Source organism: Candoia aspera, chromosome 3 (assembly GCF_035149785.1).
Source record: "Candoia aspera isolate rCanAsp1 chromosome 3, rCanAsp1.hap2, whole genome shotgun sequence".
Taxonomy (NCBI): domain Eukaryota; kingdom Metazoa; phylum Chordata; class Lepidosauria; order Squamata; family Boidae; genus Candoia; species Candoia aspera.
In genome coordinates, this window is record NC_086155.1 from 197,252,486 (window position 1) to 197,313,433 (window position 60,948).

General features: G+C 40.6%; 2 protein-coding genes across 4 annotated transcripts; both read right to left on the reverse strand.

Moving 5' to 3' along the window:
* Positions 1-1,492: 1,492 nt before the first annotated feature.
* Positions 1,493-11,865, reverse strand: KLHL38 (kelch like family member 38). The gene is made up of 4 exons (XM_063300275.1): positions 11,649-11,865; positions 9,382-10,739; positions 7,179-7,284; positions 1,493-1,969 (listed from the first exon to the last, which is right to left on the reverse strand). The coding sequence occupies exons 2-4, from the start codon at positions 10,729-10,731 to the stop codon at positions 1,656-1,658; spliced, it is 1,770 nt and encodes a 589-aa protein (XP_063156345.1). The 5' UTR covers positions 10,732-10,739; positions 11,649-11,865; the 3' UTR covers positions 1,493-1,655.
* A 16,194-nt stretch (positions 11,866-28,059) lies between these two features.
* FAM91A1 (family with sequence similarity 91 member A1) lies at positions 28,060-60,710 on the reverse strand. 3 transcript variants are annotated; one of them, XM_063299647.1, is made up of 24 exons: positions 60,488-60,710; positions 57,559-57,643; positions 56,158-56,309; positions 55,702-55,759; positions 54,609-54,676; positions 52,732-52,845; positions 51,875-51,965; positions 50,495-50,557; positions 49,410-49,516; positions 47,804-47,842; positions 47,555-47,667; positions 45,387-45,505; positions 44,337-44,449; positions 44,011-44,097; positions 42,566-42,698; positions 39,049-39,197; positions 38,379-38,513; positions 36,997-37,110; positions 35,757-35,829; positions 35,126-35,275; positions 34,783-34,890; positions 33,040-33,163; positions 32,865-32,934; positions 28,060-32,458 (listed from the first exon to the last, which is right to left on the reverse strand). In XM_063299647.1, the coding sequence occupies exons 1-24, from the start codon at positions 60,557-60,559 to the stop codon at positions 32,243-32,245; spliced, it is 2,553 nt and encodes an 850-aa protein (XP_063155717.1). In that variant the 5' UTR covers positions 60,560-60,710; the 3' UTR covers positions 28,060-32,242. The 3 variants fall into 3 exon arrangements, with proteins under 3 accessions (XP_063155717.1, XP_063155718.1, XP_063155719.1); XM_063299648.1 differs by lacking the exons at positions 55,702-55,759; positions 57,559-57,643; positions 60,488-60,710 and having other exon boundaries at positions 56,158-56,266; XM_063299649.1 differs by lacking the exons at positions 51,875-51,965; positions 52,732-52,845; positions 54,609-54,676; ... (2 more) ...; positions 57,559-57,643; positions 60,488-60,710 and having other exon boundaries at positions 49,410-49,529; positions 50,495-50,556.
* Positions 60,711-60,948: the final 238 nt, after the last annotated feature.

A 60,948-nucleotide genomic window follows, 5' to 3' on the forward strand; every position in this document is an offset into this window, starting at 1 on the left:
CTGAGAGGGATGGAAATAAATCTAACCGTAGCCCATAAGATTTGATCCCTCTTTGGGAGCACCATTCAGTAGGATGTCAATGAAGTCTAGGCTATAGGCTATGATGTTCAAATAGTGGCCAAGTTCTGAACGTGCCCTTCCTTGCAACATATGCTATGCATCCAGCCTTCCTTATTCTAAAGGGCTAACTGGATCTCTTTGAGGATCAAATCCAACCATATTTTCACAATCTGGATGTTGATTTCTATCACCACATCCTATTTTCTATCACCACATTTCTATCACCACTCAGCAAGCTCCTCAACCTCCTAGGCCAGAGGTCACATCAAAGAATTTGAAAGAAAATGATGACCCTGGAAGACTTGCCCAGAAATTGCTTGTCATACCATGCACGGCCAGCAAAAATGCCCACTTATCAGAGGCAATGGGAAAGGGTGCTTCCTGCCACTCCACCACAATACTCACACCTTAGATTTATCTTATCTTCTGGCAGATGGCACAATTACTAATAAAGGACCAAGTTGCAATCTCCCAACATTCTTATTTTCTGAGAATACCTATAGGCCTTTGTGGAATGCAAGAGGAATCTTGAAAATAGATAATTCAGGAGGCTGGTACCTTGCTCTGCAGTAGGCCAGTTTTCTTTTTAATTCTTTGAAACACACACGTGCAGCAGGGGGCCTGGTGAGCATCAGAGGCAATGTTTGCAGACACATTAGTGTGCAGACATCACATTTGTGAATGATTAGACAGCGTGACAAAAAGACAAAATCCAGGAAATGGCATTGTGAAAATTACTCTTGGTTTGTCTGTACATGTAGCAATTGCTTGGGTAGATCTTCCTCCCTTCAGAGATGAGCGTGGGGAACATTGTACCCCTGTATTTTTCACTCTAAGTGCTAGCTGAACAGTAGTTTTAAATTGGATCATCCTTCAGAAAATGTCAAGTGAAAGAATCGTTTCCATCAAACTTGCTGTGAAATGAAAAAAGGCAAGTGAGGGAAGAAAAAGAGAGGGAGAAACACACCTCTTCATCTTTGGCACCCATTTATTTCAGAATAAATAAATAAATAATTGCGCTGGATCTGTCTAATCCAAAGGAAATGAAAAAGGCGTTCAGATCATATGCATATACCGTACAAGGCTAGTCCTTCTGTGTAAAAACATACTCGCTCCTGAAGTTGGGGGTCCTAATGAAGACTAAAGTGAAAACCTTGAGCAACATGCAGGCTATATTTGTATGACACTGTACTGCAAACTAGCAAGAGCTTAGTCCATGATTCAGGAAGTTGTGTGAACGCAGAACATTGGTTTAATGGAGACAAATCAGAGTTAATCTCTCTGGACAAGTGTGCCATGCAAGCACATCCCAAACCTTTCTTTAATCCAGTGTTTCTCAACTTCAACAACTTTAAGATGGGTGGATTTCAACTCCCAGAATTCCCCAGCCAACAAGCCAGGCTGGGGAATTCTGGGAGTTGAAGTCCACCCATCTTAAAGTTGTTGAGGTTGAGAAACTCTGCTTTAATCAAACCCTGTATCTGCCACTTGAGGCAAAGAGCTAATTTTACCTCATGTTATGGTGGACCTTCTCAAGCCTATTCCTGAGTCCCTTTTGTTGGCTTGGGAAGGGTTGTTTAGCATCCTCCATGCAATTAAGAAGTTTTTCTTCCATTTCCTTCTCCCAAAAGGTTGGCATAAGGCACACACTGGAGTGCGAGACACCCATGGTCAAACAGTCTGTGTGGTAGTTTCCCCTTTGAGCACCAGCTGTCTGTCTGAGGGTCATAGCACTCGAGTGAATCAGAGTCCACAATGGCATTATCTGTTGTCAGACAGCGGCCTCCAGCTAAATACAGCTTCTCATTGATGGCTGCTGCCCCGTGATGCATCCGCCTTTCCTTCATGTCTGCACACTTCACAAATTTATTGGCCTTAGTATCATAAGCAATTACTCTCCGGGTGTACCCTGGGGAAAAACAAAAACAAAACAATTGTGAAATTCATAAGCAGCAGGATCAGAAGGAGGAATGCCTCTGGAATGGAAGGGAGGTGCAATGCCCACATACAGATGGCCGTCGCTTAACGACCGCAATTGGGACCAGAATTTCAGTTGCTAAGCGAAGTGGTCATTAAGCAAATCCAACCTGATTTTATGACCGTTTTTGCTGCTGCTGTTAAGCAAATCACCGTGGGTGTTAATTGAACCATGTGGTCATTAAGCAAATCATGTGGTTCCCCATTGATTCTGCTTGCCAGAAGACAACTAGGAAGATCAAAAGTGGTGATTGCGTGACCACGGGACACTGCAATGGTCATAAATGTGAACTGGTTGCCAAGCACCTAAATCATGATTGCATGACTGCAGGGACACTGCTATAGTTGTAAGTGTGAAGACAGATTGTAAGTCAGTTTTTCAGCACTGTCGTAAGTCCAAATCATCACTAAATGAATGGTTGTTAAGCAAGGGCTACCTGTATTAGGAATTGGGGCCTGGGTCACTTGTGCAGTTAGTAGCGTAATGACCACTTGACCAAGCAGGTTCCTCCATTGGAAACCCATGATGCTTTTTCATCTGCATTCTTGCACTGGGCAGAGGACCACATTCAATGCAGTGGCATCCACAGAGTGTGTGTGTCAAAATCAGCAAGATGGCGGGAGGAGTGTTGCAATGCAAGCTCCACCCCAGTGAGACTTGCATCATGATGCACCATCTGCCATATTGCTTTGGCACTCCCCCACCGCACCCATGCACATTGCTGACTCAGCGGCCTAAACGATCTCTTACAAATAATATTATTTTCTACTCTTGTGATTTATTCTATCCATTATGACCATATTATTATGTTCTTCTTTTGTGTGGCTTGCAGTCAGGCTTGTCCGACTTGTACACCATATGTAACAATAATACATATTATACATATCCTAATAATAATACGTATAATAATTATATGTATTATAATAATACATATTAATAATACATATCCTTACAATAATATATTTCAGTTTGGCATGTTGTATGAACATAGTCAGCTATGGTTGAGTCAATAAATCATTGTTCAACAAATCATTGCTTTGTGCAGAGGTGCAAAACTGGCTGAAGGACCACACCAGACTTTGTGCACTATGTTGTCGGCTGCACTGAAAACGTAGGCAGGGCCAGGCCAATTTTGCGGGGACAGGGGGTGGATTCAGAAGTGCAAGGGGCAAAATAGGAACCTTAAGCAGAATCCCCTCTCTTCAAGTCCCACTATGCTGACTTATCACATTGGCAGGTATGTGTGGCTGTTCCTGGAAGGAATGAGTGAAGAATGTCGGGAGTGCATGCCAAGAGTATATATGCCCAGCAGGGTCACCCAAAGCATGAAGGCCATCCCAGCTGCCCAGCTAAAGCAAGCAGGCACCTATATTGGGAAGTAGCGATACAGGAAGATGCTGGAGGTGGATGATCACAAATGGCCTTGAATTGGACACTTTCAGTCAGAAGATCACACTATTTACTTCTCAGTTCACAAAAAACAAAGAAGGAATGGCACTGCTTTCATTCTCAGAAAGGATATAGCAAAGACAGTGCTTGGGTACAGTGAATTTCTGAGAAACCCTTTAATATGATGGTGATCCAAGTTTATGCTCTAACCACTAATGCAGAAGACCAATTTTATAGTCAAGTCCAAGCTGAAATTGACTGAACTTGCAAACAAGGTGTGGTTGGAGACTGGAATGAAAAAGTTGGAAATAGTAAGGAGGAAAATGTAGTTGGATTGTACCACCTAGGAAACAGAAATGAAGCAGGAGAATGACATCAGTTCCTTCCAATCCAATGATTTCTTCATTGCCAACACAGTCCTCAAAGAACCAAAAAAACATGAATATCACACACATAAATCAAATTGACTATATTATTGGTACAAGGAGGTGGAAGAGCTCAGTTATAACAGCAAAGACATGGCCAAGTGTGATTGTGGAGCAGATAATGTGCAAATTCCACATCAAGCCAAAGTGGAAGAACAAAGCCAACAGTCTCCATGATATGATCTTGAGCATATAGCCACTATTTTCAAGGAACACATCAGGAATCACTTTGAAGTCCTGAACCACACTGATAGGGAACCAGAAGAACTTTGGAATGAACTCAAATAAATTGTTAAGGATTAGTATGAAAAGCGACTACCAAAGATCAAGAAATAGATTAAAGCAAACTGGATGTCAGAACAGACTATAGAAGTTGCCAAGAAGAGAAGAGAAGCCAAAGCCAAGAAAGACAAAAATCTCAGGAAGGAATGCAACAAAGAATTTTAGAAGAGGCAAGTAACAGTATTACAGTGATATCTGTAAAAACATCATAGATGGAAACAGACACAGAAAATCAAGGTCAGTCTTCCAAAAGGTCTCCAAACTCAGAAGGTGGGTCCAACCTCAAGCTGGTATGCTAAAGGATGCCAGTGGACAGATAGTAATTGATTCAAAGAAGATGAAACAAATATGGAAGGAATATACTGAAATTCTGTACAGTAGAGATGTCAACATCCAAGTACCCTACAAGATATTCCCTATTTACAAGAATCTGTAGTCCTAGAAGATAATGTTATCCTGGAGAAGATGCTGATGCTAGGAAGAGTGGAAGGCAAAGGGAAGAGGGGCCGACCAAGGGCAAGATGGATGGATGATATTCTGGAGGTGATGGACTCGTCCCTGGGGGAGCTGGGGGTGTTGGCGACCGACAGGAAGCTCTGGCGTGGGCTGGTCCATGAAGTCACGAAGAGTCGGAAGCGACTGAATGAATAAACAACAACAGAAGATAATATTAGATGAGCACTTCAGTTCTTACCAAGTCAGAAAGCTATAGGAATTGATGAAATATCTACAGAAATATGGCAGTCAACAGAAGAAGGTTCATTGAAGAATGATATGGTGGCCCCTTCGTGTCCTCCAAAAAAGTCCCATTGAATTTAAACTTAAGCTGGTAAACCAGATTTGCAAATCTCTCTCTCTGTGCTACTAACTATAATGCTTTACTATGTATTGGATCAGCTCAAAACCAATACAGATTCAGACATAACTGCAGTAGATAGTAAGAACTCCATTTAATTCAAGCCAAGTTTCACATTGCTAGGGTTAATAAACTCCATCTTGTTTTGATCTGATTTGTTCAAGGGAGACTTGACAATATTAGATGCTTTTTGAAAAACACCAAAAATCTGTTTGTTATTATTGAGATTTTTTTTCCCAGTTCCAATTGCTTGATAAGCCAGGAACAACTGGATGATGTTATGACATACTTGGTAAATGAAAATTTATTGGTAGTAAATCTCTTTGCTTTAAAGGAGAATGAATTATGTTTGAACTTAGATGAAATGTTTGTGCTTTTTGTTAAATAAACCAAAACACTTATGGCTTAAGCTTGTCAGCTGAATCACTGGCACAAAGAGTCAGAATAAATACATGGCAAGGTATTTTTGTACATTTCTGCTGTTCACATTTTGGTCTCCCTGTTTTTTCTCATGTAGAACTATTTCATAAATTCTGATTTTCCAAGGTAGACATTTCTGAAAATGAAACTATTGGCACCAAAGATTGGTACTAATGTATATCTCTGAGGGAAAACAAAAAAGAATGATAATTCAGCTACAGAAGATGGTTAAGGTTCTACATGCAATTGTAACTGAGCCATCAACAGCCTTGCACAGTTGATGTCCCTGATCCCAGAAAATGCCATAAACATATTAAAAAAAACCCCACGGTACAGTTAGGCTACCCACCTTCCCAGATAACACAAAGGAGATGTGAAGACAGAGTATGTCCCCCTGTCTCCACCACCAATTCTTCAAAGGCTGAATTGGTTTGAGTTCCCAGGCAGGGAATGAAGCTGGCAGCCTCATCTTCAAAGAGGCAGGATAAGGATCAACAATACAGACCAGGGTTTTTCAACCAGGGTTCCGTGAGAGGTCACTAGGGGTTCCCTGGGAGATCACAATTTATTTAAAAAAAGTTATTTCAAATTTGAGCAACTTCACATTCAAGAGGTAAGTCTCATTCTTTATTTTTAGTTTAAGAACACTGTGAATGCATATAGACAGGCCTACACATGAAACAGATGTAATAATTTTGTAACTTCTGGCCTATATTTGAGCCTGAATGTGCAGGCGTTCCCTGAGGCCTGAAAAATATTTCGTGAGTTCCTCCAGGGTCAAAAGGTTGACAAAGGCTGCTGCAGACAGTGAATTTCTGCAGACTCAAGGATGGGAGAAGAAAACTCAGGATTAAGGAAAGGCAGTGGCTCTTTCCTGGTATAAGTGGACTTCTGGAGGAAACGGTTTGATGGCTCTTCTGTTTACTACCTCAATGAAGTTAAGATGCTATGCAAACTGTTACAGGCTAAGCAGGCTATCAGAGCTCCAAATGTTCACAGTCATAAGACCTGCCCACTTATTTCATGAAGTGCATAGACAGATGGACCTTAATGAGGGATAATTTGTTGGAGGAAGAAATGGACAAAGGTATGATGGATTTTCATCTCCTCCCACACCAACTCCCTTGTCTTGGTCTTTGCCTTTGACCTGAACCTCTGGATCAGAATATTCCTTTGAGTGCCTACTCCAGTTCACAGCATCTCCAGGCTGGAAATTGTAATAAAAAGTGTTGTGTTGGCAGTATTAGGCCCTCCATGTATGAGGTCAAAGTTTCAGAAATAACACCTGGAGCAAAAATTTCCAGCATATTGCCTCTAGTAAGTTTCAACCATATGTTTCCAAGGTTTCATCCAAATATTATCTCCAACTATTCCACTTGGTGCAAGCAAGTTTTGTGTATCTTTTATTCAGAATGCAAGCAGAGAGAGGAAGCAAAACATACAGAGGAAGGTTTTGCTTCCTCTCTCAGCTTTCATTCTGAATAAAAGATACGCAAAACTTGCTTGCACCAAGGATCATGCATAACCGCTGAATGGTGTATTGAGAGATGCACCATAAAATAGTGGGGAGAGAACAAAACATAAACTGGATTTAATATAAGTTAATTAAATACTACTAATGTAATACACTCCACAAGATATAGGCAGACATGCCAGCTGTAGAAAGAAACTACGCTGCAACATCAAGCCGAAAGAAATTATTATATTTCGGGACATCTGCACGATGGTGGTGGTGATGACAGTGACGATGGTTTTCAATGTGTGTTACCTCCAACGATAAAAATCCGGTCTCCAATCAAAACTGCTGGTGCACAGACATTTTTCACCATCCTGGTCTCCATTCGGAACCACATGTTCCTAGACACATGATATACCTGAGAAATAGATAGGATGTGAGATGGATAGAAGTCTAGATCTGAGGTGAAAGGGCATCTCCAGGGCTAAATCCAGCTTTTTAAAACCTTTTTTATTTATATCCCTATTCCGGCTGCAACCGTTTGCCTATATGGCAAATGTGCGCAGAATTTTGGATCCAGTTAAAGGAATCCAGGTAAATTGGCAGGTTCAACCATATGCGTCATTTGAGTGACTGCCCCAAAGCCACCCAGTGAGTTTCCATCCCCAAGCGTGGACTAGAACATGGATCTCCCCACTCCTCGTCCAGTTACCTAACCCCTTCAATGCACTGCCTTTGGCTTGCAGGATGGAAGCTGCAACAGGTGTGTACAGTCATTTAAATGCATAAGAAACTGAATGGAATCTGAATATCCAGCTTCATCCACATCTGTGTTCTTGCCCAGCTATTTGTGTATCAACTAGATTGAAACATGCACGCACACATATATGATTTAACACCATTCAGTAGCTGAGAAATGAAAAGAATGCCAGAGATCCTTTTTAAGTCTTCTTAGTGCATCACTACCCGTTGCATATACATGATGGGAAGGTCATCAATTAATGTACCTTGTGAGCTAGTATTTAACAGAATCCTGCATCACGAGAGCCACCAAATGCTGATAAAACCTTTGCAATGTACATCTGGAATTGTCTAACTTTCTGGGTGTTTTTTTTAATGACCACCCATGAATAAAAGAACATCTGGTATCAAAACAGTTTGTAAATTGCCTTTTTATGAGACCAAATCTTTGAACATATTACTGTATATTGAAGGGGCAGCCTTCTTTAAAATGATGTCCTCAGTTCCTCTAATCACCAGCCAGCATGGCCACTGAATGATACGAGTTAAAGTAAAATGTATAAAGGAACAAAGCTGAGAAAAGATGGCTTAAGAGAATTCTAGGTTTAAAAGTGGAAAATACTGGTGAAATTCACACAAAATAACCCTAAAACTATGCTGGCAAAACAATTTCCGTGTACCAATAACAAGTTATATCTGAGAAAATGATATGGGGCATCTTTGTTATGCTTGGAAGCCTAGAATCTTGGAAATAAGGAATCAAACCAAGTTTAGCTAACCCAGCTCTTTTTCTGCCAATCTGGTTGAAATGATCCCCACAGAGTTGATCCCCTGTGCTGGATTCTTGGCCTGTGGGAAGGTATTGCTCTCCTGCAAACATGAGCCCTTGTGGCTGAAGCAGGCAGCAAGATATTGATTTGCTCATACTTTATTAACATCTCCTAGCAGTTTGCAGCGATGGAGGTCCGTAAATATAAAATAGAACATACTTTAACGACTGATATTACGTGATGGCTGAAGTGCTGTCTTCAAGAGCCAGGCTAGATGACCCACTAAGTCTAATGCAGCCAGGGACGTCGGGGTGGGCGGGGTCTAAGCAGCCAAGATGGTAGCCACAACCATGTTTTTGAAGCCCCACCCCTCTTTTACTGCTGGCTGAAGGACCAGCCTCCCTCTGGCTATTGTAGCCAATGAAGAGTGGTGGGGTGGGATTCCTATATCAAAGTTGCAGCCACCATCTTGGCTTTTATTTGTCCCTGCTACAGATGCCCTTGAATGTAGCCTCTCTAACCAATCCTTCTCTTCGTTAAACTGACAGTAGGAATGCAGAGACACACCCACCATTTGCAGATGTTTCAAAAATTAGCCTTTGACCTGCAACTGGACTAGCCTGCATTGGAGTCGCAGAATCTGTTGCTCATCCTGCAATATTTACACACTCTGGATTGCGTGCATAGTGCTGGGGCCTCTTAGGAAAATGATGTTGTGGCTGTTGCTTAAGCTCTTAACAGCAAAAGGATTGCATGTATAAATAAAAAAGGATTTTTGAGATGGAAATTTCAGCTTAGCCGATGGGTTTGGTTATTCATTGCATGGAATCCAAATGGATCCTCAAAATAATGGATAGATTCTTCTATTTCCTGCTGAGCCTGGGCACAAGACATTTGCTTAGCTAAACATAAGAGTAGCCAAGATAGTTTGAACCAAAGACCAGACGTGTCTGGAAGCATGCAGTTGAGATAGCCCAGGTGAGATTATCAAGAGTGGGAATTACCTGTATCAGCCGGACTGGGTTTTGCATCATGTCTTCCCCCCCAAACAGATAGATTCTTTGGTCTTTGGCAGATACAGCAGGATGCAGAACTGCAGTGGGAATATTTGCCATGTCTTCCCAAATGTTGTAGGTGCTATCATACCTTTCCATGGAATTTAAGATCTCCTGGTTCACGCCAATGCCTCCAATGGCAAAGATATAGTTTTTATAGGCAACACTTCTATGGGAATAGCGTGCAATTAACATGGGATCGATCAACCTCCATTGATTAAGTTTGAGTGAGAAGATGTAAACATTGTTGCTGACTTGGCTCTTCCCATTACCTACAGGGATGCCCCCAAGAAGGTAGACATTACTGTGCAGACTCACTGCAGAGGCCTTGTAGAGGCGGGTTGGATACTTGGCAAGGCTCAACCATTGGTTTGTTTTCTCATCATACAGCAAGACATCCCTTGTAGTCTGCTGATTGTCTTTGCGACCACCAATTAAGAGGAGAAATTCCCGACATGAATAGCGCCGGGGAACATGCCACATGGGTTTGACATCAGGAGCACCGACACTATACAATGAAAACATCTGCTTATTTGCGAGTTCTAGGATATTTTGACAGGCGGGTGATGATTGAATGAGAGAGTCATTGGCAATGAAGCGGAAGAAAAATGTTGGATGGACATACTGAAGCCTCACCTTTTTAAACAAGTCTTGAATATAGCCCTGCCGGGCTTGAAGGTCATGCCTTACCCAGACCATGATAGCCTCAAACACCTGTTCCTCTTCTCCACAAAGCTCATCATTCCCAAGATAGTCTATCAACTCTAATGCACAAAGTTCTTTCAAGTCTTCAGAAGTGGCTACTTCAGGGAAACGTTTGAGAGCCATAGCTTTCGCTTTCTGATTAAGATCCTGACAGTGGAGGATTTCAGAAAGTCTGCTCAGACTAAGGCAATTATCTGGAGAAAGCTGGTCCTGGAGGTAAGCTGAACAGGCTTCAAAGAGTTTAATGAACTGAAGCATGGAAGCCGTCTCCATTAGACTCAGAATGTTCTCAGCAGTCATGAGGACCTCTCCCGTGTAGATGTAATGAATAATAGAGTGAAGAATGCCGGAGTCGATGCCTTGGAGCTTGACTTTTTCCTGGATGCTCTCTTTAAAGTTATTACAAAACATGGCCTTGAAATAGGGGCTGCTTGAGACAAGAACATTCTTATGGCAAGGAATTTCAATGTCATTTGTGCACAGAAGAACATCAGTTAGGATTCTGTTTTGTCTCAAGATGTTCAGCTGCTTTAGCAGATCAGATGAAAAATCTTGGTCTCTGAAGAGTAGGCCTTGGGGGGATTCCTCTTCCATAATGTAAACTGCATCCACAGAAGAATTCTTAGGCTTATTGCATCAACATTCTTCAGGGTGAAGTGCAAATGTCCCCTTTAAATTTTGTCCATCTAGTACAGAATGGGGAAAACAACTAATTACACCAACAGAGTAACAAAGAAGCTAAAGAAAACATCACATTCCTTTTACAAAATAAACGTGGTATTAAATTCCAGTTCTAGGCTTGTTTACTTCTGATAGCCCAATTAATTGAAATAGATTAATTTTTTTTAAAAAAACCAATGTTGCAAAATGCTTGCAGTAATCAGTGATTCAAGACCAAAGCAAATAATTTGTTCATAAGGAATAAACTCTCTAAGAATTCAAGGCTATGTAGCGTTTTCTCTCGCTGCCCCCCGTCCCCCCCCACACAACTTAGTCATTCCCAAAGAATGTAACTTTGGCAGAGCAACACAATAAACTAAACTTCCTGGGTCTAGGAATCTGTAGGGAAAATGATATATTTATTTACTGTGAATTGCCTTTGCTTTCAGATCAACCCCAAACAAGAATCATGGATTTATTTTCTCTGCCCAGTTTCAAAGTCTGCTAGAAGATTTCCCCCCACCCTATAGTCATCCTTGGCCATACATCCTCGATAAAATGCATCCCATGCTTTATCTTTTCTTTTTAATGCATCCGTTTCAGTTCTCACTGCAGCCCAAAAGAAAACAGATCATTTAAAACCCCTCTACTTGTCAAAGAGGACAGCTGCTGGCCGGCTGCACCCCACCTCCACCCCATCACCATTTTCCTCTATCAAAGGTACCGATATAAGCTGCATATATTGTATGGAGAGGCTTAAAAACCAACAACACGGCAACTACACCCCCAGGCAAGCTTCTCCGAGATCTAATGGCTCTTGTTTGTAGTGAAAATCGGGCAGATCTGTTTACCTTAATCCTTTCCCAACCTTCAGTGGCACTGGCTTGCTTATTCTCTGCTGAAACTTTCCATGACTATAATATGCCTCGGAAGATTAATGTTTAGAAGCAGAAGGAGATGAAGCCATGAAACCTCCCTATGTTATTCTTTCCCCGCTGAAGGATTCATTGGGGAAGAGTTCTAGGTTTGTTTAGCATCACAGAACTGTCCTCGCCTTTCCAAGGTTGGTTAGCGAGGTACCACAACACGGCACTGTATACATTCCTGAGCTAAGAATAGCGATCCCTGTCTTTTTCCCAGTGTTGCTCCGTGTGGCTTTCCAACTGCCTGCTCCAGCAATGCAGGGGACGAAACGCTGCCCTGCCAAGGAGTGTTTTCTTTGCCAGGGGTTTGCAAACGAAAATAGAAGTGAAGATTAGGGATGGGGCATTTGCAAAAGGCCTTGCTAAGAAGAGGAAGAGTGTCCAGAGGCTAGTAATGCTAGAAGGGCATAAACAATATGAAGCTTCTAGAAGGCATTTCGCTGTGTTTGTTTGCCCCATTTTAACCCATCTTTAGCCTAATCTTTGGTTTGTTAGGGAAGATGTTACTAACTTAGCCGATCAGGGGAATGTCATTGACCTAGGGTACCTGGACCTCAGCAAAGTCATAAAATTTTCCGTGATAAAAGGGTAAGATATGGACTAGACCAGTGTTTCTCAACTGTGGCAACTTGAAGATGTGTGGACTTCAACTCCCAGAATTCCCCAGACAGCCTTGGCTGGGGAATTCTGGGAGTTGAAATCCACACATCTTCAAGTTGTCATGGTTGAGAAATGCTGCTCTACATAGTGTAGCATGATTGCAAAGAAATATCAACTGGGTGTTGTTTTAACTACATTGGAGGCATCCTAATTCAGAGTAAGTAGAGTTACAGATTGTTTTATTAGGCTTTAAGAACAGGTAAACTAAACAGTTAATCAAACGGAAAGAACTGTAAACTCTATGTAATACTAAACTGAAGTATCTCTTTTCTACCTGTGGCAAGTGGGTATCTCCCCCAAGACAAACCAGCAGGGATGTTTTTGAGTGCTGGATGAGAAAAAGTTGTTTATTTTTCAGACTGTAATGTGCTATAAATGATATGCATGGGTAAGCAAGCTGGCCAAAAACATTGTGGGGTAAAATTTTTGTGCCTTTTTTTTTTATGGCAAGGCTATATTAAGCAAATGAATGTAGGAAAAGCATCACATGAAGAATGTAAGTAAAGCAACTGTGTGTAGTTATTCCACCAGATTCATTAGCGAGATGACATTCATATTGATACTATGTTTACGATCAGCAACATTATACCATATTGTGTACTTTCACATCAATTTGCTCTGCAGGGACATCACGTCAGCCTTCTTGATTCAGATTCTGTTCTGGTAAACCCCAACTGACCTCTGAGCCTTGTAGGGAAATGGTCCACGCAAGTCCCCCTGATACCAGTGCCTGCCAACCTCCCACAGAAGGCCTAATTATGGATGTGTCTCCCATGGGCTGAAGAAGCTGCTGGCTTGAGGGACACCAACTTGTTTTCAGCTGCTAGTGTTCGATGGGCCACATTTCTAGTAAAGATTGTTGGTCCATGGCTAGTGGTGTGAATATACAAAGAAAAAAAAAGTAAAGTATAAACTAGAATAAATGTGTATTTTTCAGTACCTATCAGTTTCTAAATTTTCCATTCATAAATTCAGTTCACTTCATCCCATTCAGGGTTCCCATTTGCGATTTGTGATGTCTTGTACATTTTTCTTCCACTCTACGGGTGTTTTGTTTTGCCCAATATGAACATTTTACAGTTTTCTTAAATATAGTGTGTGTGTGTGTGTGTGTGTGTGTGTGTATACACTCTACTTCTACAGGTTTGAAAAATCTGGAGATATGGCTTTAGCTCATATATGAATTTTTGTTGGCCTATTGGTTGGAAAGTGCAAAACTGAAGGTATGCATCCAAAAACAACCTCACTGAACAAACGCTATTTTTATTCATTCCTGGGTCTCTAAATGGCCGAGTCCCTTTTCCTGTAGTCTTTTACCTATTTATTTATCAATCATATTTCCATGCCACCACAATCACAGATCTTTGGCAGCTCACAAGACAAAGAAATATGATAAAATAAAACAACATGAAAATAACCCAAATAAAGCCCAAACACAATCAATGGCATCAGGCCCAAAAGCTCTCCAGAAATGCTCAGACCTCAAGCTTTTCCCAGAAGGTGGACAGTGTTGCCTGCAGACAAATCTCCAGCCAGAGGTTGTTCCAGCATTTCAGCTGCCATTCCTGGGCTAATGCTGCTGGCCTCTGCAAGGACTAAGACATGAGGGGGAGAAGAGCTTAATGAGGGGCCACTCCAAAAGGACGTTGAAGAATTGGATCTTTTTGGAATCAGAAAAACCAGACCAAAAATACCTGATTCCCCCCCTTCTCTAACCTCCCTACATCTCTTGTCATAGGTAGCAGGAGAAGCACTGGGGAGAAGTGGTGGAGGATGGCTCCTTTGGTGTCAGTGTGAAGACTTACGTTCCTCCGTCTCTCACCTGCTTCCCTTGCCATGAGTGGCAGGAGAAGCAAGAGGGGAGAGATACAGTGGAGAATGGATCCTTGGTGCAGTCCTCCAATCCCATGGAAGGATCACTCTGTAGAATCAGAGAACCAACAGCAGAAGACTTGTGGGTCCTCTGCTGCCACAGCTGGTACCAAAGGAGGCATTCCTTACCTCTCGTCTTCCTGCTGCTTATGAGGACAGAACCATACCCTACTTCATTGCCAGAGAAGAACTGGGATCAGAAATGTGCTCTGTATATTTGTGGACGTACTGTCTGCTGGGTTCTGCACTGGAGAACCTGAAGAGGAAGGGACTGAAGAATGAGGAAGAGACCTTAATTGTACTTGCACATTACATACCTATTTTCTGTCTTCCATTTCATTCATTAAGGCATGCTCTTTACTATGTACTCCTCTTACATTCAAAATGGCAATCTTCCATATGCTATGGTCCTCAGCTGATGGGCCCTAAATATTGTCCTCCATCAATCTTCATGGCTTTGGACAACCAAGGCTTTTACATAATGCTTTTTAGTAAGGCTGAGTACAGTAAGTTACCAGTAGTTCGTAGAGGGGAGAAGGAATGGCCTTGAGGGAAAGGAGGAAGAGCTGCTACCAAGGTAACATTCAGATAAAAGGGGCCTGAATCCAGGGTAGAACAGTTATCTGAGAAAACATCTCAGGCCCCTCCCTAGTTCACACAAAGATAAAGGGAGGGAGCGGGGAAGTGCATTCAGACTTGCAAGATTCTGTTACTAGAGCTTTACAGTAAAAGTAGCACTGACCTGTTGTACATGGCATTGGTTTCCTAGTCTGGTCTACCTCGAAGGGCTGTCATAGTTGTACTTATGCAACATTCCACACTAAAGATAAGGACACAATGCTGGTCAGCTTTGGCACATTTTAGCCTTCTATCACGAGAGCAAGCAAACTCCAGTTTTACTCCAAGCATGGAAATGCTGTTCTAGGCAAACTACGATCTCTGCCCTAAAGACTACCTTATAAACCAAATACTGTTGCCAGCATCCCACCAGGTACTGTACTCTATTGATACACTCAGGTTATCCACATTTAAACATGAACTAAATTAATTTCTCCTATATCCCTATAGCAAACAGAAAATATGAAATCGTTTGGAGAAAATAAACAGCATCTGCCCCTTAAACTATTTCCTTTATGAGATCACAGGAATCTTCAAACGGAGTTCTGGTCTTACTGTGCCCCTTCCCTTGGAGTGGGCAGGATGCAGAACATATATAATATAGTTTTTAGCCTATTCTATCTGGGTAGAGAGGAACACGTGGGCTTTTGCTAATCCAAATAATGGATAAATAATGGAACAAGGAAAAACTCTTGTCTCTCGCCACCATTATCTTGAAAATATTTCATAATACCCTGCCATGTTAACAAGAAGCTGGTTACTGGAAAAATAAACACGTACAACCTATTTATATTACAGTAACCTTGACAAAAGGCAATCCAGCCTGCTTTCATGCTCTGCTGTTTTGCTTTGGGGAGGGTGGGGTTGGCCATAATTTGTGTTCCATTTTTGACTGCATAATCTACAGCTTCTGTATTCTCATTCTTGCAGGTCTAGGCTATGAAGCTAATGACACAGGGCAGCCTAGAGGGACATATACTGTACATGTGCAAAGTCATTTAGGGACTAGTCTAATTAAAAAAAAAAAACCTAGCCAGCACAACTGCAGAGGGAAACCAGTCAGAATCCAGTGTAAGAAAAATTAGATTCCAGTGATTCCTCCCAAATGGTGGGCTCAGTTGTATTAGAGCAGAAGCTCAATTTTTTCACCTCTACTCTGAGAAGTTGGTAGCAACATAGATCTTGGCTACTGACCTTACAAAGCTGTTTTAGCAAAAAATGTTTTGCTCAGGGCCCTTATTTTCCATGGGAAATGAGGATATAAATACAGAAATACTGTATAAAGGAAATACAAAAATGTATTTTCGAAGCACACAATGCACAAACAAAATCTCTGGATTTTTCAAGCAAAAAAAAAAAAACCAAGCAAAGGAGGAAAATCACGAGCAGTAAATTTTCAGAGCAATAATAGTTATTGATTGCTCTGTTTGTATATAAATAACCTAGAATCCTATAGAATTCTAGCATGTTGTTCAAAAAGAGATGTCCTTGACTTCTACCGCCATCAGGAAGAAACCCAGCAGTGAAATACAAAATGTTTATATTACATCTGAAGTGGAATTCCTGGCTTGTTACTCTCAAACAAGCTAGGAATCAAAATTCTGCCCAAAATCCTAACTTTAGGTTCCAGCTTCTTAGAAGTGTTGGAAGTTCTGGCAAATCCAGCATGCCTCATTTGCATGTGAATTAGCATGCAAATTGAGTTGTCCCACAATGCAACTCTGAGGAAGCTGTTTGTTGCCACTCCCACTCCCACTCGCTCTTTCTCTCTTCCTTTTTCTGCACCAGAAGCAAGCACATGGATGTGTGCTGCTCTCCTCCATTCTGGGCACCATGTGGTGGGCCTGGAATTCCCCTTTCTTCCACACAGCTCTTGGCAGCTGTACGGCTGACAGTTTAGGGCAAATTTAAGTATTTAGAAAGGAAAGAAGAACAAAGGAATGTCATCTTTTCCACCAAGATGGATGTAGCAGAAGCAACATTAAAGTCAGTAAGAAACTCCTTTTACTTCTTAACCTACTCTGTCTAAGTGTGTGATTCTTTATGCTTGGGAAGGCTGAGTGTGTAAGATCAATAACCTGTGTTTCTCTGGCATGCTCACTGAAGCTATCTAATTTTCTTTTTCTGTGCCAGCTTCTCAGCTGTGTTAAAACCTCTGCTCCATTTTAGTGGTTCTAGCAGGACACTAAACTGGCTTCAAGAAGAATGACCAACCAAGACTCCTGGTTTTGATGTACTTTTTACTTATTGAGTGAAGAAAGTATGCAGGAACAGTGGGGAATGTTGCCTGTGAACCAACGTCCAGATTCTTAAGAATTCTGACTTATTCTATACAGTATAGTACATACCTACAGACACCCTGGAGAAGATGTTGATGCTTGGGAGAGTGGAGGGCAAAAGGAAGAGGGACTGACCAAGGGCAAGGTGGATGGATGACATTCTAGAGGTGACGGACTCGTCCCTGGGGGAGCTGGGGGTGTTGACGACCGACAGGAAGCTCTGGCGTGGGCTGGTCCATGAAGTCACAAAGAGTCGGAAGCGACTAAACAAATAAACAAGAAACAACAACATACCTACAGGGATCTTAGTCATTTTTGTTTCCTCTTACAGCACTAATGTACTCCATAAATATAACTTTTGTTAGCTAGAATTTTCATGGTATTTTGGATGCAATCCATAGCCACAAAACTCCCTGGGTGGCCAAAGAGTTGAGGCATCTTCAGCAGAAGGCTGATAGAAATAAAACTGTACTGAAGCTCTTGAAATCAGCCAGGAAAGGAAATCTATTTCAATGCCTAAAATAAACACACCTAGATAGATTAATTTCCCAGATGTATCTTTACAAGTTAGGGGTTTTCCAGATGATTGAAAGCACCTGTGCATGACTGAGCAGACACTTAAAACTTTTGAAGTCCCAATGATTTCAGTGATAACACAGGGTCAGCATCTCCATGTGAGGCTGTGGGAAATAACGGAGTTCTCAGGCAGCCAGGCTTAAAAATCAAACTAAGAAACAGCATCTAGAATAAAGTTGTGGAATTTTTGCTTGTCATCATGTCCTTCCTACTTTGCTGGGTGCAGCCCCTGGTATGTTGTTCAAAGGCCCAAAGCAGGCCTTGGCTCAGTTAAGATTCCACAGCTTTGTTCTAGATACTTAGCTTGATTTTTGAGCTATTCTTCTTATATTTTATCTTTTCCTTTGGCCACACTACTAATTACAATTTGGCAGCAACTACTGGAAGGCCTCTATGAGCCAATGGTCAAATATCTGGAGGCCTTAATTTGCAAACTCTTAATTGGAAGCACGCCAGAAGTTAGCCTGAAGTAGAATTCAGGAAATGTGCATTGCTTAATAGGCTGACCATATTTCCTTGAGACAAAAACGGGAGATTGGGATGGCAAAACGGGATGGGGTTAAACTTATGTAATATTCCATATTCACAAAAAAGACGATAAAAAAAGTTATCAACAGTAAGCTGGGAAGGTGCAGGAGGATTGGGTCCAGAGAGGCTGGTGCAGGGGTGGCATTGGGCGGAGAGGTTGCAGGAGGGCTGAGGGCGGTGGCGAGCTGGGATGGGAGGGCAGGAATGAGGCGGCGGGAGGCTGGAGAATGCAGGAGAGTTGAAGGTGGCGGCGAGCTGGGACGGGAGGACAAGAACAGAGGAGTCTAGTGAATGGTTGTCCCCAACAACCTGTTCCTCTCTGGCGTGCCCTTTTATTTTATTTTCTTCCCACCATTTTGGCCTGGTAGCCAATCAGCTTCTTTTCTGCTGGGCATGCTTTTCTGACCGTCTTCCACTGCACTGGTGGCAGCGACTCTTCCTCTTCCTCACCGCCAGTCAGCTGTTCCTGCGGTTCTGCTCTAGGTTTCCCGCTGGATTGAGAACTACTGCCAAGTCAGCCTCGTTTTCAATTTCAATTTCAATTTCTTCCCACTTTTCCCAATAACGGCTCCAACATTTTAAAAATATGGGACAAAATTGACATTTATATTAAAATGATGGGATGGTTGGGAATTGTTAAAAAAACAGGACTGTCCCGTTCAAAATGGGACATATGGTCAGCCTAGGATTGCTTAAACAAGGCTCAATGGGTCAGGAGAATATATAGTTCCTGCATCACTGACATGGCTGCAAGGAGGAAATAGAAACCTACCTTCCTTCCTTCCTTCCTTTCCTTCCTTCCTTCCTTCCTTCCTTCCTTCCTTCCTTCCTTCCTTCCTTCCTTCCTTCCTTCCTTCCTTCCCTCTTTTCATTTGGGAACTGTAATGTGCAGAAGGAATTACTTTGATGGACAGGAAGAAGAGCTGCTACCAAGACAGATAAAAGGAACCTGACTTTGGGTCAGAACTGTAACCTGAGAAAATATCTTAGACAACACCCTCCCTAGTTCTCACAAAGATGCGGGGGAAGCACATTTAGGCTTGCAAGGTTCTGTTACCATAACTTTATAATAAAAGTAGTATTGGCCTTCATGATTTTCATGGTTTCCAAGTCTGGTCTAGCCTGAATGGCTGACAGAAACTTGATGCAGTGAACACAGAGGTCTCCTTGGTCTTCCTCCCTTCCTCCTTGGTCTTCCCAGGAAGGAAGTGGACACTAACAAGGCCAGAATCCTTCAGTGAATTCCATGATCATGTGAGGATTTGAACCTCCTTCTTCCAGTGCTAGTTTAATATTCCAATCACATATCAGGGTGTTTCTTTTTGGTTTATTAGATCTGAAATCTTTATGCTGAGTAGAGCACATGTGAATAAACTCTTCAGTCCCACAGGAACATCTTACCAAATGACAATTGAGGCCAGTTACACATATGTACAAGCACCCACACACATGTATAAAGGTGCAGAGTAAGAAAGCTCAAAGCAGATGATGTTGCTGTTGTGATTACCTCAGTTGCACCAAGATTCCTGACAATAATGGTAGCAAAGAGGAATTGTTGGTAGGGAGATCTGGATAGCTATGATGGGCTCCAGTAATCAGCCTTGTATGCTGTGTACAATTCGAAGATTGTCTACTCCTAATTCTAAGAACCAAGCCAAGATAATCATGTTATTTATAAAATTTAGCTTTATTTATATCATCGAGGCCAGCTCATTTCTGTACTACAAACATATGATTACATGTTCAGGTTCTGCAACATTTATGGACTCTTGAATCTCACACAGAAGGATGCTGTGTTGGATGGCATCAAAGCAAGGCAGATAAATTCTGCTGTAGATGGCCAAAATTACTCAGGTCATCAATGAATGGTATGATGATCTCCAAGTCTTAGAGGCCTACATCTCCCATCATCTCTAACCACTGGCTATGCTGACTGAGGTTGCAGAAAGTTGGGGTTCAGCAACTTCTGGAGGCTGTACATTGTGCATCCATTAAGTAAGCAGAATCAGGAAAGTTAATAAGGTAAAGATGCAAGCTGAGGTTGACTATTGGTGACTCCATGCAGCTTTTTTTTTTGAGGGTGGGGAGGGAGGGCAGCATTTTGGAAGTGGTTTGCCATTGCCTTGTTCCCTGGTAGGCAAAGTAGATAAAATCAAATCATAGTACGCATAGTCAAGGCATAAGTTTTACACTGAGTGCAGGAAATAGGACCTTGGACAGCTCCAAGTGACCCCTCTTTTAGTAAAACTATAGGAGGATATTGTCTCAGCACGGTTCTAAATCCAACTGACACCTTATGTAGGTTGACCAAACTTACAAATAGCTCCCAGAAACTGGGAAATTAAAGAAATTTGTTTAACAGTTGTTGACTTCTGTGAAACAGGGGAGGTGAGGAATCTGCCCAGGACTCATCCTTTGAATCAGATAAGTCTGGTCAGTCTATTATGAGTCTTTTTCCTGGGGAAATGTCTTAGAATTGTAAGTTGGAAGCTTTCTAGTTGATCTCCCTGCCCAGGGCAGGAATCCTCATGCCATCCTGGACAAACGGTTGTCCAGTTTTGTTTGAAACCTTCAGTGATGGAAACCCTGAAGGCTGTTAATAGCTCTCATGATCAGGAAATTCCTTATAAGTTTGGCTCCTCAAAAACTTTGATCTGTTCTTGTTCTCTCCTCAGGAGCGATGGAGAATTAATCCACACTCTTTCCCCTATGACAGCCCTTCAAGTGTTTGAAGACTACTACTATGTCTACCCTTAGTCTTCACTTCTTTAGGCTAAACATACTTCTTCATCAGGTTTAATCTCAAGTCCCTCAACTTCTTCATCACTGTTCTCTGTACTCTTTCCATTTCCTCAGTCTTGAACCACTTCTTCACCAAAGACCTCTGTTATGCACTGTAGGATTAAAGAAGCCCAGGTGTTATGCTTGGACATAACTATACTTGATATGAAAATGAGTGTTCTGATCTTCTCCTTAAGGAGTGGGGACCTCATGAGCACAAGCTTCACACATTATGCTAAAGAGAGCCAGTCTGGTCTAGTGGTTAAGGTGCTTGGCTAGAAACCAGGAGTCTGTGAGTTCTAGTCCCGCCTTAGGCATGAAAGCCAGCTGGGTGACCTTGGGCCAGTCCCTCTGTCTCAGCCCAACTCAGTGCAGTGTAGACTAGCCTCCTCGTGATCCACCCTGGGCAACGTGACTTGTCATGGCTAAATAGTTTACACATCTGGCTGCTGGACCTCACAAGGATTTCCCAGCAAGAAAAAGCAGCATGAACACCGAACCGCTATGCCATACGATTAAAAACAAACATTATGCTAAATTATGTTTATTCAGACTTACATTAAAATGCAGTAGTAGTTGGCTCTGGTCATTCTGTTGATCCCTGATTATAGAGTGGCAGGATTCCCACAACATCTAGTAACTTACAAATGTACTAATATTCTGTTTTCATCAGATCCTCATCTTGAGTAGTCGGTTCAGTTCTGAGCTCCACAATAAGATGGCTCCAGAGAAATAGTTTCAGTAAAAGGCAATGAGGATAAACTGTGGACTAGAAAATAAATCATTGACCATTGATCATCTATGAAGAACACTGAAGGATCTGGGAATGTTTAGTTTTGAGAAGACTAGGGAGAATATGATAGCACTCTTCAAAATCTGCAGGATGGAAAAGTTGGTTCAACCTGTTTTCTATCAACCCAGAGTGCAGGAAACGGAATACTGGATTTAAGTTACGGAAAGGCAGATTGTGATCAAACATCCTCACACTAAGAGCAGTTTGAGAATGGAACCAATTACTTTTTGCTGGATGCTTCTGAAGATGGTTTCATTTTTTATTCCTACACTGGGACTCAGTTCTGCATTATTCTATCTATTTGACACAAAGATTGCTCTGCTTTTTTTGTTTTTGTGGAAAGGGGAAAAAGGCAGGAGAGAATTATGACAATGACAACATAAAAATCCCTTATTACAGGCAGCACAACTGTATATAAAAGCCATATCAAGCCTAAAGGTAAAAAAGACAAGAGAAAACCAAAAACTGGGAGAAAGAAAAAATAGAAACAAGACTTCATCAGGAGCTGCAAAAGAGAGTTCATCGGTTGAATTTAAAAAAAACAATGAATGAATTGGTTGTAGGATCCATACAGGTAGTCTTCAACTTACAACCATTTGTTTAACAATGGTCTGAAGTTAAGATGGCCTCGGAATGGGTGCTTTATGGCCTGTAAAACACTTCAGAGCATTGCAAAAATGTTGCACACACGCACCCCATGGTCACATGATCGCATTTCAGGCGCTTGGCAACCGGCTCGTATGAACAGTTGCAGCATCCCGCAGTCATATGATCACGTTTTGCAACTTTTGCCATTTTCTGGCAAAAAATGCCCATTGGGGTTCTCTTAACTACCACTGTAAAATGGTCGTAAAATTGGGTCTGGTCACATGGTGACTTGACTTATGACAATGACTTATGATGGAAATTCTGGTCCCTATTGTGGTTGTAAGATGAGGACTACCTGTACATGGCAAGACTCTGTCCCTGAATAATCGTAAATGCCACAACCTTATGAAGATTTATGTTCAGGCTTAAGTCTAAGAACTTTGAGTAGTTCTTACGAATTTATATAAAACTATTTAATAAGTCATTTGACCTGTGGCTTCCTTTCTAATACAGTAGTTATAGAAAGATGAAGCCTTGTCTGTTTTTCTCTTCTTTCTATTCCCTGAGGTGTTGGTTATTTTTAGAAAATGTCACATTTAACTTGAGGCTTATTATTTTTAAATAGTTTTCAATTCTGCTCATATTGCAGTCCAATTATTGTTCTTTAAGTATAATTGGACAGGATCTATAATTTGCTAGTACCTAATTTTGTGTTAGATTGGTGATTTCAGGGCAGCATCAAATTCTACTCTGAACTTCTGGGCACTTGAGACATTATTTACAGAATGATCTCAACATCTGCCTATTACAGAACATGTGATGTTATGGGAGGTTTAAAACATACTGCCCTTATCCTTCTCTTTTTTAGACAGTAGGTGTAATAGGCTGTGTGAATGACCTTGGGAGACAGGAGGAAGAGCAGCAGCCTAGGCAACAGTCTGATAAGAGTCCAAAGCAGGAATGGGGGTGGAGAAAGCATCTCAGGCAGGACCCTCCCTAGTTCTCTGGAAAGTAAAGGCAGGGGAGGGGGGAAGTGCTTTCAGACTTGCAAGGTTCTGTTACTGTAACCTTACAATAAAGGTAGTGTTAGTACTCATGGCTTTGGTTTCCTGTCTGGACTATCTCAAAGGGCTGATAGTAGGGATAGAAAAAACCTGTTCAGAAATTATTCCTCCATTCATTAATGACCCAGTGGCAGAGGGCATGGAAATATATGTGCTGACTCTGCTCCCAGCATTGTCTTCTCACTAGCTTCATCCCTAAAGTTTGCCTGTTGAGAATGCTGAGGGCAAAACTATACATGTTCAGTTTAACACATGAGGATCCTTCATGTGATCAGGGTTTCCAGTCACATAGGATTTCTGGCCAAATGGAGGAACTTAAGAGCAGTCAGCCCAGTTCACCCTGTTGGGACCATTTCAACATGTTTTAAAGGACATATAGAGGAGTAAATTTTAGAAAGGCCTGAGAACTACATCTTCTCCCACTATAAATTCAGTGATAGAAACCATATTCTTGGGCTTTTTAACTTCAGGTCTATCCAAGTCAAGAAAGTAACATTTTGGATTTCTCAGGCATAAGGGCCAAATCAGAACTTCTCCAAAAAATTCATGGCCAGGACCTACTGTTTTTTGTCTGTAATCCATTTTATTTTTCCTTTGTGTTGATGACTAAAGACACTGTTGAGAAATGCTAAGATATTCCCTTTATTCTTGTTCTGTTCTAGGGTTAAGCCTAGATTGCTGCAAGTACTTTTCAATTTAGAGGGACTGAGTGAGAATGATTGCTGCTACAAAATCATAAAACCTCCATTTGTTCTAAGAAATCTTTGAGAAGTGGGTGGGAAAGACCAGATCAGCTTTCCCTAACCTAGATGTTGTCCCAAAATGGTGGCTTCTCTTCCCAGAATTCTCAACAATGGTCATACTAACTTAAGAATTCTGAGAATGGAATTCCATACATCTGGATGTTGGAAATTGTATGTTGGAAAAGCTACATGAGACAGAACAACCATCCTTAACCTGGGACTGTTGTGATAAGTGGACCTCAGCTCCCATGCTACCAGCTAATGTGGTTAATTAATGGGAGGACTTCAATAGCAAATTCGTATGTATCATAAAGGCTTTGAACAATCCCTAAATTTCACATTAAGGAGCATGTTAGCTTTCAGAAAAAATACCTAAATCTGGTATCAATTAAAGCTTAGGATTTCATGGCTGAATGGGTCATGCTTTATAATTAGCAAGGAATGCTACATGTGGCATGGGCTGGACTAAACAGTATAGATCTTCTCTATGTTACTAGAAAATATTACATGAAAGCCTTCATTGATCAAAGCCATTGTGGGTAGCAGAAATCAGGGAGATGGGCGGTGATAAAAACTTGATAGATAGATAGGTCTATTTGGTGGTAACAAAGGCACAGAAAGCCAGCATGGTGTAGTAGTTTGGATATTGGAGTAGCAACAATGAATTATTTTAGTGGTTGTGTGTCTGCATTAAAGAAGAATCAAGTCAGAATGCAGAAATCCAACTAGTAGCTTCTTAAAAACTACTTAAGACTGGACAGTTTCAGCATGTATTTGCTATACTTGCTCCATGCCTTGCTTGAAGGTCAATCTAAAACAGGAAGAACAAAAATGGAAATGAAGGATCTAGGAATTCTCCAACCTGGGATACTACAGAATTCTCTTAGGGATAATTGTGAGAAAATAGCACAAGAAGGAAAGTCAAGCTCTTTTCCGTGCCTCTCACATGTCATTTAGGAAACTAAAATCCTGCCCTGAAAGTTGGAGCCAACCAAACCAAACCAAACCAGAGTTAGAATGGGGGATTCTCCCAAATGAGATTATCATAATCTGACAAATTTTCCTCCTGCTTCCTAACAAACCAGAAAATGTGGCAGTCCAAGAAAAGCTTACATCCTAATGAGGCAACAGAACAGCCTCGGCTTCTGATGCCTGCATTCTCCCATGGGGTAAGAGCTATGAGTAAGCTATTTGTGTCCTAGGACTAGCCTACAATATTTTATCCCAAGGCTGTAGCATCTTGCTGATGCTACCTCTATGACTCCTGCCATCCCTTAGTGTGTTATGTGTGTTCCAGATAGTGCTCTTATAGCTGGGAGTGACTGTGAAACGATTATGTGTCATCAAGTCATTTTTGACTCCTAGCAACCACAACAATAGATTTTCTCCATGATGATCTGTCCCTAACCTAGTCTTTCAGGCCTTCCAATGGTGCACTCATTGCCACTGTATCTGAGTCCATCCACCTTGCTGTGGAGAGATCCCCAAAATTTGGGGGCCAGTTGTGTTTCTGAACTTTGGACATGTTCTTAGCCCACTCCCAGGAGAGATGCTGTAGTAGTCATGTCCAGTTCTAAAGCGCTAAATTATCAGAAAATAAGATGTCATTTAAAATTAAGGGGCATGTAGGTCATCCCATGTTATGTAGAGTGGCGCAGAATCATTCACACACGACATACTGTGCTGTTTTATGATGTATGGTGTAAGAGCATCCAGGTAGGGCATGATCCTCCTTCACCCATCATTTGGTATACTTGTGAAGATGAGCATGTAACTAGGCTTAGTATAAGGACTTTTATACTACATCACTGATATTGCCAGGACCGTAATCCAAAGGCTACCAGGCACTAAGGAATTAAGAAGCAATCTTCTCTTGTATCCTGCTTCCCCATTCCTAAAATTAAAGGGCTTTTCCTTTCCAGGAATTTTACAGAAATGGGAAAAAAATAAGGAAAGGAGTTAAATCTAAAAAACATCAGATGCTATGAATAAGGATGAATTGACAAGGGGAGAATTCTGGCTGAAAATATGTACATACCTCTTCCAAGAACAGTTGAAGGTCTAGTTAAAAAAATAAGACCACCAGTAAAAAGGAGGAGAACATGAAGACCAAGAGGCAGATTTACCGTACTCGGTGATGATATTGCTCATCACCATTCATTCTGATGTAGAATCCAGTCTGGATTGCTGCACAAACTTTGTTGAGAAGAGAAGAATGCACTTCATATGGAGATCATGATTAAAATATTGCAAGTTAAGAGTTAGCAACACAGAGATATTTCTTAGCTTAATAAGCTTTAAAATCTTTGCCGTCAGATATTTAGCACATCAAATAAATAGACAGTTCCTTCTATGCACATGACCCATAGTATTGCATACGACATGGTTGATCCAAATCCAGCCCAGAAAGAGTGGACTTACCTGATGTATCTTCTGCTTTCTAGCAACTGAGACCAAAGTTTCATAACTCCTTTAATATTCCTGAGCAGGCTCCTCATAGCTGCTTAAGGCAAATGCAAAGGAAGTGCAATGCAAGGTAAGACAGATTGCACTTCCCTCTCCTGCACACATAAAGGGTTAGGAGTCATGGGGAAGAGGGAACCTTTATCAGGTAAGCAGTCTCGGGGAAGGAGTAAATTCTCCTTCCTCCACATCCCTCCACTGCTCTTAACCGGTTCATCCCCACACATTTAAGGTCTGACCAAGAGCTTAACTGCCTTACATGTATTTTGGCCTTGTATCCCTTACAGTCTTAAAAGTAATCAAAATTATCCACCTCAAGAACTGGCTCAGGGATGACAGTCTGGCTTTTCCTAGTAGCATCAAGCAGTGAGTTCAGGGGGAAGAAGTCTATGTTTGACTCAAGTTCCCACATCCCCAGGTTGGAGAGCCAAACTCCACGTAAGAGATCATCAGCAGACTCCGGAAACCCTGAGGTTTGCAAGATATTTAGGAAAAATCTCTATGAACTCAACGGAATGGAATGTCAAGAGGAAAAAAGCAATTGAGTTGTAGATACAGGGTTTGATTAAAGCAGTGTTTCTCAGTCTCAGCAACTTTAAGATGTGTGGACTTCAACTCCCAGAACACCCCAGCCAGCAAGGCCAGCTGGAGAATTCTGGGAGTTGAAGTCCACACATCTTCAAGCTGCCATGATTGAGAAACACTGAGCTAGACCTTAGGCCAAATTCAGCACGGCTATTCCTTTACTTGCACACTATACTGTTACACCTCCAATACACTATTTTTCAGTGAAGTCAATTTATATCTTTACAACCAAAGAGCCTGCATCTCTAATTTATTTCTTTTATTGGACTGTGATTAACAGATATTGTCAAGTAACTAACAGAAATCCATGACAGAGGAAAAAAGAAATAAAATCTGCTAAAAAGTAGAGACACAAATAATACTGACATTCATATTTACAGTATATCTAAAGTGCTGCCACCTGTTGCAATTGAGATAAAATATAAAGTCTGCCCAAATTTGATAGAATTTGATAGTTCCTGCCTCTGGTGTTTCTCTATTTTAACTTTATCAATAATCTTCTTTTAATGTGGCAATTGAAGAGGCCTTGTCCATCCACATCCCAATTGTTAAATTACCTAAAGCTTTCCAATGCTGGGCAATTATTATTTTAGCTGCTAAAATTAAGTAGATAAAAGTTTCTTATTTTTAAGCTTGAGATTCAATCCCATAAATAAGTGAAGTAACCCTTTATCTGGGAAGCATTTGAATCATTGCTCAATAATACAACCAAAGAACCTAGACATCCATGTAAATTCATTTACTATCAGAATGCTTAAACTGCAGAATCAGGAATCTGCAAAAAGTCCGGACTAGCAACACAATTTTATTTGTAAACATTTATGTTACATGTGCCAATAAGTTAACTGAATTTCAGCATTTATACATTTCACTGTATATGGTCAAAGTAGGATTAGGAAGAAAGAAACCAGATTGTTTCATGTCACTCTCCCATGTTTTAAAACCTTCCAAGATACAAGCAGCATTAAAAACAGTGGGGAAATACAAAGAAAAATAAGAGCATTATTGAAAGAAAGAATTTAGACTGTTAGGTAGTTGAAAGAAGGGGAGGTTGTATATAAAAAAGAGCCATCAAAGTAAAATACATCCTGGAGAAACTCACAGAGCAAGTCCAATAAAAATATTATTTCTGGATGTCTCATTAACTCTAAATTCAAAAAGCAGATTACATCTTAGTAATGAAGCACAAAGAGAAACTATGAAATGTTAAGGCCTAAAATACTCCTAACCTGATTCTGGACAAGTAAAAGCTGCTGGAAAACAAATAAACAAACAAACAGAACCAATAAAAAAAATCCAATTCAACAGATGTAAAATTTCACCTTTGTTCTCAGTATATTTAAATCATCATTCAAAAAGACCTAAAATATAGCATAAGCAGCCAAAAAAAAAAAAAAGACAAATTAAGCCTCTGCTTCATATCTCTGTTTTCCGTTATAGAGGGGGTGTTTGTCAGAGTGAGGCAAAGACATGGCTTGGAATGATCCTTACTCACCCATCCATGACCCTCTGGAACAGTGTTTCTCAACCTTGGCAACTTTAAGACATGTGGACTTCCAATTCCGAGAATTCCCCAGCCAGCATGGCTGGCTGGGGAATTCTGGGAGTTGAAGTCCAAACACCTTAAAGTTGCTAAGGCTGAAAAACACTCCTCTGGAATATAGCCATTATTCACTGTTCAGCACCTCCTCCATATCAAGTTTAAATGTTACCTTTCTGGATTCTAATGCCTTGTGATAACTGCATCCAAAAAGGTAACTTGCCTACTAGTAGTTTTAGGGAAGCTTTAAGATTAGTTATAAGACTAAAAATAGGGAATGTGGTAGCTGGCAGCTGGGAATCAAATAAGCCTGATTCAAGCAGAGATGGGAATCTCAGCCCATCTCTTGCAATAGCAGGACGACCCTGAAATTTGGGGATTTTCCAATGAATTTCTGGGTACAGACGTCTACTCTATATTTAAGTCAAACAAGATGACAACAATGGCCATCATTCCTGTCCCACCACTGAAAAGCCTAATATGTGGGAGATCCACTGATTTCTCAATATTCAAACATTTACAGGGTGTGGGAAAGTGCCTGAACGTTGTCATAGCATGGGCAGTATGGGTGGGGGCAATTTAATCTTCTATGCATTGTACTTGTGGATTGGAATTAAACCGAACCAGCAGCCTTTTAAGGTGGCAATTAGGGTTCACCGAAGCCTTAGAGGAGGGCAATTGAGAGCAGGGAAGTCACAAGGACTGCTGTAATCAAATCTGGAAGCAACCCCACTGGGAAGTCCAATCTTGGTGCAGCGCATCATAGTAGCTGGGGGATAAAGTAGTTCTTCTGAGGCAGTGGGTGGACTTCAACTCCCAGAATTCCCCAGCAAGCCTTGCTGGCTGAGGAACTCTGGGAGTTGAAGTCCACCCATCTGAAAGTTGCCAAGGTTGAGAAACACTGCTCTTAGGATAACTCTCATGCAAAATAATAATAGATATCCCTTATTCCTTAAATCCTTGCCTTATGTAGCTGCAATACACAAGTCACTTATTCAAGCAGACCAAATTATTTTAGACAAACTATGTTAGCTGCCAACTTATCGAATATTTAAAAGAGTACTTGATAAGCAGCAAGTACTAGATCTTGGAGATATCTAGTTATCTCCATGAGATGGTCTTCAGCCTGAAGATTTCTGCATAACAAGCTGCTGTTTATGCCCAGAAATGGGCCAGCTTCCTGAATGGTGCCCCTTCCCAAATCATTTGGCATCCCAACATTTTTGGAGAATAACTGGCTTCTGAACTGCAATCAATCTTCATTTGCATCCTCTTCCTGTTTGTTTTTCCTGTTGGTTAGAAGGCTGTTAAGTAACAGCTGTGGTATTTGAAGTACTGACATATACGTGGTAAGTCTGTTAACCGTAATATTAAAGTCCTATCCTCATATAAAGAGGAAAGGGAGAATAAAAGTATGCTGGGAAAGGAGAGAAAGACTGCTAAAAGCTTCTTACAAGCATCATACAAATTTGGCCATTCCTGCTCTTCAGAAGAACAGAACCCAGTACTGGTGAATAGAAGGTGACTACAGTTTTGCATATGTGAGTGTCTGTATAAGAGAGTATGTGAGGGAGGGAATGAGCAAGGGAGAGGGAGAAAAAATGAAATAATATCCAACCACTGAAGTTCTCATTTTCAAACTATGGACAATAAATCCCTTAAAAAAAAACAAACATTTCCTGCTATATCCTCTTGGAATGTCACACTAATGCTCTCAAAATTCTTGGTCCCCCAAACATTCCTACCATTCAAGCCTGCTGATTTGCATTAAAAAAAAGAAAAAGAAAAAATCCAGTTAAAGAAAATAAATGCCCTTCTCACAAGTCCTGGATCATCCGCTATAGGCCACAATGATTTTAGAAAACAATTCCAATTCCTAACTTCTTACAGCTGCGTTTTTAAACTTCGCAACTGCCGAGAATATCCTGAACTTAGTAGAACCACATTACAGAACGTGTATCAACCCTACAAAACTAATTTTTAAACAACACTGTGCACATTTCTCTTTCCCTCCTAGAAAGGGAACACTGATAAAATCTAGAAAGACTCCAGCACAATCATTTCTATTAACTTTTTAAATAAGGAACAAAACACCTCAACCGCTGATGCCCCTTGAATCTGCTGGAACACCCTCCTGCATTAATTCCACTGAAACAAATGGAAGCCATATAAACAGGCAACCTGCATTTGGGCATATTTTTTTCAGGGGCATTAGGAAATTCCCCAGGGGATTATCCTCCCAAAGCTCCCCAATTCAGTATCAAGTTTGCCTATATTTTTAATACCTTGCTTATAGTACTAGTATCTCCATCTATCTGTCTATTCCTACATGGTAGGTAAACGTTTTCATGAGTTTGGCCTTCTGCTTGAGGATCTGAATTACCCTGAGCAGAACCCACTGAAAACTCTTCCAATGCAGCCTCAACAGCATGGGATGCGGTAGACCTCATGTCCAAATAGTTTGTGGACTGCATTCAGAGTGTGCCAAAGAAGCTCGCCTACGGTCTATTTTTCAGGACAGATCTTTTCACCTAGCGATTTTCAAAGCTGCCTGATGAAGTGTGCTTGAAACCCAAGTGAACAGACCCGAATCTTCAAAGCTCAGCTTTTGGGACACTTGTTGCAGCTTTCAAAATTCCACACATGATGATGATGATGAGTTCACACGAACAGATGACTAGGGGTTGAAATCCATCATGTGCAGAACTATTGCATAGCTACTCTACAATGATGTGGCCATGTGCGGAGGTTTTCTGTTAGAAAGGAAACATTAATTAAACCCCTTAATGTTTTCCCATGAGGCATCTGCAGATGTTCATAAAATATAAGATTAAAACCCCGTACAAAATTGCATCAATGTCTTGATGCCGGAATCTTCCAACCATTGTTTTGATCAGGTAGATAACAGACCAGGTCAGCGATAGTCCCTTGTACTACTAGCCCCCAAGAGCATCACCAAATCACAGACAGCTATGTAGCATTATTTGAGTGTAATTTGTGCCTTTCTAGCCCCCAAAACTGTTTTAACTGTTGTGTATTATCGTAATACAAAAGAACCAGGCAAATTTAAGGTTGGCATTACTAATATATAAAATTGCTATTTTCCCTTGCGACAGCACAGAAATTCAATGATCAGAAAGCTTAGGAAGGGGACTCTCTGTTAAAAAAGAAAGATCGATTGTCTTGAGATAGAGACAGGCCAACAACTAACAAAGCTTTTTTGTTAGGGCAGAACATGCAAGAAATGGGGAGACGGAATGCCTCTCCCTCCTCAACTGAAATGTAACATCACACGCATTAATAACACAATCACTGCAGGGGACGTACTGTGATAGCATCACAAGTTTCAGAAGGTTGGCACTGTGAGTTGAATTCAGTTGGTTACCAGGAGTAAGAAGGCAAGATGTGAATGCCATGCTGTGACCCTGCATGCTATTTTAGGTGTTCTGGTGGCATGGCTGCAATAAAGACAGAGGAAGGAGAGCGTCCCTTCCATTCCGATAATACGCCATCCTTAAACGTGAGATTCTTGGCAGGAAGTGGAACCCCAGAGTCGGCAGAAGCTGGATGGGAAAGTAAACTTGATGTAGAGGAAGAAGATGAAGAAAAACTGGCCTCTGAAAGCAACTCCATGGTTGAAATATTTTCCTAAAGGAGAAGAAGGGTACAGGGTTCATTTAAAGTCAAGCTGATGTTTAACTGTTCTTTTCTTTAATTTCAGTCCTTGGAGAACAGGTCCACCCCCTCCTGCATGCAACAGCCTTTTAGATGTTTGTACACTGCAACTGCGCCTCCCCTTAAGCTTCGCTCTGCCGGCTGCCCAGCTTCTTTAGCTGTTCCCACAGGGATCCCACGGTCAAGGGTGCTGAAGCCCACCAAGGGGTCCCCAAAGACGAGATACATGCTCCCGTTTCAGCTCCTGACAAAGACTATCCGGGAGGGTGACCAGGGTGATATCCAGCCCATGCCCAGATCCAAATCCTGACTGAAATTTGTAAAGAGGCTGGGAGCCAATCAGCACATGAATAAATTAATGAATTATCATCACCTTTACCTGGAATGAATGAACAAAGCTAAGGACCTGCAGGGAAAGTTTTCTGCTGGAATGTAACAGTTTTTGAAGGCTGCCAAAACACAAGAGAAAAAAAACAAGTTACAAGGCCCACGTATGTGATAATCAAAGACTAATTCCCTTTATTTTTCTTTGGTATAATCAAAGGAAGCCGCACCTCTCTCTGCTACACAATCCATGGCTCGCAATCTTGCGACAGACTTTTTGGTTGAGCTCTGAGCTGAACAGTGGGATGCCGAAGCTCAACTCCAGGGGAACCCACTCCGGTTCTGTTGTAGGAGCTGGAGAGAGACCAAGAAAAGGCCAGGTGGAACTGACTTAAGAGAAGCTGCCAACAGTTACTACTTTTTAATCACCTTTGTGAATTTAGGTCTTTTCAAGCTACAGTGTTAGTGATCGGTGGCTACCGCACATGCTGATGGCAGATGACGGGGATTGTAGTCCATGGCCTGATGACAAACATCTACAGTACTCAGCTGGGTTTCCCCCTTTCTCTCTGAAAGTCAGCTACTATTCAAGAAATTTGGCTGACTGTCCTGAGACATCCCAAACTCAGTAGCTATTTCATTGTCCCTATTTCCTTCTTATCACATACACTAAGTACTAGAAGTACCTGTGCTATTTCATTCACTAAAGTAATGGCCCCGGTGGTTTTCAGTGATTTATAATTCTGAGAGTGAAAAATAAAAGAGTTTTTTTGAGAATTGGCTCTATTATGACAACAGCGGTGTATAGCGAACTATACATACACATGTTAGTTACAAGGGGGACCGTTTAAGAAGTTATATAAATATTATGAAGTTAGGAGACCAAGGGAAATCCATAGTTTTACCAGCCGATTCATCTCAGGAAGCAAAGCTGTGAAAGAGCACTGAGCTGATGCTGATCAGAGCAGCGCTGGTCAGCTTGGACTTCACGGACTTGAGATGTAGGCTAAAATAATCCAAAGGTGTAGGAGATGACGCATCTCTGCCTGGATGCTGGATGCATCTTGAAATGCTAGTTCTTGAGAGAAGGTCCCATTTCCAGAAGACGTTCCTGTTTTGCAGTCTACTTGAACAAAGCCCGTAAGGAACTATTCCTCAGTATCCCAACAGGATAAGCATGGCACAGAGCAATGACAGCTAGCTCCTCTAACTACAAGTAGTCCTTGTTTAGGGACTGCCTTGTTTAGCGACCACTCAGTTAAGATGGTGATGAAAAAGTAACTTTATGACCAGTCCTTGCATTTACGACCTTCACAGGTCTGTAAAGCAAAGGAAAGCTGAAGTAAGATCGTAAGCACAGTTGTGATTTCACTTAACGACTGCTTTGCTTAACGGCCGAGCTGCTGGTCCCAACTGTGGTCGCTAAACAAGGACTACCTATACACAATTATGATCCCTTCCTCCTCTTGTATCTTCAAGAGGCTGAACTGATTATGCCAAGTAATGAGCTCCACTCAGATGAGACAAGTGTGGAAAAACAGCTGGTCAAGAGTGCTGCGTCTTTTTCCTCTGGGATGTCCCTCAATGACTATCAGCACCTGCACCCATCAGCATGCGCATCAGTGTATTTGAGCAAATCCGGTAAGGACTGCATCCACATTTTCTGATGTTCCCCCAAAACAGCATGTATGAAACATGCCCCAAAGCAGCTTTATAATACATTCATTCCCTGTATTCAGAAAATTCATCTCAGAGAATAAAAATCATTTACCCTCTGCACTTCTTTGCTATACAAGGTGGCGCTTCCACCTCCAGCCTCTTGTTCTGCCACAAAGCCCAGTAGCAACCAATCTATGATGGGAGCTTCTCCTTCTCCCTACAGGTTACCTGCAGACTGCACAGGACATCATGGACTACTGGGCTACTCGTGTCCTAGTAATCACATCTGCGCTACTCTGTTTTGATGAGATTACCTTCTGGACTTGGTTTAGCAGCAGGATCTATCGGTGGCTCTTCAATGACCATTTCAAAAGATTCTGTGCTTCCATTTACATCTGAGCTCAGTGCAAGCTCTGGCTCATCTTAAGAGAAAAATAAATACTTAAATTATACACATGAACTGCATTTGCTGTCACCGAAGGCTGTGGATCGCTGGGTACGTAAGGCTCCAGAATACGTTCCTTAGCTGTCTGTGTCTTAACAAATGCAGAGGAATCTTGCTACCACGCTGCTCTATCTTCACCACACACAAGAATGCACACAAATTCAAAATAAAAACCCGACTAATCCGACAACCAAGACCCATTGTGGACTGACCTTTTCCGTCAGATGCATCACTCAACTTCCTCTTTGCATGGTGACTGAAAGGGTTCAACATGGTTATGTAGCCACAGAAGTGCTGCAGATCCATCTTTTCTCTCAATACCTTCAGTGCTTTGTGCACGCCCATGTTGAGACGGGAAAAATCTAGACATAACCCCCCCCCCCAAAAGGGTGCATTAGGTCAATTTTCTAAATTAAACCATAGACAATGATAGAAGGATAGAAAAAAGATTTGGAGAATCACTGTACGTTGGCATAATTTTCACTTCGGGGTTTAATGGGCTCAGTGTCTTCTCATCTTGGGATTTCTGTTTTCATTTTGTTCAGTCTGTATATTTTCTTTGGGTAAGAAAATGTGCAATCAAAACATTTAATAAAAAAAACAATTACTGATGGTGAACAGGGTTTCCTCTCAGGATACAAGACTATCCAGGGACCTGAGCTAGAAGTCTGGAGAAGCGCTGCTGCTCCTTAGAAACAGGAGGCAGGGAGTGATAGGAACAACTTCTGCATGAGTCTCCCCACCTTGCTTGATATTGTGCAACATTCCCTTATTACCGTGCAGAGCCAACATCCTAGGTGGATTTAATGATGTACAAACTACTTTTAAATAATTCCAGCTTACCTCCTTGCTGTTCTGTTTCATCAAGTGGAAATGGTATATGGACAGTTTCCCCCACACCATGTATGCCATGTCCCTAAATGCCAAGGTAAGAGTTAAGGTACAAAATCCACACCCTTCTGACCACTTTTGGTTCTGCATTTTCAAAGCGGCCTCAACCACTTTGTGACTTTGGAAAGTTGGGGAGAGTTGCTGGGCTAAGCCTGGGGAGATCCAGGGCTACTCTCTAGGTGGCCATAAGACACGCAAGGAGACTGGGCCTGTCACTCTCTCCCAGCACTGCCTTACAAGGTTGTCGTCAGGATAAAATCCAGTAGAATAGGAATGCTTAGTACATCTTAGAAAAATGCACAATACAAATGAAATAAAAATAAACATTTGTCTGTATCCTGGTTTATCTTAAGCCATTTTAAAGATCTAGCACTTCCAGATATCTCTCTTGCATCTCCTGAGCACCAGGACCTGGATAGCTCCTAAAGCTAATGCACTATATATAGCCTTCTCAAGTGTGAAGACCTGTGAATTCAATTCCCAGTAGAGGGGTTGAACCCCACAGAATAACATCTGGCTATCCACATCTAAGAGCCTTGTGTGGCACAGAGTGGTAGGCGGCAGTATTGCAACCGAAACTCTCCCCACGACCCGAGTTCGATCCCAGCAGAAGCTGCATTCTCGGGTAGCCAGCTCAGGTTGACTCAGCCTTCCATCCTTCCGAGGTCGGTAAAAGGAGTACCCAGCTTGCTGCAGAAGGTGACGACTGGGGAAGGCAATGGCAAACCACCCCGCTATAGTCTGTCAAGAAAACGTTGCAAAAGCAACATCCCTCCAAAGGGTCAGACATGACTTGGTGCTTGCACAGGGACCTTTCACAACACCCACATCTGACAATTCCCAATAAGGACCAAACTGTTCCCACAGCGCCTCCTGGTGGTCAAGGCCACCTAAAACAATGTGATTTCTTTCTCCATGGAAAACTGAATTTTGTGGAAGGAAGAGATCATATTGGCTGAGATGATGTAATCTGCATCTAATCTAACACATCTGGAAGGTACCAGGTTGGGAAAGACTAGTCTAATCTTTGTATCTTGTGATAACAAACCCTATCCATTAATTCTAATAAGCTACATTGAAATGAACTGTCTGCCAACCACTCTTCGCCCATTCATCTTTCTGCCTTCATCCCACCAGAAAATCTACCAGAATGCATAGTTATTTAGCCTATTTTTATAGAAGTCTTTCATACCTGAATCAAAACAGCAGAATGGGTTAAAGCATCATTCAACATAGTAAGCACATTTGATGTGGGGACTACCCCTGGATCGTGTCCCCAAGATGTTATTAATAAGCGGTCATAGCCCTGGGAATCAAATCAGAGAGACAAATTAAGACACAATTAATAAGATATTTCCATCTGCAGCAATATTATTCAGCATCTGTATCTTTCTGCAAGTTTTACTGGTAAAATTTTACTCAGTTTTCTTTTCAGCCTGCTCACCTGACTTAAAGGGATTCCCTTTTCTGTTTGATGGGGAGAGAAAATATCCAAAATCTAATCTGTATTTATTTAATTTATACTTTTCAAGTAGTATATTTGTTAATGCCATATTTATAATTGCCCTGGGCACAGTCTTTGGTGGAAAGGCGTAATTTAATAATATAAAAAGTGTTTTTAATATGTATATAAATATACATATTAAAAATATTGAACAGATTCAGTACATTTCAAAGATCTCTAAATGCAATGTTTTCTAGATTCTTCTTTTGCCAAATGATAATGGTTTAGATTATTAATTATATTGATTTATCCCTGGAATCACCTGCCTTCTATCATGAATTAAAAAAAACCTAGATTTCAAACAGCAACAATTTCTCAAAGGGGTGCAAAATATTTTGAATTCCAAACAGGCCACTGCAAATGCTCCAATGTGCTTCCTCCCTTAGTTGACTGAGTAAGAAGAGCCCATTTTCTTTTCTTTTTTAAAAGAAACGTTATTATATTTTCAAAGTAAAGATAAAACATGAAAAGATAGAAAAAGATTGAAAGGAAACTAAAGAAAAAAGAGAAGAACTAAAAAGTGCAGAAACAAGTAGAAACAGATACAAAAAGAATGACTTCTGACTCTTTATAGCAAAGATACACATAAAAAATACATCAGTTTCTTACTCCAATTTTATCTATAGTAAACATTATTTCTATAGTCCATTTCAACTGAATAATCAAAACTCAAAACTAAAACATCTTTTAAATTACCAAAAAAAAAAAGAACACCAAAAACAATTCTCTACCAAAAATTTTTTATACTAAATATTGTCACATATTTCTGTAGTCAATTTTGCCTTCTCTGCCAAATCTATTTAATTTTATCTTATTATACCTGAAATACTACCATCCATCGCTATGTATAAAGTATCTAACTCTTAATATACAACAAAATACAAATCGAACTATTATTTCAAACTAAGTATGCCACAAACCTACAAGGAAGAGCCCATTTTCAACTCAAAATGGCTTGATTTGGAAATACCTCCACAGTTCCACTCTGCACGCAACAACAAAGGAGCCACAACTTTAGAATCAACGCCAGCACGGAAGACTCTCATTCCCTGCCACCATGGAACACCCACCTGAAATATATCTGGAAGTTTTCGAAGTCTTGTGCCTTTAGATAATAACAGGGATGGAGGTCCCTGTCCAGTAATATGATAAATATAGAGCTTGAACCACACAGAGCTCACTTCTGGAATAGCTGGCCCAATATGCTGTGGAGAGATTAAAAAGGCATCTGAAGTAAGAATGAAAGCCCCCAGTGCTGCTCATTCTGCTCAGCAGGGAAAGCAGAACCTCTCCTCCCATCTGCATTTGCAGTGGTCCTCTGAGCAATTTCAAAAGAGGACTGAGGGCAGCAGTGGAAACCTATGCCGTGCCAATGGGCTTTGGAGCCAGTCCTTATCCTTTCAGTTGCAGTGTTTGGGTTATGTAATCACTACAGGATCCATCTTCCTGGCTCGGTTTACCAAGGAGCAGAACCGCCCCCCCTCCAAAAGCATTTCGAATACCAGTTTTAGTTTGCTTGCTTTTTATTCTGATTTTTAAAAATGTCAGCTAGATGGCTAACAATAAACAAAACCAGAATAATACCACATATGAGGACTTTATGTATTTATAAATAAATGCATAATAAATAATTGCAAGGGCAAGCAGCAAACACAGCACAACCCAAGGCTTCGTCAATTTAAAAAGTCCCCCCCACCCCCCGCTCAACCAGTTCAGAGTTTCATGCAGGGTCTTGCTTACCTGGGGTGTGCAGCTGCTGGTGGGTCGAATTTCATTGGTGAGGGGTGCCATGGAGACAAGCAGTGTGTAGTTTTTGTTCAAAACTCTACTGCAGGTGGCAGGATCCAAGCCAAGCAAGCTTTCACAGCGGAGTAAATCCAGAGGAAAACCTACATTAACAATGTCAAAGACACTTGGAATACAGATAGCAAACGAACATATACAAGTGAAAGGGGCACAGGGAAAGGGGAGGGAAAAATACAGATTTAGATGTTCTTTCTTCCTCAGGACTTAAATACTTGCTTTTTAAAGAGCAATGCTGGGGAGGTTTGGGATGGTAAGGCAAATTCCTAGGCCCTTTTTGCTCGCATCAGCGCACTCAAAAGTGTATGAGAAGTCTGTCACCATTATTTCTCACTGCACACAATATTTTCAATTTCCCCTGACTACGAAAGGAAGGGGGAGGGAAGGTTAAGTATAAAAAGCAAGACCTAACCAAAGCAGCTGTGCTAAGGAAACCCCCCCACCCAAATAACAGGTATCATCATAGTTCCTACATTATATTATTCCCAACACATTTTGAATGATTGGTTCTTTATGAAGGGAGATGCTAAAATATAAAACGCCAACGTATAGTTTTTAGCTCCTATAAACCAAGCACTAAACTGCAAGGAAGTAGTGACAGCAGTGATTTTCATCAACACAGTATGGCTTGGCTTGTTTCTCTAATAGCAGAGAGGGATGTCTGTGGGATACCCACACAGAGGCAATAGACCAGGGTTTATCACTAGGGGTTCCCTGGGAGATCATGATTTATTTAAAAAATTATTTCAAATTCAGGCAACTTCACATTAAAGAGGTAAGTTCCTTTATTTTTAGTGTAAGAGCTGTTAATGCGCGCATGCACATGCGCGCGCACACACACACACACAGGCCGAAACATGAAACGAATATAGTAATTTTTTAACTTCTGGCCTCTATTTGAGCCTGAATGTGCAGGGGTCCCCCGAGGCCTGAAAAATATTTCAAGGGTTCCTCCAGGGTCAAAAGGTTGAGAAAGGCTGCAATACACCAAAGGACTTCCATTTGAACGCAGGCATGGAATAATAAATGTTGGCAAGAAACAAGAAGTAGAAACTAAAATGGGATTTTTATCCCTCCCAATATTTTGAAGAGTTGACTTCTACCATATTATTGCTTTTGAAAATCTTGTTTTCAAATATGAATAGACCAATCTGCTGTTTTGTTTTAACAATGGGCTCCATTTCTGAATCACAAATTGTGTTGTATTGCTCCTGTATATCAAAGGAATTTTTTTGGCAATAAAATATGGATAATTTGCTGTTCAGTAAACAGCAACAACTTGGGTACACAGTGTTTGGAATTCTTAAACAATTGTCCTGCGATACAGTTCTCTGACTTATGGACAGAGATATTCTTTCTAATGAAAAGATATTTAATTTTTAAATATGTTTACTACCTCAAGCTTAAATACCATCTGTCCATCTCCTTGGGGAAAAGTGGGCCACACACTGTCATTAGCAAGGAAAAAGCCAGTGAGTTAGGCCCTTTTTTGTCTGGAAGATCTTGAGCCTATTTCATCCTTTTTTTAGTTCAAAAATGTATAAAACAAATACATTTTTCTGTTCAGTCTTGACAGTGCAAACTTGAGGAACTTCAGGAGTTTTCATGTGGCCAGTAGGTTGTTCACATCAGTAATAATTAAACAAAGTCCACACATCTCTTTTTAAATAGAACATCAGAATTTAGCGGACCAAGTTCCTTGGTTTTGTTAAGTCAAAGCGCCCATCATCCTCTTTGTAATTTAAGAAACTGTTAAGACAGTCAAGGCTCAGAAGTTAAATTAAAAGTTAAAGCTAAAAGTTAAATAGAAACTTAACATTTCCCCAGAAGCATAAATGAGTTGTGTAAAACCAACTGTGTAAGCAACTGAATGCTAAATAAACAGGTTTTTTTAACCCAGTGTTGTGGATACAATGACAGCTGAACCCTTGTTTAAGCAATCCTTTAGCCTGAAATAACAATTCACTTTAAGTTTTTTCCCCTCTCCAATGAATGTAAGAAACTTTATCTATCAATAACATTAACTGGATGTGGGCAGTTCATATTTATGTCTTGCATCAACTTTATTCTATGAACAGTTTTTAACTGTTCCCCTTCCCCAAAGATTCCTAGAGTTTTCATTAGATCAACTAGATCTAGGACACTGTGTAGAACAGAAGAAAAAGTCATGAGGGAAACTAAAATAATCTCATTAAAACAAAATTAATGAAATAGACACACAAAAAAATCCAGTTCTTGGGCCCTCGTGTGGTGCCTGCAGAGAACTCCCTTGGCATCCTCAAGGTCCATGTCCATATTGATTGTTTAAAAGATTATTTTATTTTTTTCTAAGAAATAAGACAAGGCAAAGTACCAGCCTCAAACATTGTACTTAGTTCCAGGAATGCTTTTGGATCCAACATACCCCAAAAAGTAAAGTAAAAATGTAAGAGGACTACAGTCCATGGCTTTATTTGCAAGTATACTCCCAAAGAGAGAGAGAGAGAGAGAGAGAAAGAGAAATAAGCTAAGATGGTATAGATAAGCTAAGAGACCATAGAAGGGATAAATGGGCAGGTGAAGGGATGGGCAACCTTGCTCACCCCAAAAGGACAAGGAGACCTAATCTAGACTTGGCAGCAAAAAATATGGGGCACTCACATTGATAAAAAAATGCAAGTGTGAAGGGGGTAATGGTGACATGTAAATTTTGTAAGAGCAACCATGGATTCTAAAACACAAAACACAACTTCCTGGGTGAAGGTGATGCTAAGTTGACCCAAAGCATTTAAACTGCGTGAATCTGAGAAAGAAAATCCAGCACTCTCTATAGCTGCTCAGAGCTTTCCAAGGTACTCTAAAAATGTTTTTCCAAACGACTGCTTGCGTCAGTGGTGCAGCTGGCTCAGTCCTGGGAATGATATAAACTTGCACATTATTTGGGGACCCACGAGAACAGATGTAGCTGGGCTAGCAGAATGGGAGCCATTTGTTAGTTGGATGGTGAAGAAAATGGGCCGGTTTCACAAAAGATACCAAACCATCTCTTTTTCCAACTTGCCTTTCTTAATTAGGGGCTGCAATTTACTCTTAAAACTAAAGAGAGTTCTCAGAGTATTTCCACATGGAACACCACATTCCTACCATTGGAAATGATTCTCAATCAATGTATGTACGAACCCTAACCCAGACCTTAGGAAAGTGTATATATCTGGTTGGTTTTGCTTCTACGTCACTGTGCTTGAATTCTTTTCTGGCCTTAGATATACACATCTCATTCCACTCCCACATGCAATGTTAATACCACATGAAAATTAATCATCAAAAGATAAAAACCACAGCCAGCAATTCTCTGCTCCCAAATGATCGATCGCATATTTGGAACAGAGTTGCCTGATGGGTAAATCTAGCGAGAGAGAAAGCACCAAACACATAAAATAGCAGCTTTCTACTAAAACGGATGTCTTCACTGTACCATTACTGGGTTGCTCAGCCTGCGTGACCTGAGCCACGAGGTCCTTATTGTGCCTCAGAAACAGGATCGTGTTTCGCAGGGTAAGGGCGTGATCGAAGTACCTTTGAGCTTCACCCTCTCCGGTGCTCTGAACCTAAATAAGAGAAGACAAATACATACTGTCTACACAGATGCAGTTGCCACAACAAATTAAGGTATTACACAACATTCCCAACTCAGTGATTATGAATAGGTCACAGCTGCTTTGACTCTCTAAAGAAAAAAATATCCATTGCATTAGTAGCTATTACATTCCTAGTACTTGTGTAACCTGTACCGTATGAAAATGGAAGGCAAGCTTCGGTACTTGCTGCTGGATCCATTTTTATGGGTTAGCTTTGGGTGCAGGTAAATAGCTATATGTGACTATGAACAGAAAGCTTACCTATAGAAATGGACCCTGATATAGTAGGGGTGGAAACCTTCTGGCTCTCGGCCTAATTTCAAAGCTCCTCTGCAAGAGATCTGTTCAGCCCCCCGGTTACAGCTCTCTATGCCTTCCCTGCAGTCTGCTGCTTTGGAAAGAGAGAGAGAGAGGACCATGTCAGAAAGACAATGGCTGTCTCCACCCATTTCTGCTTCTGATCCCATCCACTGTTGGCTTCAGCTACATCCACTACAGGTAGTCCTTGCTTAGCGATAACTGGGACCAGCAACTTGGTCATTAAGTGAAGCAATCAAAAAGTGAAACCGTGACTGTGCTTATGATCTTACTTCAGCTTTCCTTTGCTCTACAGACTGGCAAAGGCCATAAACGTGAGGATTGGTCGTAAAGTTACTTTTTCATCACTGTTGTAACTGTGAATGGTTGCTAAATGAGGACCACCTGTATGTGCCTTTCAACAGAGTATCTCTGAGTGAATATGATCCTCAATGGTTTGAATAAAAGCCCACCCATGCTGTATAAAGTTTAAATCAGTTTTAAGAAAGTGGTGTGTGTGTGTGTGTGTGTGTGTGTGTGGAGAAGGCAAGAATACCATTATGATACAAAAATCTGGTAACTAAAAGGTAATGAGCAAAGCTTCTTCGTATTTTTCCTAGCAATTCAATTACTGAGGGTTTCGGTTATGATTGACACAAAAAAGAAACCATGTGCTGAGTCACATTATGAAAATAAATAGGGGGTGGGGTGGGGGGAGAAGAGGAGCTCTGTTATTTCCACTGGCCTGCAAACTGGGTCCAGCTCCTCAAGCAGCATTCTGTAATCTTAGAAACTCTCCCCAGGTTACACTTTTGCCCAGCAGGCAAAGGAACCAAAGATCAAAATACGATCTTTGGATTCCGGGGAGTGACATGTACGCAGTAGCCAGAAAGCCTTTAATGCAAGACAATGCCGCTGTTACACTCTTGATCCCTGCCGCAAGAATTGTGTTGTGTGAAAACTCACAGGAGTCAATTGGGTTTACCTTTTCAAGTTCCACAAGAAAACTATCCAGTGACTCATCTGACAATTTCCCCACTTCAAACATGGTGACTGCATGACTTTTCAAATTCTGCAAGGCAAAACACGTTATTACTAAGTGGGCTGCATCTATGTAATTTTCAGATATAACCCACAGTAAAAAAAAACTGTGAAGAACACAGATAAAAACATCTCTTGAATTGCTTCTGTGCAAATCAGGGCTTTAAAACTGACGTTACTCATGATCCCAGTGAAAAAAAAAAGGTAATCCAAGAACATTTAAAAGGCTTTTAACATACTGACTTCAATCAGATAAGCAACTTAACTTACTGGTGAAAGATTCCCCATCATTAAAAAGGCAGTTAGAGTTGAATCAAAGAGGAATGCTATTCTCTTCGTGTGTGCGCTGGACAGATTTAAGCTGTTCACACTGGCTGTATCTCCTTGGGAAAAAAAACAAAGTCAAACCGATCAAAATGGAATTGTTGTATTAATCAGAACTGCCAATCAAAACAGAATTGCCCATCCTACGGTTGGACTCATCACCTAGTTATGGGCCAAGCAGTACGACAGATAGCTTGCAAAACTGAGTGAATCACCCCATCCACCCCTTGCCCACCCACCATCTGGACCTGCTCTGAGCCAGCTTGACATGCTGTGATGTGACTGTAGGTTTGTGTTATTCTGGCCATTAAAGCCTGAAACAGTACAGTACGTAGGCACCAAACGCGATACTGAAAAAGGCCTAAGGTATTTCAGTATATCTAGTTGCTCTTGGCTGAAGTGTTCTGAAATACAAACAGGCTGAGGAAAACACCAAGACGTTGAATGATGGAGCACAGAAAAAAAAACTGGGTATCACAATCTTGATATCCGTGAGCAATTCTAATTACATCAGGCAGCAGAGAGACTATATTTAGTGTTATCTTGCTTGGGCCTTGAATAGCCTAACGCACTCCCGCAAAAGACACAGAGATTTCCTTCTGCTTGCAGCTAGAGATAAGACACATCCTTCCTGCAGGGCTCTACACATGTAGTTGTTTAGCATGAGATAAGGATGCAATCTTCACCTTAAAGAAGAAAAAGAATACAGGAAGATTTATCCACAAAATATAATGTATTCCCTGATTTTTTTTTTCCTCAACCAACCAGTGGCTCCTCCTGCACCGCAGGTGGGACTGCCAAGATTTTCCACATTTAATGCCTCTAGCCATTTGAGAGTGAGTCCTCGGTTTTCGGAATAGTTCCAGCAAGTGAAGGAATCCCTGCAATATGTGGTCAGCAGAGACCACAAGATGCCAGGCCAACGAACGAGAGGCACCGAACGATATGAAGCACAAAAGCAACCGGTAAACTACCTGTCAACACTCTACTGCTCACCTTGGTCATCTTGACTGTTTGTATCTGTATCGGTAGCAGAGGAGCCGGCCTCTTGCGCAGGACTTCTGCTTTCTGCACTGTCCCAGGATAACAGCATCTTCTGGGGGTCCAACATAGTTCTAACAAGGGGAAAATGTGTCATCAGAAGAGTCTTATTGGATTAGACCAAGGGGCTACCTGATCTAGAACCCTGTGAACCAAGCAGCTGCCTCCCGCGGAGTCCACAAACAGGACCAGAGGGCAGCAGACTACTGTGCCCCAGAGACAGATCTGAGTAACTGAGCGGTGAACTGTCAGCTCAAAATAGCATACGATCCTAGGAGCCTGTAGGCTCTCAGCAAAGATTTGAGTTCCGTATTTTAGGCTTTACAGTCCAACCCTTCCCCACCCAGACGACTAGCTTATTATGGTCCCGTTTTTATCGCTGAACCCAAAGATTAAATTAGGCTTTCATGACTTCTCAGGGGAACTGGTTTTAATCAGTGAGGCTGAAATTCAACAACAGGTATTTATTTTGTGAAGCGATTTAGACTCCTGTATGCTAAGCAAATAAGAGCTACTTTTCCACCCCCAGGGTTTCCTGAAGCAGCTTTCTGCAATTGAATCCAAAACACTGTAATGCACATATATATATATATATATATATATATATATATATATATATAAATATATAAATATATAAATATATAAATATATAAATATATAAATATATAAAAATAAATTATCCTCTATGCCAGGGTTCCTCAACCTTGGCAACTCTAAGCTGTGCGGACTTCAACTCCCAGAATTCCCCAGCCAGCTTTGCACAGCTTAGAGTTGCCAAGGTTGAGGAACCCTGCTCTATGAATTGGACATACGTAGGAAATGAAAAGATTCAACGGTGCTTTTCTTTGTGATAATGAGTGGTAGCATCTTAGCTGAGGGTTGGGAAAGTTTAAGGAAGCTCCACTTAATTCAAAGGCTTTTATTCATAGGTCTGTTTATGATCAGACCCTGTGCTGATTTAATTAGAAAATCAAACTGCATCTATATTGAAATTGGGCTTGTTAATCAGCACAGAGAACTTTACTAGGAGTTTGGCAGAGGACTCAAGCCACTTAAAAAGGAAAGCCCTTTGATATACCCAAGGCACAACATTTGGTGGTGCCAGGATCCAATCCATAAGGGACTGTGCTATTTTTCTTGCCACGCTTCACCTTAAAGTTACAGTATTTGAAACATGGAAGCGGCTTCTATTTCTTTTTATTCTTTCTCACTGCACTTTTCTTTTTTCTTCCTTTCTTTTTTCCTTTGTTCTATTTTGATTAGTTTGTGTTAGTTTTTATGTTCTCTTTAAAACTTTTAATAATTGTTTTTTAAAAAATAAAAAGGTTTTCTCTGATGTAGCGGCTGCTTATTTTTCACCTTACCCAATGTTTCATTAAACTCCTGATATTAACTCTTGGACAAGCAGTGTGAGATCATATGAACTGAGAATGATTAAAAAAAAAAAAAAACTCAGGTAGAAATATTTGCCAGGAAAGACAGATTGGCTGCCTGCTGTGTTCCTTCTGCAGGCAGGCACCAATAGTTTAATTTAGGCAGGCAGGCCTTGGATGGCACAATGGGTTTTCAGTTGATAAAGAGTGGGGGAGGGGAGAGAGCACATTTGGTATTTTTTGTTTTTTTAGCATGTATTAACAGCATTACAATGTTTAACTTTTGTCAGCTAGTTTGTGGGCCTCCTTGACCATCATCTATTGATCTGTTGGTGGAAAAGCAGAATATTAGTCCAGCTTTTAGCTGCGAAATACTTTGATTCCAAAAGGTGCAACAGGTTTTACAAGAACAAATTTATCAAATGTCTGCCACTTGTTAAAGCAACTGTGTCTTTTTCCGGGATCACAGCCATGGAGGGCAGCTGTGCAATTCAGGGAAAAGACATAGCTCATTTTAAAAGTTGCAAATTTTCCACCCCCAGGTTTCCTGAAGCAGCTTTTTGCAATTGAACCCAAAACACTGTAGAGCTCTAATATATAATCCTCTTTGCATATTATTTACTATTATCTACTATGATTCTTCAGAACAGTGTTTGAATAAATGCTCAAACAAACATGGAGAAAAACTAAGGTAGGAAGGAGAAATTGCCCTCTTCCACTTTCAGTAAAAAATTGTACCAGTATACTTACTTTAGCCTGTTTATAGAGGGAACATTCCGCCATGATGAATGAAGATTATCCAGATTTATTACTTGACCCTTTTTATGGGCAAACCCTAACCGGCAGTACATGGAAACAGCATTCTGAAAAGAAAACAACATTATTCTAGCAGCGTGCTGTATTTGTTCAATAATTTCAAGAAAGAGAAAGAGAGAGAGAAGTTGAGCAATAGAACAGTTAATCTTTTCTCTTATACAGTTAAATGGAATGAAGGCCTACCTTCACAAGTGACAAATCAATCTCTAGGACATTTGCCAGCTGGAAGTATACAAAATAAGTAAGGATTACTGATAATTCTGTTCAGACATCAGCTCCATTAAAAATGTCACACTTAGACTCAGAGTTGGCCATGTAACAGAGCAAAAATGACTGAGTTAATATAGTGCTTTCCTGGAACATTTAACAACATTTCATCAAGGTGAAATAAAAGCAGCCAAAGAGCTACATCTGCCTGGTCAACTGGCTAGCATTCTAATGCTATTGTAAATACATTTCTCAAATAAGTCAGATGTTTAGCAGAGGCTTAAAGTATAAATATACCTGGAAATGGTAACTCTGCATCACCTATGGAAAATGCATTCTCAACAATTTCACAATCAAAGTGGGTTTCTTCAGTGAGAACTTCCACTCATTTGGAATAGAGCCACACCTTAGCAGCACAGAATATACTTCACAATCAAAAGGTCCTTGGCCCTAAGTTTGATTGATAGTCTGATCCAGCATAAATCAGCTTTGTTTGTTAATATGAAGGCAGATTTCAAGTATTTTATCAAGCTGAAGTATTTTCACAACTACATTTCACAAGGATTTATTACAAATAGCTAGGAATTTGATTTAATAATACTTTCTGTTTGAATAGTGTTTTCCATTAGTACAAAAAGAAAAAAAGCAGCATGCTCCTCTGGGTTTTTTCCAGCTTAACACAGCAACTTTACATCATCACCTCCATAATACAGGTTGCATGGCATGGCGGGAAGGTAGTTCCATCAAGGCCATGATGGGCAGAGAGACAGATGGCAGGTAGCTGAGGACTGGCTGCTCATGGGAATGGTGGGACCAAATGGTGGAGACCTGTCCTTTCTTCCAGCCCTCAATATTCATTCCTAAGCCAGTTCATCAAATCTTTGGTGGTCCTCAGATTCAGCTGCTGTCAGGTCAGTATGTAATAAGCCCATCCTCATCCATGATCTGATTATAGATGAGGCAGACAACCTGGCATTTATAACCAAGCCCTGGGTGAACCTGGAAGGTGAAGGTCCCCTCTCATGGTTATTCTCACCTGGGTTGGGGGTTTGGCACTGTAAGCATGTGTGAGACCCTCTAGTTGAAACTGAGCTCTAAGGAGCAGTTGGGTTTGCTGCTGCTGAACTAGCCTCCCCACTGTGCACTGATGTCCCTGGCTGAGCTGCTAGATTCCGTCAACGGCAATGGTTCTTGGGGACTTCATCTGTCCCTTTGGCATGGCATCTGGGATAGCATGAGTTTATAGCCACCGTAGCAACCATGGACCTGACCCAAGTCACCGAGAGCCCAATACATGCCAGGGGTCCCTGGATTTTTGTCTTGGGACAGCTGGGATGTGATCTGAGAGTGGAGAATATTATCATCGGTCTTTACCATGGTTAGCTCACTCTCTGACCTCACCACTGGGACTCTGGGCAGCCAGCAGGAATTAAAATACAACACAAATACAATATATATTAAATAAAAATAGAATAAAGAATAGAATAAAACAATAAAACAATAAATAAATGCATGCATGCATGCATGCTTCTGAACAGATACTGATTTATAGCCCCCGAGAAGTACTGAAAGAATGTCTTACCTCTGCAACGTTTGTGTGTTCATCTATGGAAACAAATATCTTGTACAGCAGAGTTTCAAAATAATCTCCCTGAACTCTGTTCATAACAAATCCTTCAAGTGGTGGCACTGAAAAGAAAAGCTATGTTTTAAGGATATTGTTAGGTATACAAAGAAATGCCACTTATCAAGGTAAGAATATACAATAGAATTCTCATTCCTGCTTCTGTTTCAGAAGAGAAATTGGCCTTTCGTAAGTGAATGAGATCCAGTCACAAACTTACACTTATTTTTCTACTTGTACTTTACCAAATATCAAATGTGTAAATGAGACATATTCATCATGTACATACCATAAGGCTCTTCAAGTCTAAGGTTTTCATGTAAGATTCCTGTGCAACTGTTGCCCTTGGACTTTATTTATTGGTCTTTTATTACTGCTGTTAAAACTGATAATGAAGCAAACGCATTTGCTCACATTTTTCTCTTTAGCTTACAAAAAAGGCTAGGAAGGTATATAGGTTTCCCTTGACATTAAGTCCAGTCGTGTCCGACTCTAGGGGGCGGTGCTCATCTCTGTTTCAAAGCCGAAGAGCCGGCGTTTGTCCGTAGACACTTCCGTGGTCATGTGGCTGGCATGACTACACGGAACGCCGTTACCTGCCCGCCGAAGTGGTACCTATTAATCTACTCACATTTGCATGTTTTCGAACTGCTAGGTTGGCAGGAGTTGGGACTAGCAACGGGAGCTCACCCCGTCACGTGGATTCGAACCGCCGACCTTCCGATCGGCAAGCTCAGCAGCTCAGCGGTTTAACCCGCAGCGCCACCGCGTCCCTTAGGGAGGTGTATACAGTGGAGGATAATGAAATAATGCATGGTTGGATCAAGTATTCATCCTTCTCTTCTAACTATGACTTAGGATCAGCCAACAAAGCTAAATTATGGAATATGTAGGAATATCAAAGTAAGTGTTTTGGCACCTGATGAAACTCTTCACTGAAATCTGGGATTCCCCATGATTATGGTGATCAACAAATTTAATTATTACATCTTTATCTGTATCAGTGTATTGAACAGGCTTCTTTAAAAAACAGTTATATGTACCTGCTATGCAACTGTCATCAGATATCGGTACGTCAAGGTAGATAAACCCTTTATTATATAAGCCTATGGATACAAAAAAAGAACCTCATTATCATAACACATTATCATGTAGTGTCTTCTGTCAGTTTATTATACTGAGAAACTAAGAAAGTGAGATAGATCTCAGAAACGGGCACATGAAACACTGACAGTTACGTTCACATTTTTCTCCTATTCCAATTAAATTTGGTTGATATTTCAAAATTTAATCCAAATTACCACATGCATGGCACAGTATTGCATGGAGGAGCTAATAAGGCCGGATACAGCTGTGGCACAGACCTGAGAGACAAAAAACTCATTCTCTAAAGCATCCTTGCTCAACATGGTGCTTTCCTCAAGACTGAAACTAATAGTAGACTAGGAAAAAAAAAATCATTCTAACAATTTTATGATGGTGCTTTTTAGATGAGGTAGTTCCTCTGAAGATATTCAGATGAAAGTTCCAAAATAAAAATGGTTGAAAAGTTATAGTTATAACTCTACCCCTAGGCACATTTGCTTAAAATAAGCTCCACCAAAATCCAAATATAAACATTTCCGAACAACAATTAAGTGTAATTCGCAGCTGTGTTCTCTGAAGAGCTTGGAAAAAGACATTTTAGCTGAAAAAACATGTAATACATCTATGGTGAAACCTTGCTGTAACCGACCAGTAGAGGAGACATGTCCATTATTTCTGTATGCCTGTTAAACTGTCAATTATATCGTTTGCAGCAATTTACAATGTTATGGCAATTTCCCTAATGATATTATTTGTGGTTAATTACATCATTATGCCAATTGCCAAAAATGATGTGAAATTAATATAAATTTAATTGCCTTCAGGAGGACGTCTGGACAGAAATCTGGTTAACTGCATTCAAAGTCCACTAGATCAGTTCTGTTAAATTGTGGTTTCACTGTTTATTAATATTCACACATAATTGTCGTAAAACCTCAAGCGTTATACAGATAATTTATTGGTTCTGTGTGGTGCTCAGGTATCTCGGATAGATTAAAATTTGCAAGTAAATTCCAGCAGCATGATTCAGACGATTGAGACATTTGTTCCATGAGCTGGAGGAGTCTTTAATTATTAAGGCTATCCACAAATATGACATAGCAAAACTATTTTCCAGATTGAAGGGAAATCACAAGTAATATGTGATCCAGCGCTGGGATCAGCTGTTCTAACGAAGACAAAAAGGAAAACTCATACAGCCCCAGGTAAATGCCCAAATTATTCTCTAATCATTGATTCTCTCTGATATGCAAGCTTTCCAACCTTTTAACTTAACTCTGGAACAAAAAATATATGCAGAAATTATTCTTCTATTTGAGAAAAAACACGTAACTCACTGTGAACAACACTGTAGTCTAGGGCTCCAGCAAGCTGAGGACCTGAATCAATGATTTTATCAACTGCAGATTTTTCAGAGGGAGTGCATATCTAATGAGAAAAGTGTATATTAAATAATGTATTTATACTAATAACAGGGTTTTAAAAATTATTTGATGTAGCATTTAGATTGGGCAATGAAGAACACAATCTATCGCTACGCTGAGAACCCACGGTTGGCCTCAATGCTAGAATAAAAATTCTACTAGAGAGAGATGCACATTTCTGTTCATAATGTTAATTCAAGATCACTTAATGCAATTGTACTTTGTAGCAAGGTACAGATAGATAAAAGGAAGATTTTTTCCCCAACATTGCATAATTAGTTTATGGAATCAAACATAAGCTACAACTGTTTATCTTAAAATATTCTTTAAAAGAGATTAGGTAGACGTTGTTTTATAGTACTACCTATGATACTTAAGTGGAACTCACACATTAAAAAATAGCTTAACTCTGAATATTAGATGTTAGTATTGTTATATTTGTGCCTTACCATAGGGAAAAAAGTACATTTGCTTCGCAGCAGCTGATTCATAAAAATGCATGTAATTTTCCCAGAGGAATGTAAATGATGTGGGCTACAGTAGGTAGCCTAAGCAGAATCCAAAAAACAACCTGATCCATTTTCTATAAAAGATCATTACTGCTGTAATTTTCAAGCAATTCTATCAAGCATAATTCACCACAAGAAATGTTTCTGATCAAAACAGCACGTATTATTAGGTTCATGACCAGGAAATGGGGGTAAACTTCATTAGCAGTCCACCAACAAAGCGTAACTCTAGCCGAGCTGCACAAATTATTTTATTTGTACCTTGATGTCATCCTCTGTGATATAACCAGCTTGTACCACCCACCAAGCTTCTATGGCAATTTCTACTGGTTTCATGGGTAGCAGGTCGCGAGCAGTTTTCCTTCTAAAAAATTTCTGAAACGGTAGAGCACATTTGAGAAGGCGTATTGCAACGATCACAAGAAAACAACTAATTTTGCTAGCACATAAAACGGAGGAAGCTACGTTTTCAAACACAGCATACTCAAGTCTTTAAACACACTATCCCTTCCCCCTGGTGAGACTGCCCTTATCGTTCAGCCTTGGAAATGGTTTCTGCAGCACATTCTTTACACGTTGCTCCACTTCATTTAAAGTGTGTAAATGGAAAGTAAGCAAGTGTAGTAGCTTCCTGTCCATTCTTCAATTTCACCAACACAGATCCAAGTTCTTTTTAATTGAAGCACATGCATTCAGCTGAGAACAAGTGTTTGTTTCCCTTTTTCATAAACCAAAGACAATGATACTAAATACAAAGAGATGGGGCATTTACAAATCATAGATCTCCAGAGCCTACAAAGTAAGCCTTAGATCAGGGGTCCCCAAACTCTTCAGCTCATTGACCACTTCATGAAGTTTCTGATTGTTTGACCCCCAAACATTTATTATATGAAAATAATTTAATAAATATTACTTTAAATATGAATGATAATAATAACAATAACGACCCTTTGGATCAGTGTTTCTCAACCTTGGCAACTTTAAGATGTGTGGACTTCAACTCCCAGAATTCTGGGAGTTGAAGTCCACACATCTTAAAGTTGTCAAGGTTGAGAAACACTGCTTTGGATAGTCCCATCAACCCTTGCTGATCAATACTGACCACTTTGGAGAACCCTGATAGTCAGTCACCTAAAAGCCCTTGTTCCCTTAATGCACTGTATCATACATGACCTGCCACTGATGACTGAATGGAAACAGAATACAGAGTACAGCTCCTTAGAGGAGCTCTTCTTAGCCAATGTTGAAATAATTTTATTAGCTGGCAATTCATTGTAGGATGTAATTGAAAAACGCACAGGTTTACCTTTAAAGTCATAAATGAAAGAAAGCTTTCTCATACATGTACCTGTCCATCTGCTGAGACTTTCATTGGGAGCCCTCTTCCAGGGAAACTGAGCAAGGCAGCAATACCTGGGAGGCCTGTTTTCTTTTCTTTTTTCTTTTTTTTTTTTGCTGGCTTCAGAAATCTCTCTAGAGTGAGGTATACAAGTCACTTTCCAAGTTGCCTCTGAGGGCCAGAGATCTTTTTGATTTCTGAGGACTTTAAAAACGTTCAACTAACTTTCATTCATCTCCCATTGGAATACTCTTATTTCTGGGAATGTGATTCTGTCACATATCGATAATATTGCCTGATCAGTGCTACAGTGTTTTTTTTCTTCTTCTCAGCTGTCCTTAGCATATTCTGCTGAAGGGCAAGGAATACTTTTAATCACCAAATATATACAGTATTTATGCTGTGCAAGATGATGGCAGGATATTTCCTGCCACTGATCAGAAATTGAGGGAAAAGGGAGTTCGCAGAACTAGAAAAATGACCCTTGCAACTTGGCAAAGACTACAGATGATTGGGTGCACGCTGTGGCAAGCCAATGCCCCATAAACTGCCCTCTGTAATCTGCAAAAACAAACTGTCCTTGATGGCAGCCTCATAAGTGTTTTTCAAACTCACCAAGCCAAAGAAGCAGAACTCTGCAAACTTACCTTTTAGGTTGCAAGAAAAGCCGGTTAAGCACACTATGGACGCTCACAAAGTACGAACGTACTTGAAACTGTTATTACTGTATACGTACTTGTTTAATATCAATGACTAGAGGTCAGTACTAGATCAAGTGGAGAAAAATCAGAATACATACTTTTGATGACCTACACTGGTTCATCAGATCAATGTACTGATTTCTTCCTATGCCAAGAAGTCTTAAGCCTGAAAAGAAGAAGAAAAGTCTTCAGACAGAATTATATTTGGAAACCTATTCTGGGAGAAAGTATTACTAATATGCAGCATGGCCTCCTTTTTTGCTCAATAACCAAAGAGGCACCTTTAAAAACAGCAAAAAAAAAAAGTAGATGCATTATCTATAAGAGGCTGCTTCGGAACAACGTCATTTGTCATTACAATACATTCAGTTGGAGACAGTCATTATATTCTGATTGGTTGAAAACAAGTGTTTTGTCTGGAATTATCATGCATTTTTAGTTCATCCTTGATTCAAAAGATACGTAAGAATTTAATCTGAAAAACATCCATATTTGAAAGCAGTAATAGCTGACTTGGAAGAAAGGAGGCTTCCTTAATTCTCCTATAGCCTGGAGATTTCAAACAATACATATACTTGTTTGCAGCTTTTATCAAAGATAATCTTTTTCTTAAAAGTCTGTCCTAGAATTCTGAGCTTTTAATCCAAGATCTGTATTTGAACAAGAAAAAAAAACCCTGGGTCTGCCTGTGAAAGACATTCACTAAAAGTTATAGCAATCTAACTAGAATGGTCGTATAATCAGAAAACTAAACAAAGATAGAAACATTACTCAGAGCAATTGCTTCAGTGGCTGCTCTGCTGATAGCTAACTCTGTTAAAAAGCCTATGTTATGGGCTGCAAAGTGATTGCAGTAGAATTACCTAAATAATCTAAATATAATCAATTATGACTTACAGCTGAGACAATAAACAACTATTTAACAGTCATGTGATAGGCTGGACATTTATTTTCTTAACTTTCTCAGTGTAATTTTAACACTGTCTCTTTTGTTCTGTTTTCAGATGGGAGACATTTACTTTTAACTTCAAAAGCTCTCTTAAGCAAAAGCTCTCTTAAGCAACTTCAGCAACAAAAAAAGGAACTATCATGCAGCTGTGCTTTTGAAACCAGCATATTATTATTATTATTATTATTTTTAAAAAAGGCATTTATTTAGCCCACATAAACAGAATGTAAGTTTATACTTACAGTCTGCAGCAGTAAAATTAGGCAACGAATCGTAACTTTTTTCACTGTTCATTATGTCCTTCGTAAAGAGAAAAAGAAGATGCAGGGTCAGTTTCAGTCACTGTACTTTTCACACTTCATAGCTGTACATGGATGCTATATCAGCATGTATTGCAAATCCTAAGCCTTGTATTTCATAAAGCTGCTGTCACTAGAAAAGAACTGGGCATTAACTGCTATGGCAAACAACTGCCAACTGAACCTCTTCCCTATTTTATGTGCTTATTCCTTCCAAGCGGCTTCCTTGATGAGAGAAACTGAGGGGCAAGCCCAAAATGAAATACTCCGTGGATATGATGTTCCCCGATGAGTAGTTCTAAGAAAAAGCTAACAACAGACTGTGTTTCCAGTAGGCAAGCATAACATGGCAATAGAAGGAAATGGTGTCTCTCTTTTTAAGTATTTCTCTGAATTTACCTCCATTATTCCTGTGTAATATGAAAAAGGCGTTATCCTCAAGCCTTTCACCATGATGTCAGACAAATGGTAGGGATATAACATAAGATGATCTCTGCTATATTTTAACAGATCCTCGTAGTATTTGCGTTCATCTTTCTTGATGTGCTTAACTGGGGGAAAAATGAAATGTTAGAACAGTCTTCTTAACTTAGTTTGTAATGTAACCTATTTTTAAATGGGGTGTGAATGGGGTATAAAGACCTTTCAGTGCAAAATGGTTCACTTGCACACAAATTTGAACAAGACTCTAACTGTGCAAGTAAGAAAGTCAAAACAAGATGGAAAGGTTGGTGTTCTGAAGTCCATGGCCCAGTGGGAGAAAAGTTATCTTTTTAGTTTACTATTGAATTAATACCCTACCTCTGTTTATTGTAATACTCAAGACTATTTTCAACAATAATGAAAATACAGAGTATAAGACATAGCAATAACGTGAATGGAATTAAGCTCAAAGCCAGAATTAAATTCCATAATTAAAATACTTAATCATTGAAATTAAAATACTGTGCCACACAGCAGTCTTACAACAAATGCAGGATTCTTCGATCAGTGACAGTGGTTGTGCTGGCCTAGGATGAGGAGAACTGAAGTCCTTAACACCCAGAGGGAGCCAGCAACACCATTACTCAGAACTGAGCTTATATTTGGAAAAGGGACTTGATGTGGGGAACACAATGATCTAAGATATGTCTACACTCATGAGTGCAAAAGAGGGAGAGAATGATTTAAAGCAGTGTTGCTCAACTGTGGCAACTTTTAAGATGTCTGGACATGCTGGCTGGGAAATTCTGGGAGTCGAAGTCCACACATCTTAAGTTGCCACGGTTGAGAAACACTGCTTTAAAGTTTCTAGATTACTGACAAAAAATGTGATCTCTCTCTCTCTCATTAATTATTAATACAGAATTAACCAAAAACACCTTGGTAAATAATTTTTTTTGCCAGTACTCAGATCCTAAAATGTGGAATTAATTAATGAAGAAGACCAAAGAATTCAATGAATATTACTTTTATCTTAATACATTTAAAAGCTTTCAGAGTATTTATTTAAAACGCATGCATCTCATCCATTTTGCTCAGATTCAAGACAGCTTACAAATACAAGATGGGGCTATTTCTGTCTACATTTGTAAAATTGTAACAGAGCAACAGCTGTCTGCTACCTTGCCCTTAGCTGCTGCTGTCACATTTTACAGAAATTCCCAAGAACTGGGGGAATTGATCCTCCTTTGTAAAGTGGTCAATGTATTTCAGCAACAAGAAATGTGTTATTATGGATCTTTTTTCCAGGGTGGCCACTATGGATTGCACAGTTAACAAAACATTTTCCCTTTCCCAAATTTGTATTTCTTTATTCACCTAAGTTATTTCTGTACCGTAGTTGATTGCGGATACTGTACAGCACAACCTGCTTTTCATATTCTCGTTGTGAGTTTCCAAGACCCTATGAAACAAGCAAATCGCATTAAGACAAGCTACCAAAAATTTGATGAACTACACCACACTCAAATGTTCAGATTAATATCCATTCTTTCAGCATAAAGTGCTTGAAAGCACCACTCATCTTAATGGCTTACTTTTCAGCAAATATGTACAATTGACTTGTAGTAAAACAAAGCTGTTTTAATGTATCTTTATCCTAAAAGGTTGTTATAAAATGTGCTGCTAAAGAGTAGTTGGAGATTCTCTTCCAAATAAAACCAATTCTTAGAACCAATTTGCATGTTATTTGGGAAAACAACAGCTGCTGAAAAGGTTACTGGAAAGACTGTTTATGTTAATTCTTAATTGAGCCTGGCTGAGAGTATTCAATTACAGTCCTCATTTAGTCTTATGTGGGTAAACTGTAATGATCCTGAACTTGCATATTTACCTGGTACAGAATTTGTGGTCAGCACAGATATGATTTTGTGAATGGAATCAGCATGAACCTCAAAAATGCATTGGTTTGTAGCATTCAAATATCACATGATTTTTATGCAGCACATCCCTTCTACTGCAGACCTATTTTTGAGAACAGTGCATAAAGGTCTTCACATGACCTTTGTAGATACCACTACTAAATGTTGCTGCTGCCTACCCATATGTTCTTAAGACCAGTCTGCATCTGAGGCTAGTAAAAGAGAACACACTGATTATAACACAGCACTTAAACTGAAACCAACAATCCAATTTTATAAGGAATCAAAAAGCAGAATGAAAGTTAGTACTCATTATACTGAAACTGTGGAATGAAGAATAAGAATTTCCAATCCTGGAAAATCAGTAGGTCCAAGTTTTAAAACATATAAAATATATTTATGATTTAAGAATGAAATTAATTCTTCAGAAAATATTATTTCATATCTATTGAACCCCTCAAACAAAGTTTAAAAAGTGTTGGACATTAGATATTTTCTTCTGGAATTGTATGAAATTTGAGGAATTTTTAACTCAAATGAATTTGGTTTGTCTCACTACAACTTTATCTTGGTTTCAAATCAAAGCATATGTTAATACACTTCTGGAAAAAAAATGTAATAGCGAAAGATGTAAAGATGATGCTCAACTATATTCCTGAAACATGGAATTTTTCACTTCATGAAGAACTTTGGCTCTACCAAGTCAGGTGCACAACAAAGAATATAATCGTATGTAAATAGAAAGGAACGTCTTGATATTAAGAAATGGATTCAGGATATGAGTCTGTTTTCTAGTTTTTAAAAGTCTTCATGTTCTAAAAATGAAAAATCAGTTCTACTTTTAGTAATAAGCTTAAAGATTAAATTAATTTTATCCCAATACAAAGTGGACATTATATACATCTTTTTCTTATGATTTTTTCCTTTTTTGATACATTGTTTATTACTATAATGTTCTTTCCTGACTATATAACCATTTTCTGTTGGTGTTGCAATTGTCTGTATTTGACTACGAAAAACACTAAGAAAATAAGTTTAATTAAGATGGTAATGTGGCACTGATACGAATGATATAAAGTTACCAGCTTGCAAAACAAATGCATGCAATTCTGCCATAAAGAATCATTACTACCAACATTAAGAATTTAACTTTCACATCATGTGCATTAGATTTTATGTTTGTATACAAGAATGGTCATCTCTTTTAATCTCTGATGCTGGGAAAGGTGGAAGAAGAGAGAAGAGGATGGATCTTGTTGCAGTGGTGATGAGTGCAACGAGGAAGACCTGAAAGACCAGGTGAGGGACAGATCGTCATGGAGAAAATCTATTTGGTCACTAGGAGTCAAAAATGACTTGATGGCACAAAATCAATCAATCAATAGCACATAGTGACTTTGTACTTGTGTCTGCACAACTCCCTAACCCGTGATTTGCTTAATGATACTTTACAGAGCTGATCCAATTCTTAACTGAACTATAAACTAATAATGCTGTTTCCACAAACTATTTAATCCAACCAAGCCAATCGCATTTTAATTTAGAGTGTTGTGCAAATGTTTTAGATGTGACTTGTAATGTGTTCCCGTGCAGAGATACAGGTAACCTGGAGCTGGGAGGAAACGCACATGATTTGCAGAGAATGTCACCCATGCAACCCCTCACATCTTGAATGGAAGCTCAATGGCCAATCCTCTGCAGTCAAAGCCTGTGTCCTAGGTTCAAACAACGCTTTTCCAATAAAAACCAGGGTGGTGTTTGGGTTAATGTGGCCCTAAAGCAGTGTTTCTCAAACTTGGCAACTTTAAAAAGTATGGACTTCAACTCCCAGAACTCGCCAGCCAGCCATGCTGGCTGGGGAATTCTGGGAGTTGAAGTCCACACGTCTTAAAGTTGCCAGGTTTGAAAAACACCGCCGTAAAACAACGCTAAGGGAGTTCCAGGGAGACTTTAAGCCGGCTAGCATCTTCCAGCCTGGGCTGCCTGTCAGAGAGTTCAGCGCTGCTCACCTAAAGAGACAGAGGACGCAGGGCTGCCACGTTCGTAGCTGCTCTGGAAAGGGGCAGAAACAAGTGCAGGGGCTGACTGGCACTGCCTCAGCCTCCTCGGACGGCAGCTCCCCCGTTCCCAGCCAACGGGGCCTATTGCTCGGGGGAAATGGGGACTGCCGCCCGCCCGCGTGGGGGCGCCAGGCCCGAGAAGGCTGAGTTGCGTCGGGAAGGGAGGAGGACAGAAGAGGCGCTTCCAGCCGGGACAAGCGGGGGGATGCCGGCTCGGCTTCTCGGTCAGCCCAGGTGGGCTACGGGCAGCCCGAGCGGTCAATTCCGCGGGAAACCGGAGGGGGCGTTGCTGCGTACGGATACCGGGAGGGGTCAGTCAGTCAGTACCTGCTTAATGCTGGCGGGGAGGCGGGCCCAGGGGTAGTTGTGGCGAATGTGAAACTCCACGTCCACATTCATGGCAGGATCCCCGGGATGGGGTGGAGAGAGCGAGGGAGAACGGACGGCGGTTGGCGGACCCCAGTCTTCCTCGCGGCCGCCTCAGCCCCGCTCCTGAGGCGAAGCTCCGCCACGACCCAACGCAACAGCTCAAACCTGCCTTCTGCTCCCCCTCCCCCCTCCCCGGCGCTTCCGCGTTCTGGACGCCGGCGGACCCGCCCCTCCAATGGGCGTCACTTCCGGCGCTGGGACGAGACGGGACGTGCGTGCATGTGAGCGATGGGGGAGGCCGAGAAGCGCTCGCGGCATATCCGGGGGCTCCTCCTACCTAATTAGCAATTCGATCAGCTGTATTAATTACTGTATGTATAAAAAAACAAAAACCAGGCACACCCCTTTGCCTTAGGAGA

What these genes read in the sequence shown, in the direction of transcription:
- KLHL38 (XM_063300275.1), bottom strand. Translation starts at nt 10,731, where the DNA reads ATGGAAGAGGAATCCCCCCAAGGCCTACTCTTCAGAGACCAAGATTTT. An exon ending in ACCCAGTCCGGCTGATACAG is followed by an intron (nt 7,285 to 9,381) that starts GTAATTCCCACT and finishes TCTATTTCTCAG; the next exon opens with GTATATCATGTGTCTAGGAA. An exon ending in CCGGATTTTTATCGTTGGAG is followed by an intron (nt 1,970 to 7,178) that starts GTAACACACATT and finishes GTTTTTCCCCAG; the next exon opens with GGTACACCCGGAGAGTAATT.
- FAM91A1 (XM_063299647.1), bottom strand. Translation starts at nt 60,559, where the DNA reads ATGAATGTGGACGTGGAGTTTCACATTCGCCACAACTACCCCTGGGCC. An exon ending in ACGGTACAGAAATAACTTAG is followed by an intron (nt 56,310 to 57,558) that starts GTGAATAAAGAA and finishes TTTTTCCCCCAG; the next exon opens with TTAAGCACATCAAGAAAGAT. An exon ending in ATTCTGCTGTTTTGATTCAG is followed by an intron (nt 35,830 to 36,996) that starts GTATGAAAGACT and finishes CTTGGCATTTAG; the next exon opens with GGACATGGCATACATGGTGT.